The sequence below is a fragment of the Neoarius graeffei genome, chromosome 12, assembly GCF_027579695.1.
Source record: "Neoarius graeffei isolate fNeoGra1 chromosome 12, fNeoGra1.pri, whole genome shotgun sequence".
NCBI classification, from domain to species: domain Eukaryota; kingdom Metazoa; phylum Chordata; class Actinopteri; order Siluriformes; family Ariidae; genus Neoarius; species Neoarius graeffei.
The window spans coordinates 69672584-69744672 of NC_083580.1; the positions used below are offsets into that span (position 1 = coordinate 69672584).

General features: G+C 43.0%; 2 protein-coding genes across 2 annotated transcripts; one reads left to right on the top strand and one right to left on the bottom strand.

Moving 5' to 3' along the window:
* Window positions 1-12624: 12624 nt before the first annotated feature.
* Window positions 12625-41219, top strand: ppp1r14ba (protein phosphatase 1, regulatory (inhibitor) subunit 14Ba). The gene is made up of 4 exons (XM_060936331.1): window positions 12625-13207; window positions 31543-31626; window positions 36510-36542; window positions 40131-41219. The coding sequence occupies exons 1-4, from the start codon at window positions 13016-13018 to the stop codon at window positions 40212-40214; spliced, it is 393 nt and encodes a 130-aa protein (XP_060792314.1). The 5' UTR covers window positions 12625-13015; the 3' UTR covers window positions 40215-41219.
* Window positions 41213-58240, bottom strand: fkbp2 (FKBP prolyl isomerase 2). Its single transcript, XM_060936330.1, has 6 exons — window positions 58135-58240; window positions 55250-55410; window positions 50816-50928; window positions 50686-50732; window positions 42479-42514; window positions 41213-41452 (listed from the first exon to the last, which is right to left on the bottom strand). Exons 2-6 carry the CDS (start codon window positions 55406-55408, stop codon window positions 41391-41393), a joined length of 417 nt encoding a protein of 138 aa, XP_060792313.1. The 5' UTR covers window positions 55409-55410; window positions 58135-58240; the 3' UTR covers window positions 41213-41390.
* Between the last annotated feature and the right edge of the window lie 13849 nt (window positions 58241-72089).

The window sequence follows — 72089 nt, forward strand, 5'->3', positions numbered from 1 at the left end:
GGGTGGAAACAAAATGCTTTGGGGCTGTTTTTCTGCAAAGGGATCAGGACGACTGATCCGTGTAAAGGAAAGAACGAATGGGGCCATGTATCATGAGATTTTGAGTGAAAACCTCCTTCCATCAGCAAGGGCATTGAAGATGAAACGTGGCTGGGTCTTTCAGCATGACAATGATCCCAAACACACCATCCGGGCAACGAAGGAGTGGCTTCGTAAGAAGCATTTCAAGGTCCTGGAGTGGCCTAGCCAGTCTCCAGATCTCAACCCCATAGAAAATCTTTGGAGGGAGTTGAAAGTCCATGTTGCCCAGCGACAGCCCCAAAACATCACTGCTCTAGAGGAGATCTGCATGGAGGAATGGGCCAAAATACCAGCAACAGTGTGTGAAAATCTTGTGAAGACTTACAGAAAATGTTTGACCTCTGTCATTGCCAACAAAGGGTATATAACAAAGTATTGAGATGAACTTTTGTTATTGACCAAATACTTATTTTCCACCATAATTTGCAAATAAATTCTTTAAAAATCAGACAATGTGATTTTCTGGATTTTTTTTTTTCTCATTTTGTCTCTCATAGTTGAAGTGTACCTATGATGAAAATTACAGGCCTCTCTCATCTTTTTAAGTGGGAGAACTTGCACAATTGGTGACTGACTAAATACTTTTTTGCCCCACTGTAAATCTTTTCGAAGCTAGGACTCAGGGTTAATTGTTTTACAGGCTTGGCCTGAGTGCCATCACATGGCCAGTATGAGTTGTAGCAAGATTATATTTACGTTTACAATTACAGCGTTCGGCGGACACCCTTATCCAGAGCAAATTATGACTATGCATTTGGGCCCAGCAGTGGCAGCTTGGCAGTGGTGGGGTTTGAGCTCACAACCTTCTGATCAGAAGTCTAATCAACCGTTGAGTTATCACTGTCCAATCACTGTCCAAGACCTGTTTTGAAAGCTGTAAAATGGTATGAATGTTCAAAGCACAACATTCTGAGATTCACAATGGTTCTGAGAGTGTAGTTCTCGCTGGTAGAGGTTCTAGGCTACTGTTCAAAGCCCCGGTTAAGCACAGGAGTGTTGAACCACACAGAATATCTGATCTCAGCTGAGATATTTGAAGAAAATAATTGTACTATTCTGTACATTTGTATACAGCATATGTAAAATTCTTAATGCTCAAGGGATATTGATTAATGTTCTATAACAGCAGCTCTGACAGTAGTTTTGGCAGCAATATTTATTATAATGCACACATTCTAATATGTAATGTTGTTTCTATAGTCACAGCTTACACTGTTGTTGTTTTTTTTCCAGTGGATACTCCAAATAAATGGATTTGGAAAAAAAAAAACCGTCATTGTTGATATGGTGAAGTTTTCTGTTCATTTAGCATTTATGTAAGGAGTTTCCAGAACTTTAAAGATTTCCGATATGGCAAAGTCTTCAAGAAAGGTTTTACGGTTTCTTGGTAACAAGCTGCAGGGTTTTGTTTTTCCTTATTAACTGTTTGAGAATGTTTACAGCTGCTATAACATAAGCGCTAACAGGAATTAACTTGTTTTGCAGGTGTTCTATGGCATTATCATCTTCTCCCCATAGCCAGCAAGGATTGTAGGGGCACCACTGATGACCTTTTAACAGTCCATCACTGGTGTGTCTAGGGCATTTAAACTTGGCGCAGCCCATTGAGTTTGATCAATGGACAATTTAGTCCACTACTTTTTGAGTTATGTTGGGAAAAGACAAACAAATGGAGGCGAAAACATAACCTCCTCCAACAAAGTTGGAGAAAGTAACATTGAAGCTCCTGTTCATCAAATATCACGAATGACTTTTACCTCATGAGAAAAGCCGAGAGAGGCTGCTGTGGATGATGCTTATGATCAAAGTGATTACATATTTTCCCTTGTAAATGGCAGTGGTGAACCATTACCATTAGAGCTGGGACTTGAGCTCAGCCAAAACTTAACCAGACACACCAAAAAAACAACAGGGCAAAGGATTTTGCAAGGGATTAATGGCAGGTTGCCAGGTATGCTGACCTCTTCTGCTCCTCGGACCTGCCTGATCCATCCTGATGCCCTATGTCTGGCTGGAGTCTCATCACATCGTTCCTGTGGAGGACAGCCCCGTATGGACAGTTGAAAGTCACACTTGGATGATGCCCTGGACACTTACAGAAAGGCTTTTATGGCTGAGGACTACAGTTGACTTGCTAACTATAGGACTGCAGTTGTCATGAACAGTTTTGCACTCAAGTTTCCATCAATTAAGAGTTTATAACATCAACGAAACTGACTTCATGTTAAAACTGTGAAAAATGTTATAATCACATCATCACTCAAATGAGGATGGGTTCCCTTTGGAGTCTGGTTCCTCTTGAGGTTTCTTCCTCATGTCATCTGAGGGAGTTTTTCCTTGCCACTGTTGCCACAGGCTTGCTCATTGGGGATAGATTAGGGATAAAATTAGCTCATGTTTAAAGTCATTAAAATTCTGTAAAGCCGCTTTGCGACAGTGTCTGTTGTTAAAAGTGCTATAAAAATAAACTTGATTTGACAAACAGTGGATGTGTGTCAAAACATTCTTGGATCAAAAAATAAATCTCATATCTTGGGGAAAAATAAAAAATATATACTGTATTAATGAATATTGTCCATGCAGGATTCACGTAGCCAGGTTACGCCTTTCCAGACATCCCAAACACAATAATGTCCACAGGTGTGTTACAGTAATTAACATCCCATCAGAAACAGTAGTAGAACCATTAATGGAACCCAACAAAGTAATATATTTTGCAATAGAGGGATTTGGAGAAGTTCACAAAAAAAAACCACCTTTATTCATATGAAATTATGACATTGCTACATGTGCGTGGGAAAAGAGTCTGGAGACAAAAATCTTAGTTTCACGGTTGTTAGCCTGTGCTACTTGCTCTCCAGCTCACGGTTAAGCTCGCATTGGCCTTCAAGAAGGCCTAGGGCGATACATTTTTGGTCCCTCCGACTATAAATCAAAATCTGATTGGTTAATTCATCTGTCACTTCCTACATAAACATACACTACCATGGTCTTCTGTCCCGGCAATGAAGTCTTAACCAATGAGTGAGCCAGCTCTAAACTCTTCTCAACCTAGGGACAACAAAGAAAAAAAAATCTCATTGGATAACTCTGTTTTAATGTTTTCAGAACAGTACATGTGCATCAGTGAGAACGGGGATGAGAGTGTAGTGAAGATGCAAGGAGTAGACATAAAGAAAGTTGGTGAATTCAAGTACCTGGGGTCAACTGTGCAGGAAAATGGGGGCTGCGATAGTGAGGTGAGAAAGAGAGTGCAGGTAGGGTGGAGCAGTTGGAGAAGGAGTTCGGGAGTCATTTGTGATCGGAAAGTTCCAGCAAAAGTGAAAGGTAAGATGTAGAAGACAGTAGTGAGACCAGCCGTGATGTATGGATTGGAGACCGTACCCTTAACGAAGAGACAGGAGGCAAAGTTGGAGGTGGCGGAGTTGAGGATGTTAAGGTTTGCGATGGGAGTGGCGAGGTTGGACAGGATAAGGAACGAGCACATCGGAGGGACAGCACATGTAGAAAGCTTGGGAATTAAGCTAAGAGAGATGAGACTGAGATGGTATGGGCACATCCTGAGAAGAGATGCAGAGCATGTTGGAAGGAGAATGTTGAGGATGGAGCTGCCAGGCAAACGAAAATGAGGAAGGCCAAAGAGGAGATACATGGATGTGGTGAGAGAGAGGACATGAAAGTGGTAGAGAAGGATGCGGAAGACAGGGAGCAATGGAGACGAAAGATCCACTGTGGTGACCCCTAATTGGGAGCAGCCAAAAGAAGAAGAAGAACAGTAACCCTTTCATTTCTGAAGCAAATTTGATAGAAAATGAGACCAAATTAGAATTAGAAGAGAATAATTATAATGAAATTATGAAAAAATGAAAGAAATTAAATATAACATTTGAAATGCTGATATGTTAGGGCCTTCTTTGAAGGCCTAGAAGGCCCTGACGGTTCCCCTCTGGTGAATGGTCATCTCATCTCATTATCTCTAGCCGCTTTATCCTGCTACAGGGTTGCAGGCAAGCTGGAGCCTATCCCAGCTGACTACGGGCGAAAGGCGGGGTACACCCTGGACAAGTCGCCAGGTCATCACAGGGCTGACACATAGACACAGACAACCATTCATACTCACATTCACACCTACGGTCAATTTAGAGTCACCAGTTAACCTAACCTGCATGTCTTTGGACTGTGGGGGAAACCGGAGCACCCGGAGGAAACCCACGCGGACACGGGGAGAACATGCAAACTCCACACAGAAAGGCCCTCGCCGGCCCCGGGGCTCGAACCCAGGACCTTCTTGCTGTGAGGCGACAGCGCTAACCACTACACCACCGTGCCGCCCCTGTGAATGGTCATATTTATTATTTTTGCATTTTATTTATTACATCTCATCTCATTATCTCTAGCCGCTTTATCCTTCTACAGGGTTGCAGGCAAGCTGGAGCCTATCCCAGCTGACTACAGGCGAAAGGCGGGGTACACCCTGGACAAGTCGCCAGGTCATCACAGGGCTGACACATAGACACAGACAACCATTCACACTCACATTCACACCTACGGTCAATTTAGAGTCACCAGTTAACCTAACCTGCATGTCTTTGGACTGTGGGGGAAACCGGAGCACCCGGAGGAAACCCACGCGGACACGGGGAGAACATGCAAACTTCACACAGAAAGGCCCTCGCCGGCCCCGGGGCTCGAACCCAGGACCTTCTTGCTGTGAGGCGACAGCGCTAACCACTACACCACCGTGCCGCCCTATTTATTACATATGAAATGCAAATGAGATAGATAGATAGTAGTTGCTTTTAGACAATATATTGGTGTTTTTCAGGGATTATTTTGATATGTTTGGGGTCTCCCCCCCCCCCACACTGTAAAGAGAGTAAATTTAAACATGTCCATTTTACTGTAAGGCAAAATTTTATGTCTTTATTTGTTCCATCACATGCTGTCCACTTTATCAAGTTAAGGATAACATACTTTAAGCACTTGGTATCTGAACTTGTGCTATACCATTTCTGTGTAGTAGTACCTCGAGGCTGTGTGTTAGCAGAGAAACCTGGTTGTTTTTTTGAGACTGCCACTCCAGAGAAAAAGTAATTGGTGCCTGGCAAGCCTGTCTCCACAGTGCCACATAAATTCCCTCAAGCCTTTAACAGAGTTTCAGTCCCTGGAACACATTTCTCAAGCGTTGTCATTTCCAAGTCAGGACTGTCAATACATCTGTAGTAGCCTACAAAACAGAAACGCATTCCCTCCAGTACCACACTCTAGCTTCCAAACTGATTGAAATAATTCATTTCAGCTCATAGTGTGCTGGGAATAATGACTGTAGGAGCAGAGCTCCTCTCCACGGGGAACCCCGTGCATGAAGAATGTATGCTTCAGCTTCAGATGGTCAGCCAAATCTGGAAATAAAATAGATTTCTTTGTCTCACATGCAAATGAACAAACATTGTTTTGTCTTCATTCCTCAAAGACAGTGACACAATATTGGGTGTAGATAGACTTACTCACTTGTGGCCAAACGTGCTGCTTTATGCAATATTGCTTCCTCCCCCATCATGGACTGCAAGAAATTAAATTTGAAAGCAATATTCTTCTCTCCCAGTGCAACTGCCAGTATTTACAATTTTATAACTACACAGAGCTCTTTCAACAAAGATAAAGCTTTTTCCACACCATTTGAGTATTGATTCGAAACTCCTTTTGGTGAAGATGTTTAAGCTTTTCTACTTATTCTGGCATCTGAAAAATGTGTAGGGTTCACACACTGCCACTGCAACCCCTCTACATTAGCCCTGGTCACACAAAGGTTATTTTGCAACCTCAAGGTCCCAGCCAAACCCTGGAGTTGCCCCAGAGTCCTTCGTCCTTTATCCTTAAGGTAACAACTGTCTGCATCTGGTTGACAGAACAAAGCATTTAGGAAGAGGAATCAGGGTTTTTATGTGCATTTCTATTCTATCGATTCGTTGACACATGCAATCCTCATTGCATTGGAGGAATAAGAAATAATATATACAGAAATAATATATACACCCCCACACTAATATATAAAGTACCTAAAGAAGAATCCAGGGAGTAACTGCAGTGTACTTAAATAATTGTTGTAGGAGTGTGTGCCACCCTGGGATGACCTGTCAGTGGTTGGTGTTACTCAAGATTTAATCTTGAGTTTATGTTACTGTCTGTGTGGTAATGTTGTAGTCAAGCCCAAAGTGTATCGAGACTGAGACAAGACCAAGACTCTGAGGGGTTGAAACCAAGTCAAGACCAAGATCAAGGCATGGCAAGACTGAGTCAAGACCAGGACCAGACCAATGGGTGTGAAGGGGGGCAAGGAGGGGTACCAGCCGTTCTTCTTCTCCTTCACTCGTCCAGTGTGTTCTGGGTTGGGTCCTTTTCCTAGGTAAGTAAGTACAGCTGGCTAGCCACTCTTCTGCTGCACTGCTTTTGGTCATGGATAATTTAGAGTAGCCAGTTAGTCTAACTGCATATCTTTGGACTGTGGGGGAAACTGAGGCACCTGGAGGAAACCCACATAGACATGGGGAGAACATGCAAACGCCACACAGAAAGGCCCCTCGTTGACCGTGAGGTTCAATCCGAGAACCTTCTTGCTGTGAGGTGACAGTGATAACCACTGCGCCACCATGCCAGCAACAGCCGTTAACAGCCATTGTATATTATATTTAAATAATATTGGCTGGCTTTGAGTGGTTTATCAGATATATTCCACTCAGCTAGCATGATACTGAATGAGTCGAAGGCAAGTAGCTGAATGGAATATATCTGATATACCACGAAAAAAGCCAACCAATATTATTATTATTATATGTACACATTCGATGGAACAGTTATAGAGTTTACAAAAAGTTAAGAGCAGGGGTGTAATTTACAAATATTGAATGCTGATTCTGAGCGAATGTAATTCAATGTTCTATCAGTCCAATGTACATGTACAAAGGCAAAGTTCTAACAATAAAAATGGTACAAGTCCAAAAAGCCTGAACAACAACCCAACTTGTATACAAGCTATGTTCAGGTTGACAGTTCAAGTTCAAAGTTACTTTTGGTAGTAGTTCATTGTTACATTGCAGTTGTTCAAAACAAAATGGCTTTGCTGAGTGAAGTCAACGAGTGAAGTCCTCTTGTAAAAGTCTCCATAACTTCTCCTCAACTCCAAGTAGAACTTTGACAATATTTCCGCTATTGCTCTCTTTTGCAGTTTTTTGATGTCCATTGGTCTGTTTTTCTCTTGTAAATATGTGCAAAGAATATCCAGTGAATTTTTTGTAGCCTTTCGGGTGTTCAGCGCGTCTTTCTCTTTAAATCTTCGGCTTTTAATGAAGCAAACCTTACAGCCATTTTTGTGAACAAACTGTCAGTCACTCACTAGCGCGGAAGTTTTACATCTCTGACTTGTCTCTTTTCCAGTTTTTTGATGTCCATTGATATGTTTTTCGCTTGTAAATATGCATGAAGAATATATAATGAAGTTTTGGTAGCCTTTCGGGTGTTCAGCGCGTCTTTAGTTTTAGTTTATTCATTTAGCGCTTTAACCTAGCACTGAATTAACCCCGTCTTCTCTCTCTCCCAGCCGACAAAGAAATGATTCTGCGCATGCGCAACAGAAAAGTTTTGTCATTGGATCTTCGCGTGTGATGTCGTGTTGTCTTGACAACGTGCAATATTATAACAATATCGCACGCTCATTCTCCATTAGGGAGAGTGGCGTAATACATGGAGGATAAGCAATATGATAACAATATTCCAGAATACATGTTTTTTATTCCATGGAAAAAGTGACCCGTACGTATAATAATTAAATAATCTTGGCTGGGGTTCGGGCGGCACGGTGGTGTAGTGGTTAGCACTGTCGCCTCACAGCAAGAAGGTCCTGGGTTCGAGCCCAGCGGCCGGCGAGGGCCTTTCTATGTGGAGTTTGCATGTTCTCCTCATGTCTGCGTGGGTTTCCCCCACAGTCCAAAGACATGCAGGTTAGGTTAATTGGTGGCTCTAAATTGACCGTGATTGTGATGTCTCAGTGTCAGCCCTGCGATGACCTGGCGATTTGTCCAGGGTGTACCCCGCCTCTCGCCTATAATCAGCTGGGATAGGCTCCAGTTTGCCTGCGACCCTGTAGAACAGGATAAGCGGTTATAATGGATGGATGGATGGTGTTGCTTCAACTTGTTCAGTATCAACGCCAGCCAATATTATTTAAATATAATATATAGATGCAGAATATAATATACACACCGTTAGAAACAGGGGTACATTAGGAGTCCATTTCTGTCCCCCAAGGTACAATCTACAGTATACTCGTACCCCCTAGGGGTCATTATTGGACCTCAAGGTACCCATGTGTACCTTTTTAGGGCCAAAAAGGTACATATATGTTCCCAAGCAGTATATAAAGGGTACAAATAAGTACCTTACAGAGCATTTTTTTAAGGATTTTCCACTAGGAGACCAACTGGTCTGGACAATACAATCACAGGCACCAGAGTCCATGCGGCTGCACCGCTGCGGCATATTCTGTGATGCAAATTGCCGCATTACGAATCCTCGTTTCAGCCAGCATAATATCAACATAGTCAATGCAGTGCCAAGTTACCATAACTTCATCATATGTATGGTAAAATACTAAAATTACACTATGAGTTTAAGTTATTGTTTTATCAGCTTTCATAATATTATGTATTTTAAGAAACAGTGAAAAATAAGAAAATCTTCAATTTTATTGCTCAATGTGAAACATAGTATCAAATAACTGTATATTTAGTCTATAATTTGGAAATTGGAACAGTCTTGACAACCCAACTTCAATATTTCTTAAACATTCCAATCCAAAGAAAACAGTCTTATGAATTTGGACCAGCAATTCAAGCATCTCCCATAATCCCATTTCAGTTTTACCTTTCAGCACCAATCTAACATAACTTGGTTTAAAATTTGGTCTCCCAGTGAAGCTGGTTTGGCATTGACTAGGAGACCAAATCTGGCCACTGGGAGACCATTTGGTCTCCCAGTAACTATGTTAAAAAAAGCTCTGGTACCTTAGAGCAGGGGTTCCCAAACTTTTCCATGCCAAAGCCCCCCAAACAGCATTAGCTTCTGGCCGGGGACCCCCTTTGCAAACCCACAGACAATGATACAAAATATGTAAAGAAACATCAACTTTTAGAATGTTTTCTCTTACTTTTATTCAATAGTCAATAATTGTTACATTTGTTTAGCATAAGAATATTATTAACTAACATGTTTTCAACACAAATATTTTCGCACTGAACAATAAACTGTATAACCTCCTGTAGTACCTGATTAAACTCGTTATCCATCCTTTTTGCGACCAGTGCCTCGCGATGGAGCATGCAGTGTGTGGCCACTACATGCGGGGCCTTCTGCTTAATGAGAGCGGTCACTCCACTGATCTTCCCGGTCATTGCCGTGGCTCCGTCCGAACACACCCCCACACAACGGGTCCAGTCCAATCCGTTAGACTCGATGTAATCGTCCAAAACTTGAAAAATGTCTTTCCCAGTAGTTCTTCTTTCAAGTGGTTTACAAAATAGTATTTCCTCCACAAATCTTTCCTGTGAAATAAATCTGATGTACACAAGCAGTTGGGCCTCATTGGATAAATCTATGCTCTCATCCAGCTGAAGTGCGAAGTATTCGCTGGCTCTCACCTGCTCCAACAGCTGAGCAGATACGTCTTGAGCCATGTCACCAATCCGTCGGCTCACGGTGTTATCAGAGAGTGGGACAGCATCGATTTTTTTGGCAGCATCCTCACCAAGCAATTCTCGGACAGTGTCTTTCGTGGCTGGTAAAATCAAATCTTCTCCAATTGAGTGAGGTTTTTTAGCACGAGCAATGTGGTACGAGGCTAAAAATGATGCCTTCAGGGCCCGCTCGGGGACAGTAGCTTGCTGGGTGAATGCAGCAGATTGCCTGACCAAATGCTCTTCTTTGCGTCTGAAGAAATCTACTGTTTTTTCGGCATCTGTCCGATGTTTTTGTACCAAGTGACGCTGAAGTTTCGAAGGTTTTAAGCACTCGTTTGACAGGGTCTCCAGACAGAGGACGCATTTCAGGCAATCATGGCCATTTTTCTGTATGGCTGTAAAGCCATACTTAAAGCCTCGGTCACAACCGGCCATACGTGCTCCTATGGCCGGTCTATGTGCAAAAAACGCAAGAAACGCATGGAGGGTGCGCATGTGACGTGCTGATTTTTGAGCTGTAGACTAGCCGCAGAGGTTCTTTGTCATGTCAAACAAACTCTACGGGCGCTTACGTTTTTTTCAGGTTGCAAGACAAACTTACGGCCAACGTGCGTCTTTCTCCACGAAGAAAAAAAAACGCAGCGATTTGGGAAACGCCAAAAATCGCACGGCCAAAAAATTGTACGTCCGGTTGTGACCTAGGCTTAATGTATGCTGTCTCATATTTTCAGATTTTAGTTGGCCAGGACTTCTTAGTTTTTTTCACAGCAGTGTCCTCCACAGCAGGGCTGTTGGTTTGTTCCTTCGGTCTCTTCTTCAAAAACCTGTCCATTTTGCGCTAGCAATACGCTAGCTTGAGGAGCAAAGCAGCTTGATAAATGGCACAAACCGCAACATCACAGGCAATCGGAGAGATGAGCATGGCAAACAACGTTTCGATATGATGTATTATTATTAATAATTATCTCATCTCATTATCTCTAGCCGCTTTATCCTGTTCTACAGGGTCGCAGGCAAGCTGGAGCCTATCCCAGCTGACTACGGGCAAAAGGCGGGGTACACCCTGGACAAGTCGCCAGGTCATCACAGGGCTGACACATAGACACAGACAACCATTCACACTCACATTCACACCTACGGTCAATTTAGAGTCACCAGTTAACCTAACCTGCATGTCTTTGGACTGTGGGGGAAACCGGAGCACCCGGAGGAAACCCACGCGGACACGGGGAGAACATGCAAACTCCGCACAGAAAGGCCCTCGCCAGCCACAGGGCTCGAACCCGGACCTTCTTGCTGTGAGGCGACAGCGCTAACCACTACACCACCGTGCCGCCCCAACTGAAAGTCATGTAAATCTTTATTCTGTGCATCCTGGTTATTTGTGAACTGGTCCTGCACTTCTTGTAGTGACTTCAAAGCTACAGCCAGTACAGCAGAAAAAGTACTATTTACTTTATTATTATTAGTAGTAGTAGTGGTGGTGGTGGTTCTAAAATCATCTCTGTACATAACATATGTATAGCACAGTCCTTACCGTGTGTTTGAATGAATCACCTGCAAGATCATCACAACCATTTTGATAACATCATGCCAATAATGTCCTTTGATTTTAATCATGTTGCCTCAAAGCAACTTGTTAGTGGTGCTAGCTTCGAAATGCGACTTGTGAATTGTCTCTGTGGTCTTTGCTCAGATGAGACACATTGACCGCTACTATAACTTTTCGTTGAAAAGAGTTCTTTCAAACTGATATTAGTTTATGTTCACAGAGCAAAGCAGCAAATCATCTGCCAAGTAACATTATCTCATCTCATCTCATCTCATTATCTGTAGCCGCTTTATCCTGTTCTACAGGGTCGCAGGCAAGCTGGAGCCTATCCCAGCTGACTACGGGCGAAAGGCGGGGTACACCCTGGACAAGTCGCCAGGTCATCACAGGGCTGACACATAGACACAGACAACCATTCACACTCACATTCACACCTACGGTCAATTTAGAGTCACCAGTTAACCTAACCTGCATGTCTTTGGACTGTGGGGGAAACCGGAGCACCCGGAGGAAACCCACGCGGACACGGGGAGAACATGCAAACTCCGCACAGAAAGGCCCTCGCCGGCCACGGGGCTCGAACCCAGACCTTCTTGCTGTGAGGCGACAGTGCTAACCACTACACCACCGTGCCGCCCCATTAATAATTATATTTTATAATAATGATTAAAAAACTAATTACAATATATTTAATAATAATTATTTTTAAAAAGTATATTTTTTTCCACAATTTTTTTGTTATCGTCCCTCCAACTTTCTGAGGCCCCCCTAGCGCCCCCTACTTTGAAAACCACTGCCTTAGAGGGTACTGCCTCAGTGACAAGCCATTGTACCCCTAAAGGTACAATAATGTATAATGCACTTTATTTTCTGAGAGTGCAGATACAGTACACGACGTTAAATGTTCCAGACAGTGATTCATATCACAGGCTAGTGAAAAATCCAAGAGGTTATTCATCTATTCAGTGACTAAATGAAGTTTAAGCCGCTGCTGCTAACAGGAAATGAAATGGAAATTCAATTGACAGAAAGCTAAGGAGGTTTTAGCGGCGCGCGCCATAGCTGAGCTGAGAAGAGGGGAGAAAAAAAGATTTGATTTGGTGGAAGAGACCAAACAGAACAAAGCAGAGGGGGGTTCACTGATACGGCTGAGGAAATATTTTTAAAATAATCATAATTAAGACGTGTTTATAGGCGATATCAGACCAGTAGTCGTATTTGATCGGATTAGAAAGTCTGGTAGAAGTATATGACTCGGAAATAAGGTTAATTTATTCCATGGATCTGGTTTTTGTACATTATCGTACAGTCACTTGGAGGCGCCCAGAGAGACGCCGAGAGCCGGATGCTGCAAGATGGACTTTGAGAGTCACATGTTCAGCACTTCACCGGTGGATTAATTAATCAATCAATCCATCAATTAATCGTCTGGCTTGTGGACAATCTGCAGGCACAATAAAAATAAAAACACGTTTTTAAGAAGTTGGATTTGTGACACGGTGCGTGAATAGAAGTGGCAAAAGAAAAGAAGAGAAGTAGATTGATTGCAGGAAAAAAAAAAACCCAAACCCTTTTTTTAATTTATTTTTTATTTTTGATCCACTGTGATTTTGTTGAAACCCTTCAAGCTCGAGCTCGGCTCACCCGGACAATGGCGGCGGTAACGAGCCCGGAATCGAGCGCTCAGCCCCGGGTCTATTTCCAGACGCCTCCCGGTACCGAAGAAGAAGTTCCACAGAAGCAAGGACGGGTGACGGTGAAATATGACCGAAAGGAGCTGAGGAGGAGGCTGAATCTGGAGGAGTGGATAGTTAGCCAGTTAATGACTTTATACGACTGTGAGGTAGGAACCGGTTTACCGGTTAGCATTAGCATCAGCATCACTTTGGCACTGTGTGTGAATCCTTTGTTGTAAAGCGCTTTCCTCAGTCCTGTCCTTCCTCACTGTTCTATCTAATTCACATCCAGATCTTAACCCCTTTTATTTATCTTGTTTTGTGTGCATTTGTCTTAAATGCGATTTTTATTATAATTATAACATTTGTACTGGTTCTGTTCTGTGGTTTGGGGCTCCATGGAAGGGCGTGGCCTCCTCCAACTCCACACAAAGCCATAAAACAAAGGTGACTGAGCAGGTAATGATGATAAAACGGTGTTACCGGTTTTCATGCCACTAATCATGATAACGATATCCAGTCCAAACCTCATACCATTAATTACACTGCTATCTATATATGTATAGCTAAACTCTTTTTTTTTTTTTTTTTTTTTTTTAATTCAGTCCCAGTCAATAAGCCAAAACAGTCACCTCAGATATCTTTATGACCTGATATCATTTATCTTTGCACATGCATAATCATTAAGTGAGATGATCAGCTTTTGCTTGTCTGTGAGGGATTTTTTTTTTTTTTTAATAAGACCCCTTTTCAGCCAGCGATGATGTCATCTGTTGGGATATGCAAAGCATGGTGGGAGAACAACTCCAGAGCTGTGTAAGAACACACTAGCCATGCTGCTTGGTCCTGTATCTTAGTGTATTCCTTGTTCTGGGCTCAGATGACACACACTCAGCATGATTTTTAGTCCTTAATCACATGCTTGTGAAATTCCTTTCTGGTTTCCTCCACAGTTCAAAGACCTGCGGTTAGGTTAAAATGGGATGGCCTTGAGTGAGGCCCCTAACTCCCAACTGCTCCACGGGTGGTGTTAAAGGAACAGTCCACCGTACTTCCATAATGAAATATGCTCTTACCTGAATTGAGACGAGCTGCTCCGTACCTATCCGAGCTTTGCGCGACCTCCCAGTTAGTCAGACGTGCTGTCACTCCTGTTAGCAATGTAGCTAGGCTCAGTATGGCCAACGGTATTTTTTGGGGCTGTAGTTAGATGCGACCAAACTTATCTCATCTCTAGCCGCTTTATCCTTCTACAGGGTCGCAGGCAAGCTGGAGCCTATCCCAGCTGACTACGGGCGAAAGGTGGGGTACACCCTGGACAAGTCGCCAGGTCATCACAGGGCTGACACATAGACAACCATTCACATTCACACCTACAGTCAATTTAGAGTCACCAGTTAACCTAACCTGCATGTCTTTGGGCTGTGGGGGAAACCGGAGCACCCGGAGGAAACCCATGCGGACACAGGGAGAACATGCAAACTCCGCACAGAAAGGCCCTCGCTGGCCACGGGGCTCGAACCCGGACCTTCTTGCTGTGAGGCGACAGCGCTAACCACTACACCACCGTGCCGCCGCGACCAAACTCTTCCATGTTTTTCCTGTTTACATAGGTTTATATGACCAGTGACATGAAACAAGTTCAGTTACACAAATTGAAACGTAGCGATTTTCTATGCTATGGAAAGTCCGCACTATAATGACAGGCGTACTAACACCTTCTGCGCGCTTCGGCAGCGCATTGATACAGAGCTCAGATATCAATGCGCTGCCGAAGCGTGCAGAAGGTGTTGGTACGCCTGTCATTATAGTGCGGACTTTCCACCCGTCGTAAAGATGTGAAACTCATCGAGTGACGAGTGTGTTCATTGATAAGCTAACACAATCTAAAAGTAGACATACCATCACACTGCCCTGGTGCTGTGTACAGTTTACCTTCTATGGTCTGTGCACTCACTATTTGCCATTACTTTCTCCAACCCAGTGTTCGAACTATGCCGATTATTTTCAGGGGGTCCCTTGGGGGTGCTTGCGCTTGTCTCGGAGTGCGGATCTCCAAACACATGAGAAGCCTATCTTGCGCACATATCACGCGGACTCCACACTCGTCTGAAGTCATAACTCATCAGGGGAAATCGTGTCCGCATTGGCATGTTCAAAAAACAACCTCGCGTCAACAATGATACCACGCAAGAAAAAAAGTCAGGCTACTCAACACATCTGATCCACAGCAGCACCAAAGAATCACTGGAAATCATGTCAGCAACCAATCTTCCATTTCAACACGTGTCAACAAACAAATGGCACCACAAACATGAACGAATCGGTCAGGCTACTGATTCCAAACCCACAGCAGACGAATAATTAAATGCATCTTACCTTAAAGCAGAATCGACCACAAAGGAAGTGTTGGCACACTTCCTTTCTACTAGTTTGTGTCCCCAACCTGGCAGCAGCAGTCGTTGTCATATCGGTTTATTTTATCTTTGATGTAAACACAACACTTCGGATATGCAAATGCTTCCCGTTACACACGATTGCTATGTCAATAAACATCGTTTTGCCAATATTTTAGAGACCATCCATCTTCTCTGTCGGTCAGCATCTGTCGGCAGCGCTCGAAACTAACGGTGTCCCGATGTCCCGGGGACCATAAAAAATGTCATCGGGACACAAAATTATCATATCTGGGACAATCCCGGGACAATGGAAAAAATAGATCTAGAAAAAAAGTTCTACATTAATATTATTTACAAAGCCGTAACACATACGTGGACATTCACCTAATTTGTCAATTTTAATTTTAAAACGTTAACAGCGAAACATACATAGTAGCTACACTTTCGATGCACCTGCATCCGTAGGCTACAGAGCAGCGCATTCTGTTCTAGAATCTCCGGCCAGAGTCCGCATTATATGGACTTGGAATGGAATTGCTACCGCGCACGCTGCGCCGACTCTTGCCAGGACAAAAATGCTGAAGTGGTTGAAGCGGACCGACCGCGGGGAAGAAACTGAAAGCCCAGACATAACGTCTCCGGGACCTTCAGGATCCAAAGTGTCATCGCCTGGTCTGCAGGCAACGCTAGCAACTGAATGAACTGAACGAACACTGTTAGACACGTTATAAAATACAACAGGAATGATGTGGATGATATTGACGGAAGATACCGTTCAACAGAATAAGTGAGTTTTCTTGGTGTCTTTCTAGTTCAGAAAGTTTAGTCAGTCAGCAGCACAACTAGGCTCGGACCTGGCACTATGCTGATGTTGCTAACGTTTGCACCCGGCAGCGAAAGTTCATAAAATGGATAACGGAAAGTTCATAAAATGGATAACGGAAAGTTCATAAAAATGGATAACGGTAATGGTGAAAATTATAAGTTGGCCTTATAAGTGCCAACAGATATTGAAGGTATAAGTAGATGAAATGAACATAAAAGGGGTCTTATTTTCAACTAAAGTGTACTGCAGATGTAGGGAGTTGAAACATTTTCTGAATGAGCTAGTTGGCCCCTTTAAATAAACGGGTATCTATTCATACAGTGAGATCGCCAAAGTTTAATAAACTGAAAATGCAATAACTGTAATTTTGAAGTAGATGATGTATAGGAGGCGGCACGGTGGTGTAGTGGTTAGCGCTGTCGCCTCACAGCAAGAAGGTCCTGGGTTCGAGCTCCGGGGCCGGCGAGGGCCTTTCTGTGTGGAGTTTGCATGTTCTCCCCGTGTCCGCGTGGGTTTCCTCCGGGTGCTCCGGTTTCCCCCACAGTCCAAAGACATGCAGGTTAGGTTAACTGGTGACTCTAAATTGACCGTAGGTGTGAATGTGTGAATGGTTGTGTGTCTATGTGTCAGCCCTGTGATGACCTGGCGACTTGTCCAGGGTGTACCCCGCCTTTCGCCCGTAGTCAGCTGGGATAGGCTCCAGCTTGCCTGCGACCCTGTAGAAGGCTAAAGCGGCTAGAGATAATGAGATGAGATGAGATGATGTATAGGACATGTGTCGCTTGTGTCTTGTGACTTATTGTAAAAATGATATAAAGGGTTCAAAATCGCATAGTTACAAATATAATAGTAACTTCATATGATGGGCGGCACGGTGGTGTAGTGGTTAGCGCTGTCGCCTCACAGCAAGAAGGTCCTGGGTTCGAGCTCCGGGGCCGGCGAGGGCCTTTCTGTGTGGAGTTTGCATGTTCTCCCCGTGTCCGCGTGGGTTTCCTCCGGGTGCTCCGGTTTCCCCCACAGTCCAAAGACATGCAGGTTAGGTTAACTGGTGACTCTAAATTGACCGTAGGTGTGAATGTGAGTGTGAATGGTTGTCTGTGTCTATGTGTCAGCCCTGTGATGACCTGGCGACTTGTCCAGGGTGTACCCCGCCTTTCGCCCATGGTCGGCTGGGATGGGCTCCAGCTTGCCTGCGACCCTGTAGGGCAGGATAAAGCGGCTAGAGATAATGAGATGAGATGAGACTTCATATGATAATATTAACCACTGGTTATTTCAGAGAGGAAAAAAATGGGGACACTATTGCTTCCATTCGGGACAATACAACACAATTCGGGACCACTGGGGGACACAAAGAAAAAAAGTTAATTTCGAGCCCTGTCTGTCGGGATCCAATAAAATGATAAATCTTGCCTTGTGTGTTGGTTACTATATCCAGGTGCACAACAATATAATGGCATGATGGAAGCAGGGGTGATAGCCACGGCGTGCCGGAACGCTGGGGGGGAAAAAAAAAATCTAGTTCGCCCATTGTCCTGTGTCATTCTGAGATGCGCAGATAGACAGTAAAGGGAATTCCGAATTCCCTTTACTGTCTATCTGCGCATCTCAGAATGACAGGACAATGGGTGAACTAGATTTTTATTTTTTTTTTTCCCCTCCCCCCAGCCACGGCGCGCCGGAAATCCGGCGCAGCGCGCCGGAATGCTATCACCCCTGTGGAAGTCTTTTCTTTGATGGCTATATTCCTTTCGATGCTTCGCTGTCGTTCCTCGTTGTTGGCTGTGGTAGACTACTGGTAGTTCATGTCCAAAATGGCGGCCACGTTTGTCGTGACGTCACGTGAAAAGGGTCCATAGCTAAGCTTTCTAATTCAGTCCCAGTCAATAAGCCAAGAGTCACCTTGACCTCAGATATCTATCTTTCTATGGCCTGATATCAGCTTTCTTTGCATATGCATAATCATTAAGTGAGATCATCTTTTGCTTGTCTGTGAGGAATAACTTTTTTTTTTTTTTTTTTTTTGGTGATGTCATCTGTTGGGATATGCAAAGCATGGTGGAAATAGTGGGAGAATAACTCCAGAATGAACAGAGCATCCTTGTAAGAACTCTAGCTGTGCTGCTTGGCCCTGTGTCTTGGGGTATTCCTTGTTCTGGGATAAATGACACACATTCAACACGATTTTCAGGCCTTATTCATCACGTGCTTGTGAAATTCCTCTCTGGTTCAGATGTAACCCATCTGAACTGAAGCAGTGAACACATGCATACCCAGAGCAGTGGGCAGCTGTGCTAACAGCACCCAAGGAGCAGTTGGGAGTTGGGTGCCTTGCTCAAGGGTGTCCCATATTAACCTAACTGTGGAGGAAACCCATACAGACATGGGGAGAACATGCAAACTCCACACAGAAAGGCCTTGCCAGCTGCTGGGTTTGAACCCAGAACCTTCTTGCTGTGAGGCGACTGTACTATGGACCCTTTTTTCACGTGACGTCACGACAAACGCAGCCGCCATTTTGGACGTGTACTACCAGTAGTTTACCACAGCCAGCATTGAGGAACAGCAACAAAAAAGTGTTTATTTTCAGCAAGACTTCCATCATGCCACTATATTGTTGTGCACCTGGATGTAGTAACCATCAACAAACAAGGCAAGGGTTATCATTTTATCGTCTCCCGACGGAGAAGATGGATAGCGGCCATTAAAAAAAATTAACAGATTGGCAGCCCTCGGCATACCAGCGCTTGTGTAGTGACCACTTTGTTGGAGGTAAGACGAATAAAATTAGCCAGAAAAGGCATTACATTGCTGTTAACATTCTGTGGCGGCGAGTGTGTAACCAAATAGGCTAAAATAACCCATTGTAACCTCTTTGTTCTTCTGTGGTAGCTATTAGCTAACGACATTAGCTAGCGTTGTGTTCCTTTGCTGTTGGTAGACTGTAGGACAGATCAGAGGCAGTGTCCTACAAACAGCGCTTAATTTGAGGGGGAGCAAGCCAGAGCGCGCTCCGGAACCTCGGGCGTTGGCTCCGGCAGCTATTTACACTGGATCCGGTGATCCGACACCTCTTTTGACTATGTAACAAAAAAAAAACAACCCAAATAATTAAATAAAAAAATGCAAGTTTATTTAGTGTTAACGTCTGATTTTGATATCTGCCTTGTTGGTGATTTCTCTCATGAAACGACATCCACAAAATATCTGCAGATGAACTTAATTTGCAGTGTTATTACAAAACATGCCCAGAAGCGCAGCGCCGCGCCCCCTTTTTTTCCGCACCGGAGCCGCTCATCCTGTGCGCTCCAGGACCTCCCACTTTACAAATTAAGCACTGCCTACAAATAAGTGTTCAAAACAATAGGAGCATGTATTTGTCTCTTAAATCCAGGCCGTTCCCTGTAATCTGTAACACTGGGTTGGAGAAAGTAATGGCAAATAGTGAGTGCACAAGCCATAGAAGGTAAACTGTACACAGCGCCAGGGCAGTGTGATGGTATGTCTACTTTTAGATTGTGTTAGCTTATCAATGAACACCCTCGTCACTCGATGAGTTTCACATCTTTACGACGGGTACTTAAATGTGTGTTAGGTATTATTGTTGCAGTCTAAGCAGTCATTGTAGCAGCTAGATGAGCGAGAACCGAAAGGGTCTGTGCCATAAACCGTTATTTCTGTACGGCGTTGCTAATGTGTCGTTACTGTTATTTCTCCCTCTGCTCGCCCTGTAAATGCCCTACGTTGCTGGATAGCGAAGGTGTTTTCTGCATCTCGCTCCTTTTTCTTGTATGTTCTCCGTTTGTCGCCTTCCTCGCATTCAAACCAATTCGAGCCGAAGTCCGCTACATGTCCAAAATGGTGGTCGCGTTTACGAAGGTCACGTGACTGAAAAGGGTCTATAGGGCAGCATGGTGGTGTAAGTGACAGAACAGCAATGTGTCCTTTGGGATGCCCAATGACCCCCTGGTAAAGTTTAACATGTCAGAATTTCTCTCCTAGTTTGACAACTTCTCTGATGTGTTTTTCTTGGTAGTCATGTGGGGTTTTTTTTTGGACCCTTGTTCATGATGTGCAAGGACACATGATTGGTTGAAATCAAACTTGTAGTGTTAACAGTCTCCTGGCCAAGAACTTGTGGGACTGTTGGTACCTAATCTGGCATGGTCATCATGAAGGACAAATATTGTGTGGTGGGTGGGTTTTTTTGTGGTCCAGTTTGTCAAATCGTGTTCTCTGGTTGATGGTGGTCCAGAATCCTACAATCCAGAGCCTGGTTATGGACCTTTTGTCGACTCATTCGTTCACAACAAACAACATGGTAGCAATTTTTGTCAACATTTATTTTTGCATTGCTCAGTATAATGGCATTAATTTTCTAGCATGGATAGAAAGTGTTCACAGCGAAAGCAAGTTTTACTACTCTGATGAAATGAAAGGGAACACTTCAGGAGAAAGTTGAAAACGAGCTTGTAGCAGGTTTGTCCTAAATATGGTTTCACTTTTGGGTGCTCTCATTTTCTGTTAGAATTTGGTAAGGGGGGGAAAAAAAAAAATATTTGCCACCTTATGGTTGGTCTGTATTGTGAAATACCGTGACTTCAGCCTAGGGTATTAGGCAGAAAAAGAAATTTACCAGTCAAAAATATTTTATATAATCCTGATAAGCGCCGCAGGTGCGAAGACGAGCGCCGCAGGTGCGAAGTCCCTCTAGGGGGGTCTGGGGGCATGCCCCCCCAGAAAATTTTTGAAATTTAGACTTCATTTCCTGCATTCTAGGACATTTTCAGGGTGAAATGGCGTGTAATTTTTGATCAGAAATATTGCATATTTTTACTTTGTATTTTTTTCAGTTTCACTCCTGAATGTATCAGATGTATGTATGGTGTTTGATTTGGTAACAAAAGTGAAAAGAAAATAAACAACAATGAATTGTATATAATCTTTTGATCTAGTTACAGTATTTAATAAAAAAAAAAACCAACAGTATTCTATTTTACCATACCCCAATGAACCCCCCTTGTTAATCAATGTATCTCACATACCTTTTCTGTCTTTTTGTGGAAAAACGAATCAGTTTTTGTCACATTCAATTTGGGGCGTTTGTTGGGATTCATCTTGATCCAGAAGAGTGAGTCAGCAAAAAAAATGCGGTTCTCCCGCCAAGAAAGAGGAAACTACAACGCAGGGTGTTTGGCAATTTTCGACCAATCAGAATTCGCGATTTATTCAGTCCGCATGTTACAAGATTCAGTGCGGGCCAAAATGGCGGAAACGATGAAATATTCTGATTTTTCATTTCAAGTTTTCAGTATTTTTCGTATTAAACTGTGTTTCTTACGATTTGTAAATGATGGCGGAACCACACACGGACTGGCCATCGGGAGTTGCGGGAGTTTTCCCAGTGGGCCGGTGGTTCAGGCTACGTTTACACTAGACCGTATCTGTCTCGTTTTCTTCGCGGACGCACTGTCCGTTTACATTAACCCCCCTGAAAAAGCGGGGAAACGGGAATCCGCCAGCGTCCACGTATTCAATCCAGATCGTATCAGCTCCGGTGCTGTGTAAACATTGAGAATACGCGAATACGCTGTGCTGAGCTCTAGCTGGCGTCTCATTGGACAACGTCACTGTGACATCCACCTTCCTGATTCGCTGGCGTTGGTCATGTGACGCGACTGCTGAAAAACGGCGCGGACTTCCGCCTTGTATCACCTTTCATTAAAGAGTATAAAAGTATGAAAATACTGCAAATACTGATGCAAATACTGCCCATTGTGTAGTTATGATTGTCTTTAGGCTTGCCATCCTTCCACTTGCAAGTAATAAGTGATCTGCGCTGGGATCTCACACACAGCGGCTCAGTCCCGAATCGTGGCTTGTTCACTTCACTCGCGCGCTCTGTGAGCTGCGCAGGGCCGGAGTGCGCACCCTCCAGAGGGCACTCGCTGTTCAGGGCGGAGTGATTTGGAGCGCAGGATGCCTGCGGAGCCGAGCGTATCCGCGTATTGGTGTTGCTGTGTGCACGGCTAACGGTTTTAGTGTCAACGCGAATCGTTTTAAGAACGTTAATCTGATGATCCGCTGATTCGACGTAATGTAAACGTAGCCTGTGTGGGCCAGCGGAGAAAAAAAAAAAAAAAAAAACAGTTGCGCGCTGGCCTTTAATATGATAAGCAATGTTAACAGTTTCTTTAACAAACTGTTAACATTGCTTATCATATTAAAGGCCAGCGTGCAACTGTAATAAGCAATGTTAACAGTTTGTTAAAGAAACTGTTAACATTGCTTATCATATTAAAGGCCAGCGCGCAACTTTTTTTTTTTTTTTTTTTCTCCGCCGGCCCACACTGAACCACCAGCCCACCGGGAAAACTCCCGCTACTCCCGATGGCCAGTCCGTGTGTGGGCGGAACATAACTGGATTTATCGGATGACATGTGGGAGTATTCATGTGCGAAAATTTTCGGCATTATCGTCCGTTTCAGTATCCGTCTGTGTGTATACTTGCCCGTTGAAATCGGCAATTGCCCGTCAAATTTACGGGTGGACGGGTCTCTGCCTAATACCTTACCTCAGCCTTAAATACTGACCTCCTACCCAGAGGTCTCGGTTAGTATTAAGACCTCAGTGTTTCACAATACGGGCTGCCCAGCTGGTAAATAATATACAGTACATGTCTGACCTGGTTCTGGCATAAGAGCTTAACTATGCTGCTTGGCTTTGTGTCTTGTGGTATCCTTTAGGTAACTGACTACATGTCCCAGGTAAGTGTTGGACCTTTTTAGTGCAGAATAAATTTATTTAAAAAAAAAAAACTTGGGTGGCACGGTGGTGTAGTGGTTAGCGCTGTCGCCTCACAGCAAGAAGGTCTGGGTTTGAGCCCCATGGCCAGCGAGGGCCTTTCTGTGTGGAGTTTGCATGTTCTCCCCGTGTCTGCGTGGGTTTCCTCCAGGTGCTCCGGTTTCCCCCACAGTCCAAAGACATGCAGGTTAGGTTAACTGGTGACTCTAAATTGACCGTAGGTGTGAGTGTGAATGGTTCTGTGTCAGCCCTGTGATGACCTGGTGACTTGTCCAGGGTGTACCCCGCCTTTCGCCCGTAGTCAGCTGGGATAGGCTCCAGCTTGCCTGCGACCCTGTAGGACAGGATAAAGCGGCTAGAGATAATGAGATGGGGGAACTTGGTTTACTAGGTCATTTTTGTCTCTTGTGTGATCAAGAGCAGCACTACCACCAGTGGGGGGGGGGGGGGGGGGGGGAACACAGCTGTAGTTATAGTGAGGCTGGGGCTGATTCCTTTCATGCTCAGACTGTAGGGTCATGTGAGTTATCAGTGGCAGTCATGTTGGGTATCATTTGTATTTTATTGATTGTGATTATGCTGATCAAGTCCAGTTATCAATCCTTATTTGTTCTGATTTTAAATTAGTAAATGTCGAGTGTTTTAATGCAGTTTCTTTTATACTGTTATGTTAGACATGCATGTGTGATGTAGTCCTGTAGATTGGTCCTGGCAGAGCCTTGCAGATATGTAGTAGGTGGGGGGGTCTTGTATTAAAAACAGGTATCCAGTATTTGGCATTTAGGATTGGGTTCTAATTTGGAACAGCATTTTGGTTCCCAACCCTAGTCACTTATCCAATAGATTTGCTCTCCATTTGAGCTGGTATCCTTTCAGCCATGTTCCCTAATGCACTACCAGCAGCTGAGGAGGTGCACATGAAGTATAGTAATGTGTGTAATGAACACTCATCCACTGGTTTTTTTTCATCCCCCCCCCATTATATTTGGAGGGAAGAGTAAAATGAGATGGAACATGCTGTCCAGTCAAAATAAATAAAAATGCTCAAAAGGACAGACATCAGGACTATGTGGGGTGTTTTTTTGTTTTTTTTTTGGGGGGTATTCAGGGGAGAAACAACATGAAGTCTGCATTATGCCATCAGTGAGACCTCTTGGTATAATGCATTGCTCAGCCTTAAGTTTCCCTGCAAAGCTGTTGATGGATATTATAACTTGGTTGATCTCGCTCATACATCACCACCAGCCATCACTGATCCTGTTCTCAAAGCTCTGGGTGTTGGACGATACTTGATGCTGATCTGAAACTACTGCTTCAGCCAATTCTCTGCAAATATCAGCAGCTCAATAGTGAAGGGCATGAACAGTTTGTGTCCACTTGTATAATCTGTACTTTGTCTATCCAGGCCAGCATCCAGTTCTATTAACCTGAAAAATGGAGGCCGGCAGCTCAACTGTGCTTGCTTCGTGATTACAATTATAAGCACAAATAATCAGTTCAGATCCCATGATGGCCAGAAAACCACTCCTGGGTCCTTGTGCAAGGCCAGCACTTCTCAACGGCTTTGAGTACAAGTGCCTGCTGAATGAATAAACCTGTACAGGATGTTGCTTTTAGTTTACTCAGTACATGCTGGATCAATAAATGAACTCTTCTATAATGTCCAGTGTGGTCTAGCTAAAGGTTTAACAAGGAGAAAGACAGTGAGGTAATGGCAAACTGTTCCATTTTTCTCTTTTAAAGGCTTGTTAGAAGGCTTTTGTTTAGCCTAAAATATGTTCCTCTCGTTACTGTTCGAGCCTGATAACTCATTACCTTTTACATGGTACAGCAAATGAGTCGCTTTTAAAATAATGATATGGGGGAGTTTGTTGTTGCACACGCTGACTTCATGTTGTGCATCCTAATTTTTGAAGTGACAGTAAATTAAATACTGGCTGGTATACCGGTACATAGTATGAGGATAAAATGCTTCAGTATGTATGAAGGTTAATATGCTGCTAGAAGAATAGCCCTGTAAATGTTTATGGCAATTACTTAACCATTAGGGTTAAAGATGGTTTCCCACAGAGCACAGTAAGTATAAAAGGCAGTGTGCAAGCTTCATTAAGCCACAGTTCTGGCCAAATCATTGTGGTGGTGATGTGGAGCAAAACAGCTCAGCATGAATTCTTTTAAAACTTTTTTTTTTTTTTTACCCCCCCCCAGGGTCACGCTTCTGATTTTGCACTTGCGTATCATTTTGATTCAGAGCCCCATGATGCTATGGTTTTATGGGTCTTGATTTATTTTACTTCTCTAGCCAAGATTATGATTATTTTCCCCTGTATCACCACATGCTGCTTATAAAATGCGGTATTAACATTTTCCTCCAGTATGACTCACTAGGTTTATTTTTTCTTCATTAGGACCATCAGAATGAATTTTGCTGTTTGAATACTATCTTTAAATGCTCCCACATTTGAAGGTGTGAAAGATGTACAGTACCAGTCAAGTTTGGACATCTAATTCATTTTTTTAAATAAGGCATATCCTATCTTGAGTAACGATGGATGTCGTTTCTTTACTTAGCTGAGTGGTTCTTGACATAATATGGATTAGTACAGTTGTGGAATGGGGCCATTTACTTTATTTACTGTGTGATCTCAAATGCATTAAGAAGGTGAGAAACTGCACTAATTTTTGATGAGGCACCTGTTAAAGCTAGACTGCCTTCTAGAGATTAAGTGTAGGTCATAAAAAGAATCTTCCCTGACACCCAATTAATTTTGTTTAGTGAACTGAAAGCTACTGAACTCAAATTACAGACTTCTGATTTTTATTAGTTTTTTTTTTAAACAGAGCAATTAAAGAATTTTGGGTCATGTGGCCCTAATCTCCCCCCCGCTTCACCATGACCCAGTTCAAGAGACTACGTCATGGTGGGCTTTCCCTGTTTGCACAAGGCATTGTGGGTTACAAACTTGAAACGGGAGAGAAAAATGGAGGACATGAGTGTGCAAATGAACATGAAAGACTGACTACAGTGACAGAAAGCGAGAAGGACAGACGTTATGTTGCGAAGGAAAGGAAACACAGAACCAAACCTCGGTGTGATCAGCTGTTCGTTTAGTGACAATGATGTAACGGTTAAGTTAAACCTGTAGATGGCAGTAATGCAACACTGGATGCCAGCTGCTGTTAAACCTGCGCATGCGCACACAGACTTCCTCTAGCTGCGCAAAGTGAACAAGTTCATGCACACTATTTGCTCAGGAATCCTCTCAAATTAAATAACTTCCCAACCACAGAATGGCCTGATATTTTGAGATTCCAGAAATAAACACCTCAGTGACCAAATTTCAGAAAGAACTAAATTTCATTTTTTTTTTTAATGAAATCGAAAGGCCGTCTCGCTTTAATTGAAAAGCATTCCAGGTGACTACCTCATGAAGCTGAACCTAAAATGTGAAGCCTTTTGTGTTAACACTTTTAACCACACAAGTCTGTTTTTATTTCATAGTTTTGATGTCTTCAGCATTGTTCTACAATGTAGAAAATGGTCACAATACAAAACCTATGAATGAGTAGGGGTGTACAAACTTGACTGGTACTGTAAGTTCTTTTAAATATAAAGAAATGGTCCTAAATCTGCCTACTTATAACTTGGACATAACATTTTGTTTAATATTGAAATGGTATTAATATACAAATGCAAAGCTATGGAACTTGGAAGCTGAAATATTTGAATATGAATTTTACAGCATATTTGACTGTATTTAATAAATGTACTGTACCTTTTTCCAAGGTAGGAGTAAGATTTGTCTTAAAAAAAAAACTGATAGAATTCCAAATGGTGAGTTATAGTTTTGCAAGTTAGAGCCCTAAATTGTAATAGAAAGAATTGAGATGTGAATTGGGTGAAACTTGAATTATCCAGGGTTCATGGGGGGGGGAGACATTTTTGAGTCTGGCATGGATCCCAGACGTCCGCTATTTAGCGGAATTCCGCTATTTTTCTAGCCAATTTTTTTTTATTTTTTTTTTATTAATCTTTTGTATATCTGTTAAATATGTTTAAGTAAGATGACCAGCAGGATACATTCTGATTTGGTTTGCTTGTTTAGTGATGTTTTTGTCGGCTTCGTTTGTTCTCGTTGACATTCGGGAACACTCGGAAGTTAAATTGATGTAAATACCACGAGACTGTACGCGATAGAACGAGAAAACAATATGGCTGCGCCCAAATGCTAGAAAACGTGTTTTAACTCCGTTCGTGCTTTTGTTTCTAATGCGTTGAACTTAATTCAATATGTCATGGAAAGCGTAGTTGCGCTTAGCCAGAGAGGAAGTTGAATCCAAGAAGCGATTAATGAATGTGGTGAATACAGAACTTGAAACAAAAGCTCATGTGAACAGAGTAGCCAAGAAACTATCCAAAAGAGCACTGCAGGAACATCAGAAAAAGCAGAAGGAAAGATCAGGGAAACAAAAGCAGAGAAAACTGGAGGAAAGATCACAGAATGCACCCCAGAAAAGAGCAGTAAATTCCTCTGCAGTGAAACCTTTCAAAAAGAGAGGTTTAAATCAAATCTCCAATATTTGCTGTACATATGTATATATCTATTACTGAATCATTGATTTCTGCTCATATTCATGATTTTTGAAAAATGAATGTGGCTTATATTAGACTAGTATTGACATTGACTAAATCTATGTGAAAAAATGTGTTCTATAGCATCTTTTAAATGTTAATCTCAACAGCTTCAGGGGGCTTGCAGCCCCCTTGACCCATGTTGCTAGTTTCTTACCACCATTCCCCCCCAAATTACTGCTGGGATCCCTGGTCTGGTTGAACTTGGACATTTGCTAGGCGAAAGAGACGTGAAGTAGAGTTAAGCATGATGTCCAAACAGAAGATGTGAACCTGATTTGTGGAAGAGCATCTAAATATTTGATCTTTAACTGGAATGACTACACTTCTATTAAGCAGTTAACCTAGCTGAAGTAGCTAGAACATTTACCCAAGTAGTTATGCAGGGCATGTACTAAAACGATGAGTTTAATGTTGTCATAAACTATTTGTGTAGAATATAAAGTGTCTACTTTGCCCTGGGAATCCCATTTTGAGTTATGTAAAGAAACAAATGTACATGAAGGTCAGTGCCATGATGTGCTGGTCAGTCCTATGTTGTGCTTGCTGGAAGTCCAGTTAGCTAGGTGAGGGGGCAGTGAGTCATGTTGTATAACTCGTGTATGATTTGGTTATGTGCATTTTAATACTGTACAGGAAATGGGGTTTCTTTTTTCACATGCTGTTTTTGGATCTTTCTGCATGTACTGTACACTGAACTGAGGTGTGTGTTTTAGAGAGGGAGAGGGGTGGCAGCATGGCTGACTTTAAAGCCAGGTGTGCTAACAGCTGTCCTCGAAGGCTGTGAAGCAGAGGGAAAAGAAATGGCACAGATCTAAAAGAGCTTGCAGCTTCAACAAAGAGTGAAAGGCAGAGATGGCGGAAACGGCTAATGACTTCATTGCAGTAAGTTTTTCCAGCGATGGGGCTAGAGAGTGCTATTGATGTCCGAGTAACACCAAGACGGGGTCATTCGGCTGTGTTTGCAGAAAGAAGGAAACTCACCGAACACATTGTGTCCTTTAAGTTGACGGGAAGGGGATGAGGATTGTCACACACTGGTCTCAGCCCATCCTGTTTTGTGTTCGGAGGAAATCGGGGACAAAGGCTGTATCGAATCGGCTTACACGGCTGTGTAAACCATCTGTGAATGCGCTTTTCGTGAAGTGAAAGGAAGACAAAAGGATAAGATACAAAGTTGAGGCATGAGCTCATAGATGGGTCGTGTGTATGGAAAAACAAATGCTAGTCTTTTCACAAAACGTGCATTATTGGTATTTACACGGTCACTGAGTTAGATGTTGGGCTTTGTTATAAGAAGAGACTAATAATCATGCACTTGTTTATCCATATTCAATCGTGACAAATCTGTCACTTGTGAGGAAATTGATTTGTTTTTATAAGTTTGGGAAATTATTATATAGATGATAAAGAATCACATGCTGGCTTGAAGATATGAAGTTTATCTTGTGTATATGAAACTCCATTTCCAATGAAATGGATCTGAGGGGCATATAATTTTCCACAAAATCAAATCATACACGAGCTGATGGCTGACGATGTGCAGAGTTGGCTATAAGCCATGTTGAGAGTGGAATAACTGTTCTTTCCATGTTCCCTGGCTTTGAGAAATGGAGACTTTTTTTTTTTTCCTCCCCAAAAAATTTGGTAAATAACTTCTGACAGTCATTTCTGCTTAGGTGGATGACTTGACTTATCAATGGCTACATGAATTGCTGTGGGGGGTTCCGCCCCCTTGGTAGAAAGCAGAGGTGGGGACTTGGACTCGAGTCGAGTCGACTCAAGTCACTGTGTTCATGACTTGTGACTTGACAAAACATGAAAATACTTGAGACTTGACTTGGAAGTTTAAGACTCGGGACTTGACTTGACACACAATGACTTGAGTGTTATTTCCATCATGTTTTTATTGTGAAAATAAAATGTAATATGCACATACTTCAGTAATTTTGATTGCACTGCCGTTGCGTTGTCACTGCCCTGTCCATCAGGCACGCTCTCTGCATGGGCTATATACCACGCCCCATGCCACGATGTGTTCACAGATTTCACATCATATCATGTCAGCCATCCCAAGAGTAATCACTTTCGGCTTCAAGGGCTACTGCCTAGAAGGTGAACGGCGCAGTGCAAGATTTGCAACATGACGATTTCTGACAGCCAGACCACGACCTCCAATTCCGTCCGGCATTTGAAGATCCATTTTGCCCAGTAAGTTTATTAATGTGTTATTTGGTGATGGCAGCTAAACTCCTCGTTAGCCAATGTTAGCCACGAGAGTGAGCAGTAGGAGGATTTTAGCCGTTGCAGATGTAGCTAGGGATTCAGTTTATTGTGAAATTCTTATTTGAATGCTGATAAGCAATGTAGTTACGTCAAGTTTAATGATATTGTATATCAGTAGTAGTAAGTTGATTGTGCACTTTGCAGTCGTGATGCTGAATAACATAAGCAGCTTCCTACCCTGTTCTGTTTCAGGGTTAAGCTAATGGTCAGCTTGTGAACATGTACACGTTCATGAGCAGTACAAATTCGTGTAAGTGTGTTCGTGTACATTAGCCAGACTGTTGGCTGATGATAATGTGAGAAACTTGGTTGGCTTTCAATCTTGCAATCAATTTTGCCATCAATAAATAACTTTGACATTACTGTTTTGTTTTATTCCATGATATATTTTACAGAACATGAGCATTTAAAATGCAAATATTTAACAGGTTGGGCACATGTGCCAGGGATGTTTACTGACATTTACTTATGTATTGCCTTTTCAATGTATTAAATTCATATTCTGCTGCTAAAATTACGCCAATATGCCCAAGGTGACTTGACTTGGACTTGAGTTGACTTATTATAGAACTTGACTTGACTTGCCCAAGACAAAAGACTTGGGACTTACTTGGGACTTGAAGGTTAAGACTTGAGACTTGCTTGAGACTTGTGTGACTTGGTCCCATCTCTGGTAGAAAGTACCATCTTGCTGTTGTGCTGAGCTATAGAGTAGCTTTAGAGATTTACTCAAGTCGTCTTTGGACATTTCAGTTGTAATTTTTCAAACTTCATTGAGATTTCAAACAATCTAAAATTCAACTTTTTTTAAATGCTTGGATGAAGAATGTAAGCAAACCAGTGAAATGACTGTAGCAATTTGTGAAATACTATAATTTTGAAAAATAACATGCGTTCTTGCCATCGTGTGTGTGTTGGGGGGGTTGGTAGTTTTATTTTGTCCTCAGTTGGTTCAGCAACATGCTCCACCATTGTTTTATCTACTCACAGTATGAGCTGATATCCTAGTAGTAGAGTAGCCAATCAGTGTGCGATTGCTCATATCCAGTGAATGTGGATGGAATAATTCCTGATATTTCACTCCAATGATGTCACTTAGTATTTCCTGCTGACTAGATGTGCATTCTTTTTTTTTTTGTGGACGTATCTATATGGTGTGAAGATATGAAGCTTATCTTCACGTTGAATATCTTCAGTTGTTTGCATACTCACTTGTGAATATTCACCACTTGAAAATAAACTTCATATCTTCGTGCAACCGTGTCCTATCCTCGACGTATGCTCCCGCTTTTTAGCAGTGTCTGGTTCCAGGCAGCCAAAACATGGGACTGGACAGTACACTGGAGCCTTTACCTTTCCAAATAGCTAGCTTAAAATGTATAATCTGTCCATCCCTGGATATTGTTACAACTATTTGATGAAGCAACAATGCTTTTATACCAATGTATCTTTTTGTATATAACTTCTGAGAAGAGATGTGGGTTTTTGGTTCTGTTCCCTCTCCTCTCTGTTGGTTTTTGTCCAAACCTACTAAGCACTTTTCTCTCGCTGCAGGAAGATGAAGTGCCCGAGCTGGAGATTGATGTGGACGAGCTGCTGGACCTGCCCAGTGATGTCGAGAGAGCCATCAGAGTGAAGGTTCAAGCCTTTAGATATCTTTCTTCCTTGGCTTCAGATCTTGCTGAATATGCATGCATACCTATGCTAATTTGACATTTTGACTTGTTTTATGTAAAAATACCACCCACCAGCCATGACCTTTATTCCTGCCTTTGTGGCCTGAAGCCTATTGTTCCAGCTGGCATTTAGTTATTTTGCATTATTTCAAAATGTATTATTGCTTTAGAATCTAATGTTTTCTAACTTGCCATACTGAGAACTGTAAGGGTATGGTCACACTAGAGGTGGAATGAAGAGTCTTTGTACAATTCTGGGATATTCGAAGTGCATTCTATAAATTCTGACTGGGTGCATTCCAAACATTTGGGCCTGTTCTTGTGGCTGGCCTGAGTTTTTTGCTCATGCTCAAAACATTCAAGGTGCATTCAAAGTAGGGATGGCAAAAACTAAAAATCTTGACCGAGCCTTGTTAGTCGGTTAATCTAGGAGTTTAAAGTTCTAGAATTGGAATTATTAGAATCTATTCTAAATCTAACTGCGAGCATCTGCACATTCAGTCCCAGTCGCTGCCCTCCACTCGCATTACCTTTTCTACAGCGTGAAACATTTAGTCAAACGCGGCACTGATGTCAAGGGGTTTGTATTGGAGCGGAGGACAAATGGCTCCAGCTTGGAGCCAGTTTCAGTTGGCCGTGATGGCGTTGAAAATGGTCAAGTGCTAGAAGTACATAACATTCAGTGATGGGAATAACGGCGTTAAAATAAAGGCTGTTATAACGCCGGGTAATCTAATTAATTGGCTACAATCGTTATAACGCCGTTACCAATATCAACATGCCATTACTGCATGGTATTGAAGTTGCTCTGAAGCCGTCACCGACTTGGCTCACAGACACAAAAGCTGCATTTGTCACTCCCCCTCCAGACACCGCTGTCATTTCATTCTCTCCCCTTCCCTCCAAAAGTTGGCATCTGCGCCTTTAGTTTGTGTGGAGAGATATGATCTGCAATAACACACATTGTTGGCTACAGACCGAAACACTTTCAGAATGCACTGGCCAAGGCAGGACTAAACTCGATGTGCCTTCTAATAATTAAAAAAAAAAAACACAGAATAGAAATTTGTAAGCTAAAAAGTCTAGCCTGATACTTTGAGACTTTTCTTTCGCCAAGTGGCAGGTGTCTTCAACTGGGGTGGGACATGACTGAATGGGTGTTTCTGATTTGTCAGCTGTCGTCCTTACACCGCATGGCATGCCCCAAGCGTTTACAACACAGAATTCCAGGTTCTCCGCTCCAAAATCGGCAGCTTCAAAACGATTTTTTTTTTTTTTTTTTTTAAACCGACAACCAAAAAAATAAATTAACCGGTTGATTTGGTCAAACAGTCATCGGTTAACATCCCTAATTCAAAGAGAAGTATCAAACAGCATTTGAAGTGTATTCTGACTGCGTTCTAAATATTAACAGCATTTGAAAAATTGATTGCATTTGAGGGAAAACTCGAAGGCAAGCCACTTCAAATCCTGCCAGGATGCCATCAGGATGAACAGTCTTCATATAGTCTGGGATATCTGAAGTACATTCTAAGTATTCAAGCTGCATTCTCTTTGAATTCTTAGACATTCAAAGCTTATTCAGCAGCTATTCCAGGAGCATTCTGACTGCATTTGAGGCACCTTCTGACCAGACTTCAGGTGGTATTCTATGGAATCAATTTTGTGCCAAAATGTTCATGCAATACTTTTGAAATATCAAACAAAAATGACAAATCAAAATACACAAGTTTTTTTTTTAAGACTGGCAAACAAATTATTCGTGTAATCGTGCAAAATATCAGTCTATTACTCTTCAGAAACCTTTTTTGTTCCACGTCTCTCAGCTTTGTTTGACATAATTTTATTTTGGTTGCAATTCCAGCTTTCTCGTTTGTGCTCCCTGACTTTTTGCTTGCAGTTTTGGCACAAACTCGACGTGTGGGTGGGCTGTCCAGGAATGCATTCCCATTGGCTAACTTGTTTGACTGACAGCTACACTCAGCCATTCCCTACTCGGATTTTGGCGGACTGTTTGCTAAGTGACCGATCCATTGACGGTAAACGAGGATCGAGTGGACTTCAGTGGCGACTATGATATTGAATTAATTCAACAAAGTGTAAATTCAATATCATAGTCGCCACTGAAGTCCACTTCGACCTTATTTACGGTCGATGGATCAGTCACTCGGCAAACAGTCCGCCAAAATCCGAGTAGGGAATGGCTGAGCGTAGCGGTCAGTCAAACAAGTTTAGCCAATGGGAATGCATGCCTGGACAGCCCACCCACACGTCAAGTTTGTGCCAAAACTGCAAGCAAAAAGTCAGGGAGCGCAAACGAGAACTGGAATCGCAACCAAAATCAATTGCGTCAAACAAAGCTGAGAAAGACGCGGAACAAAAATAAAAGGTTTCTGAAGAGTAATAGACTGATATTTTGCACGATTACACGAATAATTTGTTTGCCAGTCTAAAAAAAATTGACTTTTTGTGTATTTTGATTTGTCGTTTGTTTGATATTTCAAAAGTATTGTATCAACATTTTGGCACAAAATTGATTCCATAGTATTCAGCCAGCAATCGAACAGCACTCGTATGGCCTTCAAAGTGCGTTCTTAATATTCTTACAGCATTCTAGGTATTCCCTACTGTGTTCCAACTACATTTGAAAGCTAATGCACCCAGAATGTGCAAGAATCATTCAAGGTGGGTTCAAAGCGTATTCTTAGTATTCGAATGGCATTCTTACAAAGCTGTAAGAATGTTGGTCAGTTTGCAATTCCCACCCGAATGTGGCACAAATTTTGAAGTTTCATTCCGTCTGGTTCTGTTTGATTCCTGCTAATTCCGAATAAGTGTGATGAGGGCCTTAAGTGACAAAATCAATCCTGAATAAGTCCATTCCAGTTTATTGGTAAGGGAGTTTAATAAAGCACGTTGTCAAGCAGCTTTGCAGAAAGCCAGATGTAGCTTTAGATCTATAATGAAGCTAGAGGTGAAAGTAGTGATGACCTGGAGGAACCTGATGCATAAGGGAACCCATCGTCACTGGTGTCGGAGAATAGAGCTTGGCCTCAATTGACATTCCAAAGTTATTTAGTGTATTTACAACTTTTTAAAAAGTAAACTTCAACATGTGTATCACATCAGTCAGACAATAGCACTGGATTTAATACAACTCCTGGCTCTATTTCCAGAATCTTGTGCACCTGAGCCACGGTTTTACTCAAGCTCTGCTTTCCACACAACTTGATGGCACTGAAGTCCATAGTTTAAGATGCGAATAGTGACGTGCTCGGTTTCTGTATTAAAGGGGCCAGCTTACCCTTCCTAGCAGCTTCCGCACCAAGTACTGTACTAGTTGCTATTTTCGCATCCAGATATTCCACTGTTTTGGAAAAACAATCCACAATGTTTTCAGCCATGGATCATGAGTTGTAACATCAAATTGAAGATATTTTGTGAAATACAAATGTCTTTCTTTTGACTGATCCAGTCCTTTTTTTGGTTATTCTGTTGTAATGGACCAGAACCAGCCACAGCTGTCTCGCAGGAAGCCACAAAGGAAAGAAATTTGGGCATGTTCTGTTCAAAACTTCCCCCATATAACACTTGGATGAAGAAAAGGTTTGAGATTAATTTTGAAGTGCTCACTAACGTTGAGCCTGGCCACTGTTAACTTTTTAATCCGCTTTCCACTCAGATTTGTCACTTGTCCTGACCATAACCTTTTTATGATGTTTGCTAGCTCGATGAAGGGAAAGTGATTAACGGTTTATTAAAAAGCAGGTATAGTTATGATCATTGTGCCTTAATAGTTATAATTTTTCAATAAAACTTAAACACGCTCTCCAGTGCCCCATTATGGTGCATGTGGTGTTCTAATTCATTACCTGATCTGCAGTCTTAAGTTCTAGACCCACCCAAATTCAAAACGTTTGGAAGAAATGGTTACGTCTTGATTAATCCAGTAAAACTTGGTGTAAATTAAGTCAAAGAAATGAGCGTTAAACCAGTTGGGTGTGATGAGGGTGACAGAATCCCACTGTGAATGAAAATGAACCATAGGAGTCTGGCACTGTTGTAAAAATTTCCAGTTTGTGATGGTTAACATGAACCATACAGTAGAAAGACAGTGAATGTCTGAATGAAATGAAGATTCACCATGGATATCTTACTGGGGTATTTGCAATTTTGATGACTTCAAAGTCTCCTCTATAATTAGATATTACGCCGTGGTTATTTTTACACACCTGCTGTACTCTGCTTCCCTGGAATTCTGTAAACAATAACACAGCTGGATCACTGAGGGGATTGAACTCGTTTTGTTACTTTGATGTAGCTTTTGAATAATTACTATAAAAATGGTAATTTTCTACAAGTATTCAACTTGTCCCATCAGGCACGTGGATGCAGATTTGTCCAGACAATGTTTGGTTGTCCCGGGCAGTCAGACTATCATTCATGTCGAGCCCTGAATGAGTTTACAGAAACTTTGCTGGACAGAAAATGAGCAGAGTAGCAGTCACAGGATTTCAAAACAAAAACTGAACAGAATTCTGGGATGGGTGAGACTGGCCCTTTTTAAATCCTCATTACACTTTACTTGAGCTCTATATACAGCCTGTTGTGAACAAGAGTCCTGGGATGAACACAGTGCAGTCTTCATGATTATAGTAGCAGCATGATTTTGGGGACTTATTTTGAAGCACAATGCTAATTCTTGTTTTTAAACAGTGCACTATGCTAATTCTCTTCCCCCCCCCCCCCCCCCCCTTCCATTTTCTATCCAGCAGATCATTGGTCCATTTGTGTTAAATGTTAACCGTTCTAAACTTTTTTTTTTTTTTTTTTTTCCCCCCCCAGATGCTGCTTGTTGACTGTTACAAACCTAATGATGTAAGTCCATATTGAATGAAATATTCTAAAGCCTGTAAACTTGTGTGTATTCATATTACTTTATGAAGTAGGTCAGTTATGAATGTTAAAGCTCCTAGGCAATGGCTTTCAATTTATGCACATTTGAAACTTTGTTAAACCCTCTGTAACTCTCTTCTCGTCCCAAGAAGTATTTAGGCGCTGTTTACACATGCCCGGGTATTTTTAAAAATGCATATTTTCTAAACTCCGTTTTCCAGAATAACTTCGTGCACACAGCTGCGGGGTTTTTTTTTTTTTTAATTACGTTTGTTGATCCGCATAAATACGCTGTCAAGAGCTAAGTCTTGTGCAGTCTACCCTTGTCAGCCAGGTAATAGTGTGCAGGCAACTTTTTTGACATCGACAGAAGCGCGCATGTGAGTACTCACCCTGTATGTACGGACGTACCAACTCTGCAAGTGACAGGAGTGAGGATCGCGACATTCTGAAATTTTCCTGCCATTCCTCTGGGACGACAACGCCATTCTCGAAATTCTCCCACCAGATAGCAGTCTGTCCAGGTCGAACCCAAAATCGCTGGCGGTGGTACGGTCAGGCTCTTTTGGTCACCAGAAGCTCTGGAATTGCTGCCCTTTGAGCCCTAATGTGTCTCTGCTGGTCAATGAGCTTTATTCTCAAAAGCAAACAAGCAAATATAGCTCTTAATAACAAATGCTGCTACTCTGAGTGTTTCCATGCTTGTCATATGTACAATGGTCACTCTTTTGTGGCGCGAAGATTGCCCAAAACTCCGTTTTGGTCTCTTTACACACAAAAGCAAAACGGAGTTTTCAAAAAATCTCCACTTTTGCCGGGTTTTTAGAAAGAATTTTTTTTCAGAGGATAAAACTCCGTTTGTGTATAAATGAAGGCAAAGGTCTGCGTTTTTAAAAAATACCCGGGTATGTGTAAACGGCACCTTAGTAATTAAAATAAGTTGGCACAGATCACAGCGATTTTCGTGACCACTTGGCATGTGACATCATTCAAGACACCACTTGAGTTGAGTCCACTTCTGTTTATTTGCATTGCTGTTTGGCCCGAGTGCAGACGTGCATTCAGGAATTTCCAAAGAAAAAACATGCCTTATTGTTGTGCAGTGAACTGTACCAATGGGACCAGTTCAGGAAGAAGTTTTTACCTTTTTCCGAGAGCGAAGGAGAGGCAGAGAGTGTGGATTGGCTTTTTCTGTAAAAGAAGAGGCAGAATGGGTGGGTTGGCTTTTTCCGCAGGAGAGGCGGAGTGGCTTGTGCATGTGAAACAAAACGAAGCAATCAAAGAAACAGAGCAGCAATGCTCAAGGAAAAAGGAGAAGATTGGAGGTAAACATTTACTTTTGCTTGCAATTGACAAGCCAAGAATCCTGAGGGATCCTGTACAATCATTGTGGAAATGAGACAAAGGGATATTTCCTCGCTTAGAATAGTCTATAAATAGTATAATGCCGCGGATGGCAGGCTAATGTGGCCTACCAGTGCACTGTCCAGTAATATCCACTAGGGAGGGCAGTTTAATTATTCTTCAAAAGGGCTCTTAGTATTATGACGAAAGTAGGAATTTATCATAAATACCAGGATAAATTGTTTGGGCGCGAGTCTTGTTGAGGTCCGGGGTCACCGCGATCAGAGTTGGTAGAGTCGCTGTCCAATTCCAAGACAGCACAGTCAAACCAGTGAGCCACATTCACAGATTGCTTCGCAACGGCCATAGGTTCATACATGTATGGCTTCACCTCTCAGTATTCAATTTGGAGAGTTCCTACTTCAAAATCGCTATCAGACATTTTACACAACCTCTCACGACCAAAGTCTGTACACGTGTGCTCGGTTCACAAATGAGCACAACTGCTCCCAGTCTGTTTGCCTTGAATGACGTCACGATGACGGTCCCCTGGCAGTGAAAGTGTGCATAAGTGAGATGTAAACAAACCTTTGGAAATTGGGCAAAACGGTATATTACTGTAAGTTTTATTCAATTTTAGGGTGCAAATTAGACACTAGGAAGATTGAATTTGCTTTTTGGGTCATTCTTCTAGACAAAGTTGATATTCTACGTTTCACCTCCAACCATTGCCTATGACCTTTAAAGATTTGGTTTCAGGGAAAGAAATGATCACAAACTTGCTGCTTGTCTTGAATGTAGTCACTGAGCCAAAAATGTGTGGTGGCCTGGGAAAATCCTCAATGCTGAAAATTACTTTTTCTATATCTAGAACTAATATAATTCTGAGAGCTACACGCTTTCTGAACTGGAATACGTTTTTCTTTTGCGTGTAAACAGCATGACCTCCAGTTAGTTTTCCCAGAATCACCACACTATGCTTGTGATGTGTATGAGCTCTACATGCCTTGATATCCAGTGACATTTACTGGGTTTTTATATAAATATCTTGATATTTTGCATATGAGTTCTGCAACATGGAATCGGTGTATGTTCGTATATTGCTCAAATACAGCAAAAGCTCACTCTTTCCTCAGTGAGACATAGAATGAGCCAAACGTCAATGTGGATGATCTGTGCAGGTGTTCTGAACTTGCCAATATTACCTGACCTCACTGGGAAGCCCGAATAGTTTGACCTAAAAAAGATGACTGAAATAGTATCAAATCTAACACTTTATCAATACCAATAATGTTAATGGTGACTTGATCAAATGTTTACTCCAGCGTCGGACACATTTAAACATGTTGAGCAGCACATCAACAAAAAAGTAGTCACGCTGTGTTTGTAAAAGGATTATATTAAATGGACTACTATGCCATTTTAACTTTGTGCAGCAAATGTGCAATAACGATCACTTAACTGGAAAGCTAGATGGTGGGTTTTTTCATGATTGCCAGCAAGCAGTTCCCGACTACACAGATCATTGTGCACTTCTGTGCTCTCCTTAAAGCTGATGGAAATGCTTGTTTTCCTGTCGTCTTTTTCTTTAGAATAACTGTTTGTTGTGCTATGAGTAATGATGACTCATGACCCCACTTGCTTCAAACCATATAAAGTTGTTAAAGGTGCAATATGTGGAATGTAGTATTCATAAGCTTGGTGTACGATCACCTGTGACTAATGAATCCATGTCTTCATACACTTTGAGACCTGCATGTCTATATAAGGAGCAGGTCTTCTTACAAGGAACCTGCCATTGTGCGGCACCATGTTTCTACGGTAGTCCAGAATGGACAAGTCAAGCATTGGCTCTAGAGAGCACCTTTCATAGTTTTACAAGTGGCTACTTGAATCCAGCATTGTAATAAAGCCGAAGAAACCAAGGTTGGTTGAAGTGTTGATCAGCCTAACGGTCAATAAGATGTGGGGAGTGGCTGTGCACGTGTTGCCACTGGGATGAAACTGCCAGTGTTATCCATCTGCAGAAACCAGCAGTTTATTGCGCTGAGCAGCCACCTTAGATTTTAAAACATACTTGTAGGGGAGGGGTATTCAGTTGATTGCAATCTGCAACCTCACCACTAGATGCCACTAAATCCTACATTGTGCACCTTTTTAAATATGTAACATGGTTTCTGGTACAGTTTTTTTTTTTTTAAACCCCTTCTCATTGTGTTCTTGCAGGACTTTGTGGCTGCGCTGTTGGAGAAGGTGCGAGGCATGCAGAAGCTCAACACCCCACAGAAGAAGGGGGATGTAACCCCATGAACCGCCCACTAGCTCCTCTACTACTGCTACCACCGCCACCATGTTACCCTACTGCACCAACTGTGCACGGTGGAGGACACACACAGACCGTACTACTCCACTACAGTGTGTCATATGGAGACGAGCGAGGAGCTCAGCCAAGCCAATCTCAGCTGCAGGTTAATCAATCACTCCAACTGTCTTACTTTGTTTTTCACTACAAGTTTCCTTAATATATTCCCATAGCGTGTGTGCGCTAGTGTCCCTTTTTTTAGCATAAACGTACTGTAAGGGGCAGGATGTGTTGTGAAATGGTTAGTGTTATTCACTTTTGTATGCTTAAACACTAAGTGCCATAGGACATGGCTTTGTGCATCTGTAATTGAGTAGAAAATTAGGTTATGGCTTTTTTTCTTCCATGTAGAGCTCACCTGATGTCTTTTTTTTTTTTTTTTCTTTTCTTTCTTTTATAAGTAACCCTTGTTTTAAAACAGGCTACGGCAGCTATTAGAGACAACCCAGTGAGTGTTTGTTTTGCTTGAAATAAATTGTTAGGTTATGATGTATTTTTGAAGTGACATGGGGAGGGGCAAGGAAATGGGCTTTTTTTTTGTGTGTGTGGTTTTGAGATTTTTCCATTTAGTAGGATTTTAGGACCTGACATAACCACACTGAATCTCGGCTTTGTGCGCTAGGTCGCTTCTGGATGCTTTAAAACAGAACATCAATATCTGATCAACAAATTCAATCTGAACTGTAGCAATACCTCAAGAGTGCATTTTTGTTACATCGGTTTTTAACCAGTCTCTATATATGCAGATCTAAATTGTTCTAGTGGTCAGGGATCCAAAAAAAATCAAGCTGACTTTTTTTTTTTTTATGTAGAACTTTTTATTCAACTCCAAATGTTTTGGACAGTAAGGAAGTAAACACAATCCTTGTTTTGCTGGAATGAAATACTGTATGCACTCTCCTGTTCAAGTGTGTAGTAATTTTGTTAAAAATAAAGAATGGTGCTGAAAACAATGCTGACTCCAATGGAGATTGTTATTCCTTTGAATTTCATCTCTGAAGCATGATAAACCACTGGGGGGGGGAAGACCCACACAATTTTGATTGTAGTCTCCAGAGCAGCAGTGATTGGTTAACTTCAGTGCATGTACAGTTTTAAAGTAAGGGCTTCTCCGATTCTGTGCACTATAAATCGGCTCTTCTTTCAATGCTCAACAGCTCCACTTCAAAGATGAGTGTGGCTCCACCTAGAGGATGACAAAGGTAGTTTAATAATGCATGAGATACTTGTCAGTTGTGCTGGTCAGGTTACAAACCCATCAAATACATGTTGCCTGCATAATGGTACCCTCAAAGCTAGGAAAAGTGTATAGTAAGAATACAAGTGACCTTTTGCTGTAAGTGGAAGTAATGCAGCATGAATGCTGTGAAAATGCAAAAACCAGATAAAGCCACTGCATGATTGACACTTTGTTTGTTTAAAAAAAAAAATCTAAGCTGTCTCTATACAGACTGCTGAAAGACGAGGAAAAAAGAAACAACTGCTTTAACAAAAGGGTGGCTTTTTATATAATATAAAAATGAGTGATTCCACGCTTATGGGTACTGAAATGGGGACATGAACTTATTTTTAAAAATTCACCTAAAACCATTTCTTTTTTTACCATCAGGTCACAAAACATGTAATCTTTAATGAATGATATGTTAAAAGATAACTTTAATTTTCTGAGATGTAATAAAAACATTTATATGCCAAAGTCAGAACGTAACAGAAGTGTTGTGGACATTATATATTCTCAATTTTAACAATGTAGAATTACTTTTTGAAACATAGGAAGGTGATGTTTTAGCAAATATAATTAATAAACGTGTAGTAGAATAAACATACACATTCTTTCAATAAGATTAACATGGTATATAGCTAGATTGTAATTAATTTGTAACAGACATCATTTTGGAACTCATAGGCTTGACTTTGGCATATAAATGTTTTTATTACATCTCAGAAAATTAAAGTTCTTTTAACATATCATTCATTAAAGATTACATGCTTTGTGACCTGATGGTAAAAAAAGAAATGGTTTTAGGTGAATAAGTTCATGTCCCCATTTCAGTACCGATAAGCGTGGAATCACTCATATAATAGGATATCTTACTCCAACCTTTACAAATGTAGATAAAGAATTGGGGGGGGGAACAGAACTTGCAATATTTGGTTCTTTTCATGTAAACCCCCCCCCCAGTGTGGGGGATCAAATCCTGCCTATGCATACCTGGGATTTTGGGTGGTGCACCTCTATCACCATAACCTAAAGCACACAACAAAAAAAGATTATCTAGCATACATTCACATGTATTTGACAAAGCTTGCTTAAGCATTTAAAAAAAAAACACTGCAGGGTTCTCATTCTCAAATTCCCATGATTTTTATAATGGGGGGGAGCAGGTCCCTTTTTTTTTTTGGTGTTAATCAGACAAACAACCACAGTATTTTAAACCCATCAATTAACAAGTTTGGACATTTTTTCATTAAAATCCAAGAAAGAAATACTGCATGGAAAAATCAACTAAAATTTATACATGCTACACACAATTCCCAGATATTCCATGACCTTGGCCTGAAAGTGATCAAACCCCCTGACTTTCCAGATATTCCATGACCACCAGGAATCCTGTATTTATATCCTTGTGTGGTGTTGAGCAGTGCTTTTCTCTATCAAAATCATACCCTCATGCTAATTTAGTAGGTCAGAGTCTAAGCTTCTTGAACCAAATCCTTGTCAGGGTACAGCATGAAAAACAAGTTGGGGATTTTTTTTTTTTTTTGTATTGGAGGCAAATGGTCTCTCACCCACAATATAATTATGTATAATATTGGTGTGTACAGAATGTGTACTTGCAATTATTGGCTGCTTTTCCTTCTAAATCTATTTTTTCAGCAGATTATTTCTAAAAATAACACACGTCAAAGTTGGAATAGTTTTCAAATTAAATACGTTCTTAACTATGCATATTTGTTGCTTTATGACATTAACCTTAGAAAACAGAACTCTTTAGCTGCACTTTGAAGCTTTCCATAAAGAGATGTTTTGTTTAGGAGTCTCCAGTGTCAGCAAAAATGCTCCTAAGCTTTTCACCACTAGAAAGCAGTGTTCTCCCCAGGATAAAGCCCTAACTTTTGGGTGGCTGCAGGCCCTGTGCAGCCAATTTTCTAAAATTTTGGAAAAAAAGGAGCCCATTTGGTGGCATATGGTGACGAGAGCATTTTTATGGTGGTACAGTCACTGTTAACATGGTTAAAGGTTGCTACAGCAAGGTGAGGTCCATGATGCTGTGGTTTGCAGCATGGGGTTCACATGAGCAATAATCATCTGACAACGTATTCTATAATTATGAGTAGCACGCTGTGTGAGCACAATCGCTATCAGGCGCGTTAAAATGTAAATAACTTTTCTAGAATTTCATCAAAACTCATTGGATTTTCAGCATTGTAAGAGGACTCCCTAAAGTATTATTCAGCAAAACCCCAGAATGATAGCACAAATCTAGAATTTAACGTAATTATGGACGCCACGCGTAACATTTACACCCGTGAAAAATCACTTTGAATGCTTTTGAAAGTTTTGATCAAATATTCTCTGTAATAAAAAACTGCTTAAATATTATAAACGCAGTCTTTTAATGTATCAAAAAATAATTTTGATAAAGCAAGGAAATTCGGAAGAAAATTTGTGTTTCTTTTGCTTGTTGTGCGTGTCATGCTACCAAAATCTAACTAACCCCTTCACGAACTATTCCAACTTTTCATGGACTTGTAGCGCGAATAAACCTTTCAAAAAAATATATTATACTTCTCACCCAGTAAATTAGAATCCTGGTGATTTATATCCTCGTAGCTTCAGTAGATCTAGAGATTTAGTCGATTTAGTAAATCCCAAACGCTGTGAAACACGCCAGCCATCTATGGTGAGAAGTGCTGCTGTAGTTGAGAAACTCTCATTTCTCCCGCTTCCAACTAACTCCGTGACCCAGACCAAAATAATGTCACGCTCGATGATTTATGCCAGGTTTCATGGAAAAATACAGCGAAATAAACTTGCTAGAAGCATTTTTCTAAATCCCAAACATTATGAAACATTTCTTGTAGGGTTTCAGGCTACAAATTTCAAGAATAGAGAAATTGCGGTGCAAAAGTTTACCACTAAACTCGCAAAAATACTCCATCCTAGTGAGTTTCACAACCGAACTAGGCTACGTGACAGTCCGTGACCACCCAGGAATGTTCTAGAAGGTACGCTTCTAGGCACGTGCGATCGAGAAAGACACCACGTAAAGGTAGTATTTCCACTGTCTTATGACATTTTTGCTTGTTTTAGCGCGATAAACAATGCATTATCATTAAAATGCTGATTTCAAGGTTAAAATGGGTAAAAACAACTAATTTATATAGATATTGTAAAAATTGTGCCTAATAGTTATTTCAGTACATAATTAAAAATTCAGGTTTTGATTTTTTTTCCTTATGTTACACCATTGTGCATCTATAGCATGCTACTCATCAATAATGCTGTTTTATTACCTGAACACCACTAACCAAAAGTTTAAATGAGTTCTGGTGCCGTTTAAAAAAAAAAAAAAAAAACTCTACAGACTGCACAAGTGCCACAATCTTGGGTAGCACTTTAGAATAAACCTGTTTGAGCAATACTACTACTAGTACACATATGGACAGTGTAAACCATAAAGGACTGTTCTTGAAACAAAAGGCCTCTGCATGCTCTTGCGACAAGGCTTTCGCAGATAGCTTTTCACAGACAGTTGTAATTTATCGTTGAGCGGGGAGTAATAGGCGTGCGCAATGTTATTCACCACCACAACGCAAGGGGGTGCGAAATCGCTAGGAGTAGCTGGTGGGTGTGGTTAGTGGAGTGTTTATCCTCCGGTTACTTATAACGACTAGAACTGGAGTTGTATAGATGTACGTACTTCCTCACTTCCTCGATCAACTGCTCTTCGTGCTGCTCCATCTTCGCTCGTGTTTTTAAAAATGGCGGTAGTGAAAACAAACCAAACCGGAAAAGTAGGGAAGCGGAAGTGCGTGTACAGCGGATGTAGAGTGGACCAATCGGAGCCCTCTTGTCTGCGACGCTTCTGCGGTGGTCACAATTTTTGGGAGGTGCACGCGGCTACGCAGACGCTGTCTGCGACGCTATCTGCGAGGACTGCGTTGTCAGTATAAATTGGCCTTAAGTCTGGGGTAATTATACAGTGGTGCTTAAAGTTTGTGAACCCTTTAGAATTTTCTATATCTCTGCATAAATGACCTAAAACGTGATCAGATTTTCACACAAGTCCTAAAAGTAGATAAAGGGAACCCAGTTAAACAAATGAGACAAAAATATTATACTTGGTCATTTATTTATTGAGAAAAATGATCCAATATTACATATCTGTCAGTGGCAAAAGTATGTGAACCTTTGCTTTCAGTATCTGGTGTGACCCCCTTGTGCAGCAATAACTGCAACTAAACATTTCTGGTAACTGTTGATCAGTCCTGCACACCGGCTTGGAGGAGTTTTAGCCCATTCCTCCGTACAGAACAGCTTCAACTCTGGGATGTTGGTGGGTTTCCTCACATGAACTGCTCGCTTCAGGTCCTTCCACAACATTTCGATTGGATTAAGGTCAGAACTTTGACTTGGCCATTCCAGAACATTAACTTTTATTCTTCTTTAAGCATTCTTTCGTAGAATGATTTGTGTGCTTAGGGTCGTTGTCTTGCTGCATGACCCACCTTCTCTTGAGATTCAGTTCATGGACAGATGTCCTGACATTTTCTTTAGAATTCGCTGGTATAATTCAGAATTCATTGTTCCATCAATGAAGGCAAGCCGTCCTGGCCCAGATGCAGCAAAACAGGCCCAAACCATGATACTACCACCACCATGTTTCACAGATGGGATAAGGTTCTTATGTTTGGAGAAAGGAAAACACTGCATTCCAGCATAACGCTTCTCATTAACCGAAAAGTTCTATTTTGGTCTCATCCATCCACAAAACATTTTTCCAATAGCCTTCTGGCTTGTCCACGTGATCTTTAGCAAACTGCAGACAAGCAGTAATGTTCTTTTTGGAGAGTAGTGGCTTTCTCCTTGCAACCCTGCCATGCACACCATTGTTGTTTAGTGTTCTCCTGATGGTGGACTCATGAACATTAGCCAATGTGAGAGAGGCCTTCAGTTGCTTAGAAGTTACCCTGGGGTCCTTTGTGACCTCACTGACTATTACACGCCTTGCTCTTGGAGTGATCTTTGTTGGTCGACCACTTTGGGGAGGGTAACAAAGGTCTTGAATTTCCTCCATTTGTACACAATCTGTCTGACTGTGGCTTGGTGGAGTCCAAACTCTTTAGAGATGGTTTTGTAACCTTTTCCAGCCTGATGAGCATCAACACTTTTTCTGAGCTCCTCAGAAATCTCCTTTGTTCATGCCATGATACACTTCCACAAACGTGTTTGTGAAGATCAGACTTTGATAGATCCCTGTTCTTTAAATAAAACAGGGTGCCCACTCACACCTGACTAATTTCACCTTCAAATTAACTGCTAATCCTAGAGGTTCACATACTTTTGCCACTCAGATAAGTATTATTGGGTCATTTTCCTCAATAAATAAATGACCAAGTATAATATTTTTGTCTCATTTGTTTAACTGCATCATCTTTATCTACTTTTAGGACTTGTGTGAAAATCAGATGTTGTTTTAGGGCATATTTATGCAGAAATATAGAAAAATCTAAAGGGTTCACAAACTTTCAAGCACCACTGTACAACACTCAGAGGTGGTCGGGCAAATCTACTGTGTCAACAACATCTTTGGTGTCACGTCTTTCCTCGTCTCTTTCTGGCTCTTCCGTCCTACTTTCATTTAGCTGTCGAAAATCTATGGGGTGCTGAGCACCATTCGCACCTCTTTTCGGTATAATTGAAACGTGGAGATGTATACTCACCACACATAAACCACGATCTCGCCCGCGCACTGAAGCGTTGTGGTACCAGTGCAGCAGCAAAGTGATTGAGGGCATTTGTTGTGATTGGGGATTTCCGGTCTGCCTGAGTGCATCATGGCAGCAAACCGGCCACAAACATCGCAAGGTAGGAATCTGATATTTTTCAGAGTGTCGAAGCAAAAAAGAAAACAAGGCGTGTCGGCCCTGACATGCACAAGTGCTCTGGGGAGAACAATCTAAAGTCGAGCGATGGCAAACGTTGCATTCTCTCAGTAAAGCCTAGGTCACAACCGGACGTATGATTTTTTTTTTGGCCGTGCAATTTTTGGCGTTTCCCAAATCGCTGCGTGTTTTTTTTTGTTGTTGTTCATGGAGAAAGACGCACGTTGGCCGTAAGTTTGTCTGACATGACAAAGAACCTCTGCGGCTAGTCTACAGCTCGAAAATCAGCACGTCACACGCACGCTCTCCGTGCGTTTTTTGCACGTAGACCGGCCATAGGAGCACGTACGGCCGGTTGTGACCGAGGCTTAAGATGACAAGTTGCATCTTTTTTTGCCTTTAGTGAGGTGAAGGACAAGTGAACACAGGAATTAACTTGTTTCCTGGATGGTCCACAACATTACATGTAACTATAAATAGATTAAAAAGTGGGTCTTTTTTTTTTAATTAAACAATCGCCACATTGCCATCACACCTCCTTATCGCTGATTCTTTTCCTATTACAGTACACTCTGAAATGATTTATTCTTTACGGAAGCGTAAACAATGAAATGGTTTGAAAATCTGAACAGTCTTCCTCTGAGGTGACGATCTTCCAAATCAAACGCATCTTACATCGATGTGGCTCCATTCTTCTGATACTGATGCTTCCCTACAAAGTATCCAGATTCACGTTCCCTGAACCAACAAAATGCAAACACCTTTTGAGTTCAAGCAGCGCACAAATGTCAAGCGCTCTCTGTAAACGTTGCAAAATTCAAGTTGGAGATCTGAAGGGTGTGTGTGTCGAGGAACTTGAATACACCTCTAGTTATGAAACGAAAGGGGGAAAAAAAAAGTTTCCTTGCTGAACATTTATGGCTCTTTTTATTGGTTTTAAAGGGATAGTTCGGGATTTTTGACATGAATCTGTATGGCATCCCCATCAATAGTGTCGTGCAAACACACTGGCTTACCCCCGACAGCATCCCGTGAGTCCAGTTCTTGTCCAGACGAAAGTAGTCCGGCAAGTTTGCTGGGGTCACGAAAGTAAAACGTTTTTCGTCTCAAAAGAGTGATATATTTGCATCACAAAACCGTTGCCAAATAAAAAGTCAGACCTCGAAATCGCTTGGCACCATTTTCTCTCCCTTCTTATCACTGCGCGCTGCCGCCAGCCACGGCTGTTTCATTCATTGTTTACTGCTAGCAAAGTTAGCGACAAGATGTCTGACTACGACAGCGACGTTGAAAACATTGACTTCATCTCACAGCCAAAGGGATATCTTTATGAACCCGAATATACAGATGAAGAAATTCGCCAGATGGAGTTAGAACGGGCAGAGAGAGAGAGAAAGGGTGGACAGAGAAGTGGAAGATGATGAAGCTGGAGCCGTAGCTTGTTAGCGCCGCTGATCTGAACTCCTAATCACTGCCAAACAATGGGAAAGGTGTTGATTCCTGCGCAGATGTCAACATGACAGCGCGCAGTGATAAGGGAGAGAAAATATAGCGCCAAATATACTAAGTAACTTTAAAAACGCACAATGGAATTCAACACGATATCACTTTAGATCCATGCATATATTTGAAATTTATGATATTGTATGTAATGCGCACACATCTTGAAACATCGATAAAGGACATTTATTGTCAAACTCAAGAATTAATTCACAATAAAAAAATTCAAAGTGACAGTTGGTCCATGTTCGGACCGTCATGCTGGAGATTCTGGGTCTGTGTCGTCCAGGGGTCTCAGCGGCAGTGACTGAGGGTGTCAGGAATCTGTCACGGAGGTGAGCTAGCCTGATGTGCTGATCCTGAACTGGCGTCGTGACTCGAGGCTGACCAGGGCGTGGACGATCCCTGGTGCTCCCTGTCTGTCTGTAACGCTCACTCAAACGGGAAATGGTCGAATGATGAACACCGAAGTGCCGGGCGACCTCTGTCTGTGTACTTCCGGCACGCAACATCCCGATGGCCTGTTCACGTTGATTTTGGCTTAGGCGTGGCATCTTCAATAATGACAATTTTCCCATCATTTCCCCCGGGTATTTATAGGTAAGATTGTGTGTGTACAGTGTATGCAAAATTTGTTTGAAAATTAAAGCCTGTCCATGTCATTGACTACCCGAGTCATATTGTACGTTATTGAGTACAACTCCCTTAAATTCTGATTTGAGCACAGATTTGGAACTTATTCGGGCGGAACGAAGTTATTTTTCCATTGTGATGTATTTCTTTTCTTCTTGAGATAAACTCAGCACGAATTCAGCAAGTTTTATCAATGTGCGTTTTTAAAGTTACTTATGCCGCTTTTCCACTACCAACGCGGCTGAGCCGTGAGGTGCTGAGTTGGGCTGAGTCGAGCTGAGCGGGGCTGTTGGAGTTGCATTTCGACTACAACCGCGGTGAACCGTGCTGGCTGGAAGTGGGTGGACACATCGGGTGGAGTTAGCGAAAGTGGGTGGACGTCAGGTGATGTCGTTTGGCGGCGCAAACAGTGACATCAGTGATCTTTTAAGCGGTAGTCTCACGACCCGGATAGTAAATAATAAACATGGAGGACATGGAGTCGTTAGTGTTGCTGGTCTTGGTGCTGTGGCTTGTTGTCACCGACAACGCCAACAGATACTGGCAAGAGCGTATAGATGAGGCGAGGCGCATAAGGCTTCATAATTCTTGTAATTCGTAACTCTCCTTCTTCCGGGTTTACGGTGTTTACAGATCCCAGCGCGCTCGCGGGGCGTGTGAGGACACTCCTCCTCACCAATCAGCGCGCAGGGGAGTGTCTCCTCACGCCCCTAGCCTCACTCAGCTCGGTTTGGCTCGCTTCGGCCCTACTCCAAAACCGTGCAAGTTTTGGGGGCTAAGCAGGGCTGAAGCGAGCTGAGTCATGCTGTTTTTGGATAGTTGAAACGCGAGCCATGTCGGGCTGAAGTGAGCTGAAAAAGGGTAGTGGAAAAGGGCCAATAGTGTAATTGCGAGGTCTGACTTTTTATTTGGCAATGGTTTTGTGATGCAAATATATCACTCTTTTGAACACGTACTGTTTTGAGAAGAAAAACGTTTTACTTTCGTGACCCCAACAAACTTGCCGGACTACTTTCGTCTGGACCAAAACTGGACAAGAACTGGACTCACAGGATGCTGTCGGGGGCAAGTCAGTGTGTTTGCACGACACTGTTGACGGGGATGCCATACAGATTCATGTCAAAAATCCCGAACTATTGCTTTAATGTCCGGATAGAAAGAGTGTAATATACTGACCAAGCTCAGACGGGATGACCAGCTTCCTCTTCTCTCCCTCACACATTCTGAGAACGAGAGAGACCACACAATCAACCAACTACACATTTAAACCATGCACTGTGCACGGATCAGCGACTCTCAAACTCACCCTAGTAGCCCCTGGTCCCAGCCCTTAATCACCTGTCCGGTCCCCAGGGTGAAGGTGAAGGGCTGATTCCTCGGTATGCTGCTGTCAAACTCAGTCCCGTCCTCCAGCTTTCCCTGAGAGTCAGAAAATCATCACAATCAAAATTTATTTATTCAAAGTATAAAACGTGACGCAGATAATGGCACTGTATTAATTTACACTTCTACTATACTAACAAACAGCTCGTTCACAGGAGCTTGCATAGCACACACACACGCGCGCTCCACTTCATCTAACTAATAATAATTTAAAAATGTGTCTTATCCAAGGAGTCTCCATCGTCAATGGTGCTTGAAAGTTCGTGAACCGTTTAAAATTCTCTATATTTCTGCATAAATGTGAATGGGCATCCTGTTTTATTTCAAGAACGGGGATCTATTAATCAAAGTCTGATCTTCACAACACGTTTATGGAAATGTATCATTGCATGAACAAAGGAGACTCCTGAGGACCTCAGAAAAAGACTTGTTGAAGCTCATCAGGCTGGAAAAGGTTACAAAACCATCTCCAAAGAGTTTGGAGACTCCTCCAACCCACAGTCAGACAGACAGAGGAAATCCAAGATCACTGTTCCAATCCTCAGGAATGGACAACCAATAAAGATCACTCCAAGAGCAAGGTGTGTAATCATCTGCGAGGTTACAAAGGAACTCAGGATAACTTCTAAGCAACTAAAAGGCCTCTCTCATATGGACTAATGTTCATGGGTCCACCATCAGGAGAACACCGAACGACATTGGTGTGCACGGCAGGGTGCAAGGGCGAACTTACAGCTCTCCAAAAAGAACACTGCTGCTCAACTATAGACCCTTTTCACGTGACAACGCGGCCGCCATTTTGGACATGTACTACCAGTAGTTTACCACAGCCAGCATTGAGGAACGGCAGCAAAGAAAGTTTTTACTTTCAGCAAGACTTCCATCATGCCACTATATTGTTGTGCACCTGGATGTAGTAACCATCAACAAACAAGGCAAGGGTTATCATTTTATCGGATCCCGACGGAGAAGATGGATAGCGGCCATTAACAGGAAAGATTGGCAGCCCTCGGCATACCAGCGCTTGTGTAGTGACCACTTTGTTGGAGGTAAGACGTATAAAATTAGCCAGAAAAGGCATTACATTGCTGTTAACATTCTGTGGCGGCGAGTGTGTAACCAAATAGGTTAAAATAACCCATTGTAACCGCTTTGTTCTTCTGTAGTAACTATTGTTGACTAGCTAATGTCAACAAGTAGCTGGTATGTTACTGTAGCAATGTTTACGTTCAGTCATTTGGATGACTGTTAAAACCTTTCAGTCTCAAGTTTTTCCTTTACTGGATTTACTAATCAAATCAAGTTTATTTGTACAGCGCTTTTAACAATAAACACTGTCGCAAAGCAGCTTTACAGAATTTGAACGACTTAAAACATGAGCTAATTTTATCCCTAATCTATCCCCAATGAGCAAGCCTGTGGCGACGGTGGCAAGGAAAAACTCCCTCAGACGACATGAGGAAGAAACCTCGAGAGGAACCAGACTCAAAAGGGAACCCATCCTCATTTGGGCAACAACAGACAGCCTGACTATAATATTAACAGTTTTAACAGGTATAACCCTCAACTGTCCTCATGGGGCCGTCCTTCACAGGAGCGGTGCGATAAAACTCCGACCAGACACAGGGCACCAGGATGGATCAAGCAGGTCCGAGGGGCAGAAGAGGCCAGCATCTCAATCCCAGGATCAACAATTTACTAGTTTACTGTAATTATGATCCGGCAGCTATTTACACCGGATCCAGTATAAATAGCTGCCGGAGCCAACGTCCGAGGTTCCGGAACGCGCTCCGGCTTGCTCCCCCTCAAATTAAGCAAGGCGCTCCGGCTTGCTCCCGGAGTGCTCCGGCCGAGGTTCCCCTCAAATTAAGCAGCGCGCGCCGGCTTGCTCCCGGAGTGCTCCGGCCGAGGTTCCGGAGCACACTCCAGCCGAGGTTCCCCTCAAATTAAGCAGCGCGCTCCGGAGCAAGCCGGAGCGCGCTCCGTAACCTCGGCCGGAGCACTCCTGGAGCAAGCCGGAGCACGCTCCGGAACCTCGGACGTTGGCGTGTATGTGTATGGCGATGGGTTTTTAACGACATAGGTATACAGATCATGTGGGCCGAAGTCAGGTAAAGACGAGGGCTTCGTGTACTTCCGTACGTCAGTGAACAATCCTGGTGGAAGCAGGTAAACGTCGTTCTCTAAGCCTGCTAACCTCAATTTTTGCAAATACCTCTCCCTCTGCTCGCCCTGTAAATGCCCTACGTCGCTGGATAGTGAAGGTGTTTTCTGCATCTCGCTCCTTTTTCTTTTATGTTTTTCGTTTGTCGCCTTCCTCGCATTCAAACTGATTCGAGCCGAAGTCCACTACATGTCCAAAATGGCGGTCGCGTTTACGAAGGTCACGTAACTGAAAAGGGTCTATAGTTTGCTGAAGATCCCATGGACAAGCCAGAATGCTACTGGAAACCTCCTGTGGTCTGATGAGACCAAAATAGAACTTTTTAGTTCTATGAGAACTTTAAGAACCTAGCATGAGAACCTTATCCCATGTGTGAAACATGGTGATGGTAGTATCACGGTTTGGACCCGTTTTACTGTATCCGGTCCAGGATGGCTTGCTATCAGAAATGGAACAATGAATTCTGAATTATTCCAGTGACTTCTAAAGGAAAAATATATGTCAGTACATCTGTCTGTAAATTGAATCTAAGAGAAAGTGAGTCATGCAGCAAGACAGTGACCCTAAACACGCAAGTCCTACCAAAGAACGGTCAAAGAAGGATATAAACGTTTTGGAAAAGCCAAGTCAAAGTCCTGACCTTAAACTGCTCACGCAACGTTTCTATTGGATTATGTGATGAAACCCACCAACATCCCAGAGTTCAAGCCGTTCTGTACAGAGGAACGGGATAAAATACCTCCAAGCTGATGTGCAGGACTGATCCACAGATCAACAGGCATGACACACGTCCTGTGCACCGAGCGAGCTCCATGAAGACATGGTTTGCCAAGGTTAGAGTGGAAGGACGCTAGTTGAGAGCCCTGATCTCAACCCAAGTAAACGCCTTTGGGATGAACTGGAACAGTAACTGCACCCCAGGCCTCCTCATTCGACATCAGTGCCTGACCTGACTATGGTGGGGTTTACATTAGACCGTATCAGCGGATCATCAGATTAACATTTTTAAAAACGATTAGCGTGCACACAGCAACACCAATACACGATTCGTGTGCACACAGCAACGCCAATACACGGATACGCTAATCACATGACTAATTCGGCACGTAAGTTGAGAAATGTGTCAGTGCGGCTCATCGCTTCCTCCTCAGCGGCTGCGCTCCAAATCACTCCGCCCTGAACAGCGAGTGCCCTCTGGAGGGTGCGCACTCCGGCCCTGCGCAGCTCACAGAGCGCGCGAGTGAAGCGCACGAGCAGTGATTCGGGACTGAGCCGTTGTGCGCAAGTCACTCACCACTTGCAAGTGGAAGGATGGCAAGCCTAAAGACAATCATAACTACACAATGGGCAGTATTTGCATCAGTATTTGCAGTATTTTCATACTTTTATACTCTTTAATGAAAGGTGATACAAGGCGGAAGTCCGCGCCGTTTTTCAGCAGTCGCGTCACATGACCAACGCCAGCGAATCAGGAAGGTGGATGTCACAGTGACGTTGTCCAATGACGACGCCAGCTAGAGCTCAGCATAGCGTATCCGCGTATTCTCAATGTTTACACAGCACCGGACCAGACACGATCTGGATTGAATACGTGGACCCTGGCGGATTCCCGTTTCCCGGCGTTTTAATGTAAACGGACAGTGCATCCGCGAAGAAAACGAGACAGATACGGTCTAATGTAAAATTGGCCTATGCTCTTGTGGCTACAAATCCACAGTGCCATGCTCCAAAATCTAGTGTGAAGGCTTATAATAACAATAAAGTGGAGCTAAATGTGGGACGGGATGTTCAACAAGCACATATGGATGTGATGCAGGGAAGCCATAGCCTGATGGTTAGAGAAGCAGCTTTGGGACCAAAAGGTCGTCGGTTTGATTCCCTGGACCAGCAGGAATGGCTGAAGTGCCCTTGAGCAAGCCACCTAACCCCCAACTGCTCCCCAGGCTGCTCTAAGTATGTTGTACGCCGTTCTGGATAAGAGCGTCTGATAAATGCCATTAATGTAATGTAACGTAACGTAATGAAATGATGCTGAGGTGTCCACAAACTTTTGGCCTTATAGTATGAAAAGGAAGAAAAAGAAACAAAGGAAAAAATGATATTGCAGGTAAGGACTGAGCCATTTATCTGTCAGTATGTCATGGAGAAGGATACTGCCAAATCATTAAAAATAAATAAATACCCACAACTTACGGTGTAGTGCATGTTCAGTACGTCACCCTTCCGTGACTTGATGGGACAGTTTTCCACTCTTTTCTTTATCCCGATTTGGAGCTTCTTCTTCTCTGCCCCGTATACCACCTCCGTGAAAAGGGTCATCAGGGTCACCGCTAAAAACAAATACAGCCTCATATCTGGAAATAAAACAGAAAACCAACCAATCAACCAACAACAGGTTTAATTGACATAGCGCCTTTCACCAACTCAAGGATGCTTTATAGACTAATGGCACTACCAAAAGGCAAAAAACAGGATGACAAACAACTTCATCATCCCATATAATCCCCTCAAGGGTGGGGTGGGGGGTTCCACTCCCCATTTTTGTCCATCACTCACTTAGGTCAGGTCAATCTCCTGAGCATCCTCTTTGACGAGACCCCCCCATCTTTTCTTTGGGCGTCCTCTGGGTCGCTTCACTATCTCCGTTCTTTCTACTACCCATCTAATTATTTCTGATGGATCTTTCCTCTTTGTGTGTCCATACCAGCTAAATCTGCTCTCTTGTATCTTCTCTTAACTGTCTAACTTTTGTTCCTTCTCTGATGGTCTCATTTCTTCGTTTATCTTTCCTAGTAATCCCCTCTATAGTTCTGAGGCACCTCATCTCTAATACCTCTAGTCTGTCGAGTTGGGTCTTCTTCACCAGCCATACTTCTGCTCCATAGAGTAGGGTTGGTTTCACGACTGTTTTGTAAACTCTACTTTTCAGTCTCTTGGGCATCCTTTTATCATAAATCATGCCCCCAACTCCCCTTTAGCCAAACTCTGGATAGACAGTGCCCTCAGTAAATCCCTGAAGGTCAAACTTCTTGAAACACTCATTTGGCCCATCGCAACCTATGGTGCTGAAAGTTGGACCTTCAGGAAAGATGATATGAAGCACATCAAGGCATTCGAGTTGTTCGGATACTGCAGGATTTTACGGGTTAGCTGGGTAGAACTAATAAGTCCATTCTGCAGGAACTGAACACCCAAAGGAAACTCCTGCCTGCTATCACCAAACATAAGCTAGCCTATTTTGGCCACATAAGAGCTGGAGGTTGTACCATCTTGGAGGGCCGAGTGGAGGGGACTAGATCAAGAGGTCGGCCTAGGAGGAGATGGATGGATGGCATTTGACACTGGACAGACCTGACCGGTGCCGCGTGCTCTGCCTTGGCACAGGACAGGCAGGGTCGGAGGAGCGTGTGTGCGTCTCCTAGGATCACTGACCCTCAAACATAAGGATGGCCAGAAAGAGAGAGACTCCCCCAACTCTCCTCCATGCTTTTCCTTTGTTTTGAACTCGTGCTTGGATTTCACGGTCCAAATCTCTGTTGTTCTGGATCCAACTACTGAGATACTTAAAGGCAGTGGTCTCAGCAAGTTGGTGCTCTCCTACCCTGATGGTGCACTGGGGTTGGGGATTGTTTGCAACAACAAACGAACCAAAAAAAAGGCATACCGGATACAACACAGAGAAAAGGAAAACAACAAAATCACAAGGAACCTAAAAGGCATAAAGACAGCAGACTCCCCCAAAACACGGAACAAGATTGAACAGTCAGTGACCAGGAATGGAGGGACAGCAGAAAAAGATAAGATTTACGTTGAGTTTTGAATTTGGATAGAGATGTATGATCACGAAAGCTCAGAGGGAAAGAATACCACTTGGGGCTGCAACTCTAAATGCCCATGGTGGAGAATTTAAATTTAGGGACAGACAACAGGCCAAAAGATGAAGATCTGAGACTGCGAATGGTAGCATAGGCTTGAAGTAATCAATCAATCAATCAATCAATCATCACTTGAATACCACAAGCTATTTGAGTATTATTGCTGACATGAACATCCCTCCATGGCCACAATTCACCCATCTTCTAATGCCTACTTCCATCATGATAAAGCACCATGTCACATCTCTGACTGGTTTCATGAACACGACGATGTTCTTCAGTGGCCTTCCCAGTCACCAAAACTCTGGGATATTGTAGAACAGGAGCTTCGGCGCACGTAAGCGTACTTGAAAAATCTTCTGGAATTGCATGACCTAATAATAAATCATATCAACATGGACTAGAATCTCAAAGGAACGTTTCAAACATCTTGTAGAATCCTATGAAGAACCGACGCTGTTTCGGGATGCATCTTGAAAACACGATTCTGTGGACTCAGTTTCATAACTACAATATTTACTCTCATAACATTTAATATCACTGAAATGATTCAAACCCAATAGGTTGTGTAGTATTCTTAATAGGAACATTGCGCATGCGCAGATGGCCCACTAACCAAGCACACATTATCTTCTGCAGTATTCTTAACAGGAGTACTGCGCATGCGCAGATGGTCTGCTAGCCAAGTACACGGTATCTTCTGCAGTATTCTGAACAGGAACACTGCGCATGCGCGGATGGTCCAGCGCTTAAGTACACGTTATCATAAACAAATGAGTTAACCAGGACAATAAGTGTTTATTAGTTTTACGACCAAATGCGGCCACTATTAAAATAAACAAACCTGTTCGTTTTATCTCCAGAACATGTTTTTACAGACTTGGAAACCAATAAAGCGAGTTTAGCAACTACCTCAGTCAAACTACACGAAATGCAATTCAGCGTTCATTTAATACTAAAGCTGGTCTAGAGAGCCACAGATACCTGCATGTTAGGTATTAATAAATTAAAAAAAGGACCCAAATGCACCATTTTGCAGTTTTATTACTTGTAATATGCAGAAATAGCGACTACTGGTAAGCTAGCTGGAGACAGAATAATAAAACTAACTAGCTAGCAAGCTTACATTATATATTTCATTGTATTATTGAAAGAATTCAGAAAATATATATATATATATTTTTTTTTTCCTTCACGGATTACCTGCAATCACGATGAAATGGCAGTGTTCCCTGTCAGGTTTATGTGTTATAATAGAGGAAGTGTTTAACACGCTGTTGTGAAGTCAGCAATTTTATTACAAATGATGACTGACGTTTAATCTACAAACTAACACACGCACGATCGACTTAACTATTAATCGCACTTAATGTTAATATTTACATTTTTAATGAAACGGTATTTGTGCGAATTGTGTTTTATTTTTCTTGAAACAAAAGATGTACTCCATGTCAAGACTCTTATTATGACAGGCTATCACCGAACCCACTCGACGCCATTGCTCCGTTTAACTCCTGTAATACGCTAACACGTCCGCCATATTGGAAGGGACCATATTCAATTGAAAGCCAATTAGTAGTGTGTGGAGAGATGCAAGTCCATTCTGAATAAATCTGCTAGTTAGCTTTACGTAGTATTTGAACGACTTTTCACAGCTTTTGCTATGTTACAAACGTCACAAATTTCAGGTTATCAGAGGTGAATGTAATTGTAAATACATATCACTGTCAAAGTGGTATGTTTACTAAGTACACACTTGTATGGAAACTGTACATCGTGTACGTGGTTTGATTGCATTAGTCGAGAACAGGGTGGACCACGTGAAGGTTGCAATCTCCCACCCTACCTGGGCCAACAGCTGCCATACCAAACAAGTTGATACAGTCTAGAACTCTGCAATGCGAGTGGTCACAGGGACACTGAAATCAACTCCCCTTCCATGGCTCCCTGTCCTCTCTCACGTCACTCCCCCAACATACGCAGAAAAGAAAGAATGATGAAGGACATGATTGCCATTGAGGCCAACCTTGATCTTCCCATTCAAGATGATCTCAACAACCTATCGGCCATGCGTTTAAAATCTCGCAAGCCTGTCTGGATGTCTTTTGAATCTCTGGACAATTTTGACGTCAAGACCGGATGGCATAGGGCATGGGCAGATGCCAACTCCAAATGGGACCACACCACCATTACAGATCCCACAGTGAAGCCAAACGGTTTCAACCTCCCACACAAGCAGTGGCAGACATTGACCCGCATACACACCCTCCATGCAAGAACAAGACACCGTCTGCATAAATGGGGGGGATGGCAGACAGCTCTGCCTGCAACTCTGGCCACCAAGATCAGACAATTCACCATGTTGTGAATGCCATATATGGCATTTCACTGGCAGTTTCAAAGAGCTGGACAGAACAACCGGTGCCGCCCTTGCCTAGATATCATCCCTGGATTTGACTTTGTAGATTTTGTGGTTTGTGTACATCGTACGAAAGATGTATGGAAACTAAGATTATTTCTGCCAGTCTTGGGCAAGCTATTTACCTCAATTTACACATTTTATATTAACTAGGTTTTTTTTTCCATACATCTTTTTTTATTTGTAAAGCAACCTTGGGTTTTGAAAAAGGCACTATATAAATTGAACTTATTATTATTAGAACTATATACTTATCAGAGATGATGATAAAAATGTGAAACTAAAACAATAAGTCGGCCTATACATTTTGTATATGATTATGTAATGAAAAAAGTCTTCCTGACAACATATTAATAAAGTGCCTCTGAAGTCAGAGCAAATGGGAGGAAATTCATGCCAACACAGGGAGAGCAGACATGAACCCAAGCTCAGGATCGAACCCATGAGGTGGCACCACCACCCACTGTACCACTGCGCTGCCCAGTAAACAGTAATGTTCGTCAAAAATAAATCCACAAAATAAACTTTACAAGTACTACCAAATAAAATATAAGAGCATTATCTAAAAAACTTGGAGCAAGTTTATAAGTAAACTGTATATTCAACCATCCATTATCTGTAGCCGCTTATCCTGTTCTACAGGGTCGCAGGCAAACTGGAGCCTATCCCAGCTGACTACGAGTGAGAGGCGGGGTACACCCTGGACAAGTCGCCAGGTCATCGCAGGGCTGACACACAGACACAAACAACCATTCACACTCACATTCACACCTACGGTCAATTTAGAGTCACCAGTTAACCCAACCTGCATGTCTTTGGACTGTGGAGGAAACCCACGCAGACACGGGAAGAGCATGCAAACTCCATACAGCAGGGGTCTTCAATCCTATCCACAAAGGGCCAGTGTGGCTGCAGGCTTTCATTCCAACCAAGCAGGAGCTACCCTGCATTCATGTGCTCTGGGAAGATGATATTTTCCAGTTGGGAAGTGGTATTTACCAGTGTGTTGTGTTCACATGCTTTTGTTGTGGTTGACAAATTAAAGATGGTGGACCAGATTCAAGTTAGCAATAGTTAGTTAGCTATCGTTAGCAATAGTGTCTGCTCTGGATAGGTAAAAACAAACCATAACAACGCATTTTTAAAGGAAACGGATTTCTAATGTATTATATTACACTTGTTAATGACGCAACATTGCATAGACACCAAAAACTACCCACTAGTACTAGTAAAAAAAAACTTTAGTAGCGTACAATGCTTAGCATTCAAGTGTCTTGTACCGCTCGCCGCCATGTTGAAAAGGTTAAAGTTCATCTCATCTCGGCAACTCGTGTATCAAAATTTTCTACGAGTTGCCCAGTGGAAAATACCACAAGAGGGGGCGTTCATGTGTGTTTTCCATGTCGGCGTTTGGTATTTACCATAATTCCCATAGCACATGAATGCAGCACTACACCTGATTTCACTTGTTTAATCATTTCACCCTCGTCTCCAGTCAACAATCAAGTGAGCCTCCAATTTGGCTGTAATGAAAGCCTGCAGCTACACCGGCCCTTTGCGGATAGGATTGAAGACCCCTGCCATACAGAAAGGCCGTCACTGGCCGCTGAGCTCGAACCCAGGACCTTCTTGCTGTGAGGCAACAGTGCTAACCACTACACCATCGTGTTGCGCTGTATATTCAACCAGACTATGCTAAAACATAGCAAGCAGTTATAAATGTAATGAAAGTAATTTAGCTCAATCAGTAAAGTTGACCTATCCAAGATGGCAGCCCTTAATCAGCTTTTATGATGAGTCATGTGGGTCGTTATAGGAAGCTTCTGCTAGTAAATAACCAGCTGGAGGCGCTGCTGTGCTACTCATTTTCTCAACTCTGGGTTGCTGGGTTGTCTTTTTGTGGTCATGGCAAAAGGGGAAAAAAGCCAGTAGGACTAATAAAAATCAGGGATTTGAAATGTTTTTCTATTCACACAACTGCAAAAATGTAGTACGCACATCCGACTACACCTTCACATACACATGTAACCTCTAACCTAGCCAGACTAAAGATGCAGAGGGTGTAAACCTCTCCCCTCCTTCACATTAGCACATTATTATAAAGCCATGTGTAAAGCACATAGAAGAGCAGCTCGTGACTCTAATCACTTCATTCTTCCTAAACAGGATTTTCATTTAAATCTCATGAGTCATTGTAATGTGGGACTATAAAGTACGTGGCTGAAATACAAAAGCTCCTGTTGCTGTGGGTGACCAAAGACAGACACAGTCTTGCTGTCCTTCTGCACACTCTGCTGCACGTTTCGCTGTGATACAGTGCAAGGGAATGAGTCATTTTCACACACACACAAAAAAAGACCTCACAGATATTAATCACGATTAACTCCCTGTGCTGTCTATTTTTAGGCACCTGCAACCTCAGAGAACAATGCATGCAAAATATAACTACATCACTCCAGTGCAGATCAGGCTTCCTGCTCGATCACAGCTCGGTTGTAAAACTAATCATTTGTATAGAGCTGCTGGGTGTCAAATACTATACCATTACTGAGGATAAGTGGACAACGGTGCTGGGACTGACTCAGAGAGTAGAAAATCACCTCGGTCAACAAAGCATCCATCCATCCATCCATCCATTACCTGTAGCCACTTATCCTGTTCTATAGGGTCGCAGGCGAGCTGGAGCCTATCCCAGCTGACTACGGACAAAAGGCGGGGTACACCCTGGACAAGTCGCCAGGTCATCACAGGACTGACACAGAGACAAACAACCATTCACACTCACATTCACACCTACGGTCAATTTAGAGCCACCAATTAACCTAACCTGCATGTCTTTGGACTGTGGGGGAAACCGGAGCACCTGGAGGAAACCCACGCGGACACTGGGAGAACATGCAAACTCCACACAGAAGGGCCCTTGCCAGGCACTGGGCTCAAACCCAGGACCTTCTTGCTGTGAGGTGACAGTGCTAACCACTACACCACCACCAAAGCACTGTGTCCAAATTTGTGCTTTCCATGTGCTAAATGCAGATACACTACTGACGTTCTAGTGAACAATTAGGATATTGCATTGCGTGGGGCACACAAAGGCAATACATTGGCTGTTTTACTGCTGTGGGTGGTGGTGGCTTGGTGGTTAATGTATTGGGCTACGGATCAGAAAGTTGGGAGTTCAAATTCTAGCATTGCCAAGCTGGCACTGTTGGGCTCTTCAGGAAGGCCCTTAACCCTCATCCACTCAGTTGTATCCAATCTCAATTGTAAGTCACTTTGGATAAAAGCACCAGCCAAATGAGCTAACTGGGGAAGCCATGGCCTAATGGTTAGAGAAGCAGCTTTTGGGACCAAAAGGCTGCCGGTTCTATTCCATGGACCAGTAGGAATGGCTGAAGTGCCCTTGAGCAAGGCACTTAACCCCCAACTGCTCCCCAGGCTGCTCTGGGTATGCTGCACGCCATTCTGGATAAGAGCATCTGCTAAATGCCTGTAATGTAATGTAACGTAACTGTAAATGCTGTGGGAGATCTGATGAACAGTGGGATACCTAGGCTGGATATGAGGCAACCCTTGGTCAACCTGGTGGCACTTTAGGTCCCTGTAAGCCCTTTCTTTCCCCCTAAATTGTCTGCATGACTTGCACAAGTCTGAGGCAGGGGGAGTCATTCCTTAAGCCTCCATCTATCTTGCAAAGCTGGGCCTAAACAGAGCACCAACCAGCCCTCCACCTTGACCACTAATAAAGAGTCTCATGGGGAATGACCACAAAGTTGGCAGGTTGGCAGGGCTGATGCTTTACAAATGCAAACACTGGACAGGGACTTGATCTGACCCGTCAGTCCTGATGCTCGTGCTGTAGGGATACAACCTCCAGTTATATCTAACCTAACCTTCACAGGGTTCATTCACATCTGACCTCAATAAAGTTGTCACTCTGACAAGAGAAGATAGTTTTCTTTCAGACATTACATTCCAGGCATTTAGCAGACGCTCTTATCCAGACCGACTTACAACACACCCAGAGCAACCTGGGGAGCAGTTAGGGGTTAGGTGCCTTTCTACGATATCAGAATTTTACAGGTCAACTTCCATCCTACAGAAATATGTACAGGTAAGCCATTTGCTCACTGAGCAAGCGAGACTAGTCAGCCAGATCTTTTAATGTTTTACAGTATTCTTAAGATGTCACTTTGATATTCCATCCATTATCCATAACCACTTATCCTGTGCAGGGTTGCAGGCAAGCTGGAGCCTATCCCAGCTGACTATGGGTGAAAGGCAGGGTACACCCAGACAAGTCGCCAGGTCATTGCAGGGCTGACACATAGAGACAAACAACCATTCACACCTACAGTCAATTTAGAACTACCAATTAACCATGTCTTTGGACTGTGGGAGAAATTGGAGCACCCGGAAGAAACCCACGCAGACATGGGGAGAACATGCAAACTCCACACAGAAAGGGCTCCGTCGGCCACTGGGCTCGAACCCAGAACCTTCTTGCTGTGTGGCAACAGTGCTAACCACTACACCACCGTACCACCCACTTTGATATTTATTATCGATTTCCTGTTGTGCCATGGCCTAATGGTTAGAGAAGCAGCTTTGGGACCAAAAGGTTGCCAGTGTGATTCCCTGAACCATCAGGAATGACTGAAGTGCCCTTGAGCAAGGCACCTCACCCCCAACTGCTCCCCGGGCTGCTCTGGGTTTGTTGTACATCGCTCTGGATAAGAGCATCTGCTAAATGCCTGTAATGTAATGCAACATGTTAAGTATATCTAATTGTTGCTACAGCCTGGAGGTAACACATCAGGATGATGCATAAAGGGCATCTCATCTCATTATCTCTAGCCGCTTTATCCTGTTCTACAGGGTCGCAGGCAAGCTGGAGCCTATCCCAGCTGACTACGGTCGAAAGGCGGGGTACACCCTGGACAAGTCGCCAGGTCATCGCAGGGCTGACACATAGACACAGACAACCATTCACACTCACATTCACACCTACGGTCAATTTAGAGTCACCAGTTAACCTAACCTGCATGTCTTTGGACTGTGGGGGAAACCGGAGCACCCGGAGGAAACCCACGCGGACACGGGGAGAACATGCAAACTCCGCACAGAAAGGCCCTCGCCGGCCACGGGGCTCGAACCTGGACCTTCTTGCTGTGAGGCGACAGCGCTAACCACTACACCACCGTGCCGCCCGCCATTGTTTATATATTACTGATAATGGAGGTGGTGTTTACTTTAGCATAGCTCACATGGTTCATCAACGTAATTGTTCAAAAATGTCTTCCTCACAAATAGAACATTTTCAGATTTGTCCGTCTTAGACATGTAAAACAAAAAACGTAATTCCTTTCAGTAGTTTTTCACTACATGATCTTTTCTCGATTACTTTTATTTGTACTCAAGTGATATGATTACTACACTAGCACTACTTTTTGCTCTGCATTTTGTACTCTTTCCACCATTGTTAATATTTATAGGTCAATTTTGTCATTTCGAGCTTGTCAGCAGCATCAGAATGAAGAAAACAGACGTGTGTTGTGTGCTTTGATTACTAGGATGATGTATTATTCTCTTAGATTTAATTATCTCGAATACTCACTTATCCCAAACACTTCATGTTCAAGAGCAGGTCTGGAAAGACGACCCCCTTAGCACTCCAGCAGATCTTATGGCAAATGACTAATTAAATGTTGGAGCAGAGCATGCTGTGAATCTTAACGATGAGGGTACACCAGTGTGGAAAATAATCCGGAAATATTTTTTAGATTTCATAGTTTATACTAGATATACACTGGGAGAAATAAGTATTCAACACATCAACTATTCTTCTATTAAACAAATTTCCAGTGCAACTATTCATATGAAATGTTGAGCAGACATTAGTATTACTGCAATAAAACTACAGCGGAAAATAAATTGTAATTTTCCAATCCATTAAAAAAAAAATTAAGTGCAATAAAGTTGAATGATAAAGTACTGAACACACTAACTGAAATGTATTTAATACTTGATGGAAAGGTCTTTGTTCACAATGACAGCTTCAAGATGCTTCCTGGATGGAGAAACTAATCTCTCACAGTGTTCAGGTGGGGTTTTGGCTCGTTCTTCTACATGAACAATCTTCAATTGAAATGGTGAATCATGATTTTCAGTTCATTCTACACATGTTCTCTTGTGGTTAAGTGTGGTGATTGATTGGGCCTTTCCAACACTTTTAGGCCAAGTTTACATTAGACCGTATCTGTCTCGTTTTCTTCGCGGATGCACTGTCCGTTTACATTAAAACGCCGGGAAACGGGAATCCGCCAGGGTCCACGTATTCAATCCAGATCGTGTCTGGTCCGGTGCTGTGTAAACATTGAGAATACGCGGATACGCTGTGCTGAGCTCTAGCTGGCGTCGTCATTGGACAACGTCACTGTGACATCCACCTTCCTGATTCGCTGGCGTTGGTCATGTGACGCGACTGCTGAAAAACGGCGCGGACTTCCGCCTTGTATCACCTTTCATTAAAGAGTATAAAAGTATGAAAATACTGCCCATTGTGTAGTTATGATGGTCTTTAGGCTTGCCATCCTTCCACTTGCAAGTGGTAAGTGACTTGCGCACAGCGGCTCAGTCCCGAATCACTGCTCGTGCGCTTCACTCGCGCGCTCTGTGAGCTGCGCAGGGCCGGAGTGCGCACCCTCCAGAGGGCACTCGCTGTTCAGGGCGGAGTGATTTGGAGCGCAGCCGCTGAGGAGGAAGCGATGAGCCGCACTGACACATTTCAACTTACGTGCCGAATTAGTCATGTGATTAGCGTATCCGTGTATTGGCGTTGCTGTGTGCACGCGAATCGTGTACTGGCGTTGCTGTGTGCACGCTAATCGTTTTTAAAAACGTTAATCTGATGATCCGCTGATACGGTCTAATGTAAACCCCACCTTATTTTCTTCCTATGGAACCAAATGAGAGTCTCCTTTGCAGCACGTTTTGGATCGTTCTCCTCCTGGAAAGTCCATTCATGTCTCCTCCCATTCACTATACATTTCCATTATCTGTAACTGCTTATCCTGTGCAGGGTCGTGGGCAAGCTGGAGCCTATCCCAGCTGACTATGGGCGAGAGGCGGGGTACACCCTGGACAAGTCACCAGGTCATCACAGAGCTGACACATAGAGACAACGAACCATTCACGCTCACATTCACACCTACGGTCAATTTAGAGCCACCAGTTAACCTAACCTGCATGTCTTTGGACTGTGGGGGAAACCGGAGCACCCGGAGGAAACCCACGCAGACACGGAGAGAACATGCAGACAGAAAAGCCTCCATCGGCCACTGGGCTCGAACCCAGAACCTTCTTGCTGTGAGGCGACAGTGTTAGCCACTACATCACCGTGCCGCCCGAGCAACAGAACCGTCTCAAGAATTTTCCAGTACATGACTCCATTCGTTTTCAGATTGGTCATTTGGATTCCACTGGTACCATGAAAAGAGAAACACCCCCCACACCATGATGCTTCCATGCAGCTCCTAAATTTACAATAGATCTTATAATTTTAGTCAGGGGCGGAGCTAAAGGGGGCGGACGGGGCCATTGCCCCTGGGCCTTGGGCCCTCCCCCTAGCCGTACAGGGCCCCACCCTTTGACAGTCAGGCCCTCCCAATAAATGTGCCTTACGCGATTTCATTGGAAATTCCTTGAAACCTACAAGTTTTCACATGATTACAGACTAGTTGACCTATACTGTATATCTCTCATTTTTGCTACACATTCTTATCATGGTTAAAAATAAAATAAAATAAAATAAAAAACCTGTGAAATCCCTAAACAAACTTAAAATATAATAAATTGTAATGTTTTCAAGCTAAACTAAGCTGTTCCTTTTGTATTTAATTGTTTTTCGTTTGAGAAATTTGCAAAAAAACTGCAATGCATGATGGGTAGGATGTAAAGGCTGCCCAACGTCCTCATCCATCTGACGACATACAACAAGACCTTGAAATGCCTCTGCCCAACCCACTGGTCCTCCCGCTACGATGCGCTTGTTGCGTTAAAGTACAGATATGGAGACATCATTAAAGCTCTCGACAAGCTCTCGCTTACAAGCGAGAAAACGAATGAACGAGATGAGGCCTTAAAAAGGCCATTACTAAATTTCAGTTCATATTTTTAATCAGCCTTCAGACAAAGATTTTGGAGTGCACTAATGCCATCTCAAAGTTACTGCAGGAGAAGACCACTGATCTCCTCAAAGCGTCTGCATTATTGCAGAATGCTGTACGAACTCTACAGGAGTACAGGGAGCAGTTTGATGAGGCAAAGGCTTCCACTCTGGCATTGGCTGTGAAATGGGGCAGTCAAACGCAATTTGTAGCCACCAGGTTGAAAAAAGTGACGCGCCACTTTGATCACCTTAGCGAAGACAGTCGGCTTTCCGATGTACATTATTTTCAGGTGAATGTGTTCTATGCGTGCCTTGATGTAATCATTCAGCAGCTGTCACAAAGGTTTGTCAGTTTAAATTGGAATGCTCATTTGTTTGAGGCTATTCATCCAAATACGCTCCAGCATGCCAAGGACGAGGAGCTATACGAGGTGGCCCGTCGACTGTGTGATCACTATAGTCGGGATATTGACTGCAGCTTTCCTGGTCAACTAGTGTCAGTTAGGGCTTGTTTCAAGGAGCAGATAGCGAGACACACATCTGTGCTTAGCCTGGCCAGGTTGCTGGTAGGAGATCATCCAGCAGTAACTTCTACATTTATGGCCCTTTTCCACTACCCTTTTTCAGCTCACTTCAGCTCACTTCAGCCCGACACGGCTCGCGTTTCGACAATCCAAAAACAGCACGACTCAGCTCGCTTCAGCCCTGCTTAGCCCCCAAAACTCGCACCGTTTTGGAGTGGGGCTGAAGCGAGCCAAACCGAGCTGAGTGAGGCTAGGGGCGTGAGCAGACACTCCCCTGCGCGCTGATTGGTGAGGAGTGTCCACACACGCCCCGCGAGCACGCTGGGATCTGTAAACACCGTAAACCCGGAAGAAGGAGAATTACGAATTACGAGAATTATGAAGCCTTATGCGCCTCGCCTCATCTATACACTCTTGCCAGTATCTGTTGGCGTTGTCGGTGACAACAAGCCACAGCACCAAGACCAGCAACACTAACGACTCCATGTCCTCCATGTTTATTGTTTACTCTCCAGGTTGTGAGACTACCGCTTAAAAGCTCACTGATGTCACTGTTTGCGCCGCCTAACAACATCACCTGACGTCCACCCACTTTCGCTAACTCCACCCAATGTGTCCACCCACTTCCAGCCAGCACGGTTCAGCGCGGTTGTAGTCGAAATGCAACTCCAACAGCCCCACTCGGCTCGACTCAGCCCGACTCAGCACGGCACGGCTCAGCCGCGTTGGTAGTGGAAAAGCGGCATTAGTGAGGTGTGCACGGCCTTCTTGCTTTTTCTCACTCTCCCCATCTCAGTCGCGACAGCAGAGCGCTCTTTCTCCAAATTAAAATTGATAAAAAATTATCTCAGGAGCACAATGGGTCAAGAGAGACTCTGTCGATTGGCCATTTTATCAATTGAGAATGATCGAGCAAGAGCGCTTAACATCCCTCAAATAGTCGACGACTTTGCGGAGCGCAAGGCGCGTCGAATGCCTTTTTAATGACGAACGCAGGTTTCCGTGTTGGCTTTGTAGTTGAAGACGTGCTTACGCAATGAGGGTGTATCATTCATGATTGCTGGATCTATTTGTTGTTGTTTAGTGTCTATTTGGAACATAATAAAAAATGAATAGAAAATACAGGCTATGTAGGCCTATAAAAAAAAAAAAAATAAAATAATAATAATAATTAAAAAAAACTTTGAGCAAGTTCTGTTCTAATATAGCCTGATTATATGCCGCAGGCCTTCTGTTTGTTTGCAATTTCGCCATGGCTAGGTCCAAAGGCTACGTTCTTAAAAACTGCTTTTTGTTAGATATAGCCTGAGTAGGCCTATAGAGATCTTGCAGTCATGTGACCGGAAAGTACACAGCCGCCATCTTGTCGGTAAAAAACACAGCTGAATACTGCTGCACTCGTGTACAAAATGGATAAATTTCAACCGACGGACTACACGGCTCATTTTTCTAATGAACAGATAACTAGATATATGTCTAAAATAAACGATCTACAGATTAGTGACCCTTATCGATTACCGGACGTAGTTTTAACGACCGTGTCAGTGGATATGGAACTGCCAGAGGTGGAATACCCAGATGTGTATAATTACCTCATAAACTTTCCCTCGCTGTTCAGTGGTGAAGCACTGCGTGCTTATAAATCTCTGGGCAGTTATCTCATCTCATCTCATCTCATTATCTCTAGCCGCTTTATCCTTCTACAGGGTCACAGGCAAGCTGGAGCCTATCCCAGCTGACTATGGGCGAAAGGCGGGGTACACCCTGGACAAGTCGCCAGGTCATCACAGGGCTGACACATAGACACAGACAATCATTCACACTCACATTCACACCTACGGTCAATTTAGAGTCACCAGTTAACCTAACCTGCATGTCTTTGGACTGTGGGGGAAACCGGAGCACCCGGAGGAAACCCACGCGGACACGGGGAGAACATGCAAACTCCACACAGAAAGGCTCTCGCCGGCCACAGGGCTCGAACCCGGACCTTCTTGCTGTGAGGCGACAGCGCTAACCACTACACCACCGTGCCGCTGGGCAGTTATCTTTACAGAAATTCAGGATTTGTCAGCCGCCCTCAGATGTGGCATCTTGTAAACAAGAAAATAACAATCCTCATTGGACAGGTAAGTCACTTAAGTATTGAGTACTAGTACTGATACTAGATATATCAGTAGTACCTAGTATAGCACTGACCAGCCGATTATAGAATAGAATAAGGTAATTCCAGCTGCAATTCCAAATCGTCTGTCTTGTTTACCATGGATCTGGCGTTGGACAGATAGAGGCTTGGCAGTGGAGATTTGAGTGGCTGTTTTCTGAGCTTAGTCAACAGGCCGGCTCTGCAGCCTCGGTTTTGCTTCCTCTCCCGACGCCGCCTCCTTCGCCTGCCAGACCCAATAACAATCCACGGAGACCCCGCTGGTCTCGCTATCTCGTCCGGAATGTTGTGCATGCGATGGAAATCGCTACAAACCGTCATTTTCTGCTGGAAACCAATGTCCAGTAAGTCCATACGGTTGTAGTGGATATTGAAGTCCGGTACAGACGAACAACACGCAAAAATACACACAAAAAACATAAAAAACATGCACAGGTAGGGAGAGCTTGTAGCCGCAGCCGTTGTAGTAGAATTGTATATAGTAGGGTTTTCCAGAAGAAAAGGTAGAAGTAGAAGCAGAAGTAGAAAGCGGAAATATGGCGTTTGACCGACAAGATGGCGTCTGTTACAATCTGAATCGGCTGTGACGTCACATGCAAGATCTCTATATGCCGCAAGCCTTCTAATTTGTTTGTTTGCAATTTCGCCGTGGGGGGGGCCCTGACTGGTGTTTTGCCCCGGGGCCTTGTGTGCAGTTGTTCCGCCACTGATTTTAGTGTCATAGCGCTTTGAAAAGTTCGATGTTTTTGTCTCGTCTGACACTACATTCTCCCAGTAATCTACAGGCTTCTTGTAGCAAACTTCAAACAAACTTCAACATGTCTTTTCTTCAGTAATGGAGTCTTGTGGGGTGATGGAGAGTGGAGACCGTGCCTGTGGAGTGCACTGCCTATTGTGTTCTCTGTAATAACTGTACCCGCTGCTTCCAGCTCTTTCTAGAGCTGTTTTTGATTTCTCCTTAGCTCTTGGGCTACTTTTCTGACCAGCGGCGAACCGTTACTATTAGAGCTCGGACTTCAGCTCAGCCAAACCTTAGCCAGACACACCAAAAAAAGCAGCAGGCCAAAGGATTTTGAAAGGGATTAGCGGCAGGCTGCCAGGTCGCTCGCAAATCTGTTGTGTGTAGTTGCTGATGTTGATTTTAAAAGTAACTAAGTAAATTACAGACGGAAATAAATATTTAAGCCTGAGTGAAAAATACTGTGGTGACCATGCAGTATGGAAGACGAGTCTGGAGGCAGAAATCTTAGTTTCTCGGTCGTTAGCCTGTGCTACTTGCTCTCGATAACACTGGCTTGGCCGCTTTATTAACATTCGCTAACACTACTAATGAACGCTACACCAGCTGGAAGGTTATTTTACTGCTGTGCTGATGGCGCCGACTCGCGGTTAAGCTAGTGTTAGGCTTCGAGAAGGCCTAGGGCGATAAATTTTTGGTCCCTCTCACTACAAATCAAAATCCGATATGTTAATTCATGTCACTTCCTACATAAACATACCATGACATGGCCTTCTGTCCCAGCAATGAAGTCCTAACCAACGAGTGAACCAGCTCTAAACTCTTCTCAGCCTAGAGACAACAAACAAACAAAAAAAAATCTCATTGGATAACTCTGTTTTAATGTTTTCAGGACAGTAACTCTTTCATTTCTGAAGCAAATTTGATAGAAAATGAGCAATTCATTGTTGTTCTGAATGTAACATGAAAAGGACTGAACTGGGGCCGACTTGTGAAGGCAACAGCACATGAGGAAAAACAAGTTCATTGTTATCAAATGGCCTTCATTCCTAGGACTTAAGGCGGAACGTGTACATTACTTATCAGAAGAAGAGGATGACAAACATTCTCTCTGCACCAATAACTATCTAATAGGTTTTACC

Excerpts from the sequence above, each read along its gene's own strand:
- ppp1r14ba (XM_060936331.1), top strand. The coding sequence starts at position 13,016 with ATGGCGGCGGTAACGAGCCCGGAATCGAGCGCTCAGCCCCGGGTCTAT. Across the intron at positions 13,208-31,542 it reads TGACTTTATACGACTGTGAG|GAAGATGAAGTGCCCGAGCT; the intron begins GTAGGAACCGGT and ends CTCTCGCTGCAG. Across the intron at positions 36,543-40,130 it reads ACTGTTACAAACCTAATGAT|GACTTTGTGGCTGCGCTGTT; the intron begins GTAAGTCCATAT and ends GTGTTCTTGCAG.
- fkbp2 (XM_060936330.1), bottom strand. The coding sequence starts at position 55,408 with ATGAGGCTGTATTTGTTTTTAGCGGTGACCCTGATGACCCTTTTCACG. Across the intron at positions 50,733-50,815 it reads TGGGACCAGGGGCTACTAGG|AATGTGTGAGGGAGAGAAGA; the intron begins GTGAGTTTGAGA and ends TCTCGTTCTCAG. Across the intron at positions 42,515-50,685 it reads GGTCATCCCGTCTGAGCTTG|GTTATGGTGATAGAGGTGCA; the intron begins GTCAGTATATTA and ends TGTGTGCTTTAG.